The sequence below is a fragment of the Thunnus maccoyii genome, chromosome 8 (genome assembly GCF_910596095.1).
Source record: "Thunnus maccoyii chromosome 8, fThuMac1.1, whole genome shotgun sequence".
In the NCBI taxonomy this organism is placed as follows: domain Eukaryota; kingdom Metazoa; phylum Chordata; class Actinopteri; order Scombriformes; family Scombridae; genus Thunnus; species Thunnus maccoyii.
Window position 1 is genome coordinate 10,299,259 of NC_056540.1, and position 72,089 is coordinate 10,371,347.

General features: G+C 39.6%; 1 protein-coding gene and 2 long non-coding RNA genes across 7 annotated transcripts; 2 read left to right on the forward strand and 1 right to left on the reverse strand.

The window, feature by feature from the left end:
- Positions 1 to 30,635: 30,635 nt before the first annotated feature.
- LOC121901710 lies at positions 30,636 to 49,874 on the reverse strand. Of its 2 annotated transcripts, XR_006097382.1 has the most exons (4): positions 49,825 to 49,874; positions 38,545 to 39,938; positions 35,145 to 36,525; positions 30,636 to 33,792 (listed from the first exon to the last, which is right to left on the reverse strand). It is a non-coding gene; the product is annotated as an uncharacterized LOC121901710 (long non-coding RNA). The 2 variants fall into 2 exon arrangements; XR_006097381.1 differs by lacking the exon at positions 49,825 to 49,874 and having other exon boundaries at positions 38,545 to 41,292.
- Positions 49,875 to 49,880: 6 nt separating this feature from the next.
- Positions 49,881 to 53,936, forward strand: LOC121901709. 4 transcript variants are annotated; one of them, XR_006097379.1, is made up of 3 exons: positions 49,881 to 49,958; positions 53,344 to 53,511; positions 53,647 to 53,936. It is a non-coding gene; the product is annotated as an uncharacterized LOC121901709 (long non-coding RNA). The 4 variants fall into 4 exon arrangements; XR_006097377.1 differs by lacking the exon at positions 49,881 to 49,958 and adding an exon at positions 50,023 to 50,097; XR_006097378.1 differs by lacking the exon at positions 49,881 to 49,958 and adding an exon at positions 50,031 to 50,097 and having other exon boundaries at positions 53,330 to 53,511.
- LOC121901708 (piggyBac transposable element-derived protein 3) lies at positions 50,286 to 52,725 on the forward strand. Its single transcript, XM_042418616.1, has 3 exons — positions 50,286 to 50,362; positions 50,572 to 50,812; positions 50,911 to 52,725. Exons 1-3 carry the CDS (start codon positions 50,320 to 50,322, stop codon positions 52,553 to 52,555), a joined length of 1,929 nt encoding a protein of 642 aa, XP_042274550.1. The 5' UTR covers positions 50,286 to 50,319; the 3' UTR covers positions 52,556 to 52,725.
- Positions 53,937 to 72,089: the final 18,153 nt, after the last annotated feature.

Below are 72,089 nucleotides of genomic sequence, written 5' to 3' on the forward strand. Positions count from 1 at the left end.
AAAGTAGCGCTGAAGGGCTCCTCCCAGCAAATTCAGTACAGTGTTCCTGCTTGTCTGCAGCTCAGACACGCTATTTTAAGGATTATCAGAGGTAAAATACAGGTGAAGGTGGTATGGCACAACTTCAAGCTCCTGTTTAACAGCTGAAACAAAATGATTGATTGTGTTGATTTTAAAATCACTACTTTTTACTGGTTGACTGACAGAGGTTTGGGTTTCTGATTCACAGCAGGTGCATTTTTTATTGATATGTGGAAAAAATTCAAGGACAAAATGATTTGATAAAAAAGTGAATTTGCAACATTTGGATGTGTAGTTCAACCTGCAACAATTGATGATATTTCTTCTCTTGGGACCAGCAGAAACAAGTGGTGTACTCAACACTGACATATTAGCATTCCTTTGGAGTAGTGTTTCTTTCCACCCGGTAAATGTGCAACCAATATTCATTCTCCTTTTAGTGCTGTTCTGGTCTCCAGATGGAAATATTTGGCGTTTTAGCTGCTAAATGCTCCACTAGTTGTCTATCTTCTGGTGCTGGACAGGTGGCACACAGTGGGTTTATCAGAGATTTTTTTTTTTATTTACTGAAAACAGCTTGCTGCTGCTGTAAACAATGACGGTAATGAGAGGGGTTAGACTGACTCACTCACAGTAAGGTTGTGGGCTGAAAGATGCAACTACCCTGAAATGCTCTGTAGAGCTGAGGGGAACTCCTCTTTTTGTTTTATATTAATGACTTGAAAGCTACCTGCACAAGTCCTTTGTTTTTATGTGCAGACGACTCAGCTATCCTGGCGTGTCATGGAGATAAAGTAAAGATAAAGCAGGTATTAGTTGATGAGTTAAATAAAATAAGGGGCTGGTTGTCAGATAACAGGCTTCTTTTACACTTCTTTTGCACAGAATTGATCTTGTTTGGATCAAAGTATGGGCTAAGTAAGGATTCTGGGTTGGATATCAAGATCAGGGGAGAATCAGTAGTTTCAAAATACTCTGGCCTCATCCATGGTAACAACCTAGGGGGGTGCTACAATGGCTTTGAAATTGCCGGGCAAAGTAAATGCCAGCGCTATATCTTGCCAGGAAGGCAAACATACTGGACAGACACAGTCTAAAGGTATTAGCCTCCTGCCTGGCCCAGTGTTATTTTGACTATACTGCTAGTTCTTGGTATTGGGCCTTTACTACAAGACAGAAACTTCAAGTGGCACAAAACAAACTGGGGAGAATCATCCTCAGGCTTGTGTCAAGCAGTCATGTTGACAGGTGTCAGTTCTTCACTGGCTCCCAATTGAGGACAGAGCGCATCATATTCTATAAAATATTGTTTTTAAGGTTTATTTATGGTTAATTACACAGAAGTTTTTTTAAAATTATTTTAAAGAAGGTGGGTGAGGTTCAAAATCATAAGACCGGAGTCACTCATTAGTGTGTGCTTCTGAAGGAGTAATTCATTGATAAAATATGGACACAATTTAGTTCAGAAAATGCACAGTATAATGCAGCAAGTGGAAACAATTTGTTTTGTTTCCTATGACTGTTCTCTCCTCCCCGAATGCTACAGAAAATGTGGGTGTCTGCCCCTTGATATTTCACTGGTGTCTCCATCTAACTGTGTGACATCCTTTTTATTCAGATGACTGCTGCTGGCGCTGTTTTGAGAGCAAGATCGGCATGTCATACAGGGGGTTTCACAAACAAGTCATCTCTGAAATCCTGCAGACAAGCACTCATCAATTAGCCTGCTCTTAGATGATAACGTAGCTGTTTTCACTAGCTGTTACATAACACTCCATTTAATTTACAAGAGGCGGCACGCACTGTCTCCGCGAAAACAGCATTATGAAAGCAACAAGGATTCATCCTGTCAGTCTGTCACATTATTTTAGGAATTACCATAGTAGATCTTTAAATATTAAACGCAAGCCAGCTTTATATAAACATGTATGCAGCATCCATGAGAAATCATTTACAGCCATCAATCTGTATGCACTAAGTGAATTCCCTGCCCTGTAAAGAAACAGGCCGCTCTGAAGAGCTCTTAAACAGAATAAGGATATGAATTGCAACTCGCAGCCTTAGAGCAGGTTGTGCGTTTTAGCCCAGCGGGAAAAGGGTGGTTCTGAGATATTCTTATATGGCACTTGAAGGTTCTAAGATCAAATTCCTTTGAGCCATAGGCTTGTGAAGGGAATACTGAGATGGGCTCTGAGGCATCTCTTTCCCTTCCACAAGACAAGTGGAGTGTGGGATTCTCCAAACAGATCCATCTGACATGACAGACCTTAACCCCTGAGGGCCCACTTAATTCACAACCACATTAATTGAATCTGGCCCTTGTGAAAGCACTAGAGAAACCCTGCATCGTGCAATCCAGTATAGAAAACGGCACATTCGGAGCAAAAGCGAATGCATATCATGAATTGAGATTTTGATGTGTTTTGAAGGCGATGAAGCGGAGGACTGTGATGTGTGTTCCTCAGATCATTAGGTTGAATCAGCTGAGATTCATCTGAAAATGCAGCTTTATGGGGCCAATTCTCACAGCTAGCTGGTTACATCTCATTGTCTCTCTGTCTATCTCCTCTCTCCTCTATCGCAAGCTGTACTACAGGTATTAGAGAGGTATTCTGGGTGTATTTCTGGTATCCGTGTTCCTTCAGGGATCTCCATGGAGATAAAGTTGACCTCTTGATATGTAATCATCCTCCTCCACTTCGCAGGTGAGGAAGGTAAGGGCAAGGATCTCAGAGAACATGGCAAGAGCATGTTAGCGTGCCCGCACACACACACACACACATACACACACAGAAAGAGACACACACAAAGCAAACAGACAACCCTCTGCAAACACATTCCTGCCGTTCACCTCAATATAACCCCTGTGTTTACTCCCAAGAACAACATTTTCACTCTGTCTCACTCTTTCTGCGGATTAATTCACTGGATAGAGTCTGATAATACAGACCTACAGAAATCTGGGGCTCCTCCTTTTACAAATGTCAGATAAAGTCATCATCATCATTTTATTACACAAAGCCGATTACTCCTCCAGCCAGGCGGTTATAGGGATAAAAGTGGGGATCGGGTGGAGAGCCCTGACACAAATTGGATTTCCGCTCTCCTATATCCTTAAATATAGATTTATTATCCATTAACACACCAGTATCCCTTGCTAGTTGCAACATGGGGGATTTACTCTAATGAATAGAAATCATGCAGTTTAGAAAAATGTGTGATTCACTTCCTAGGGTTTTATTGAATTTGGAGCAGAAAAAATTTAAATGAGAGAAAAGGTGCTGAGAGAGTTCAGTTTAATTTACTCACAATCTACTTTAATGTATGGAATCGTGTGTGAGTTTGATTTTTTTTTTCCTTCTTCACAACAATGGTGGAATTATTACTAAGCTTGAAGAAAAATACCATGAAATTCATGCTCTTAAGTATATTTCTTGGCCAAGTCTGTTTTTTTTTTCTTTTCAACAGTTTTGATGCAGAAATCTGTAACGCTATAAATGAATCAGAGCTCCTTTGCAGTGTGTGTATGTTTCTGCTGTGTGCAACTAAACATGCTTATACTGTACATATATTTAAGTGTGTTTTGGGTGTTCTTATGCCACTGTATGTCACTGTGCTTGCATGTGCACCTATTCCCACATCTCCAAGAGAATGCGCATGTATTGAGGGTCAGAGTTTGTTTCTCTCCCTGGCTGGTTGCTGTTGGCAGGATTAGCGACAGTACAAGATGTTCAGTAAAAGCCCTCAGTTAGCTACGCCAAACATTGCATAATGCTCCATTTAGCACAGCACAAATTTGAGGATTTACTCTCAGACCTCTGACCTATCTGTAGGCCCTTTCTGGATGGATCAACCTACAATGCGTTTTAGCAGATGGATAATGTTTGTGGTGATTTTCCTTGGCTTAGTGGGTAAAATATGTTTTTGCTTCGCCTCTGAGCCGTTGTCTCTGTTTGTATCACAGATGACAGACAGCAGTATATATGCTTAACTCAGCACTACACAGACACACCAGAGCTGCCTGATAACAACATGGCGCATGTGTATGCATGGTTACAACCTTTGACTCTTACCTCTTAGAAAAATAAAACAAACTTCATTCATCATTAAACACCAAACACAGATGTGCGAGAACTGAGAGTAAGATGGAGACTCTTTACTCTCAATCGTCTGATAGTGGAAACAAACGTCTGACTCCTTCCTGTCTCTGTGGTGTTGTGAAAAGAAAAAGTCTAGTGGAGCAATAATTCAAAAGTGTAACCTTGGTTTATCTGAGGAGTGTGCAAACAGTAGGCCCTATCAGGCTCTGTCGAGTCAACACTGAAGCATGTTGGAGGAAAAAGGTGATTTTATGGTGTATGTCTACCCACTACCCCAGATTATTTCCTGGCTGTGGGTAGATATGTGCAGTAATTCTCACATAAAGAGGCTTTTTGAATGTGAAAATGTGTTAAGAGGCAGACTGAGGATACTTCTTGTACTGTAGAAACTGAGTGTGTTTGTGTGAGCTTAAAGTATACAGTTATGGCCAGGGGTGGCTCTCTGCCCCCCTACTGTAGCCTCCCCAACACACGCACACATACACATACACACACACACACACACACACGCACACACACACATTAGAATAAGGATATGAATAGCAACTCACAGCCTTAGAGCAGGTTGTGCGCACAGAGTTACTGTGAGCTGCTGCTACATCTGGAGGTGGAGTCGGAGCTTCTCTGAAGTTTTACTCATATCATGTCAGTAATGAATGTAACTGTATGTAATGTAATGTAAATGTTCAAAGTTATAACGTTACACAAAAATGAAGTTGCTTGCTACAGGGGAGCTAGTATGCTTATCCTTCAATTTTTTTCAGGTAACATCATTTCATCACTTGTTGTAAAATGAAACAGCCTGTCCAGTTTACTCCTGATTGTGCGTACGTTATGTTTGAATCAGTAATGTTTAGGGAATCTGGAGCTTGACTCATGGGGATTTACTGAAGGTCTGGTGAGGACTTCAGCCTTAAAACTGCATTGTCAGAGGATCAATAATTTAAATAAATATATTATCCCTCAACTAATGCCCATCTGTTAAGGTGAGCACAAGGTTCTGCAAACAAACAGGCTGTCAGACTGAAAATATATTTTAGCCATGATCCAAATATCACTTACTGGTTATTGATTATTTGTTTGATTGTAGCTTACTCTATTAATCACATCCTCCTACAATATAAAGCACAGAATTCAAACAAATGATCCTTTAACATTTAGAATACTGTAGGCCAGTGCAGCCGGATTGGGGTTCTGACAGAAAATGAGAGGGAAGGACAAAAGAGACTTTATCACCACTTTTAGCAAAAAATGAAAGAAAGACAAGGAAATGGAGAAGGAGAGCACAGTGAATGGCAGGAGACAACAAACCCACAGAGAGAAGAGATCAGGAAATGAGAGAAGGAGAAGAAGTGATAGGGAGAAAATCTGAATGTGAGGGATGAGGAATTGAGTGAGAAAGATGAGACAGAAGAATAATGAGTAGAGGGACAGACAGAAACTGATGGGAAGAGATAAAGACTGATAAACACCATTTCTGCTTTCAGCTGGACCTCATGGTATGTTTTCTCTGTGTTTATATAAATTCCAGTACAATAATACACTTATTAGTCAAATAGTTATTGGCTATTTTGTGTTACCATTTACCTGCAGAAGTAGTAAATATTATGTTGGGAACTCCACTCACTACCCTCCCATGCCACCCTGCCAAAAACTCTTGTAAAATATCAGTTGTGGTTATGGCTTTTCCATTTCCCATCATGATTTGCTTTTACTGTATATCTTTGCACTTCGTCCTCTCTTCACTTACTGTACGCTCATCTTTTTCCCAATCCTTGCCTTTCCCCCTCTCCGTCTTTCTGTGAATCACATTTCTGTTTATTACTTCTGTTCTACGCCTTGCCAAATTCTCCTCTCTATACTTTATTCCATCCCTGGGTACCTGGCTTTCTTTCCTCCACTGCTGTGCTCGTCTCTCTCTCCATTTCTCTCCCTCCCTCCCTCCACGAGATGACTCTAAGTCATCTTCACATAGAGCTACTCTCATCTCCTCTCTCTCTCTCCATTCCAACCATCTCTTTATTGACTTCTACAGTACTTGTCCTCCCATCCATCCTTTCCATCTCTCCAGGCTTTTAGAGTGAACGATACAGATAGATGCTCTCTGCACCCTTTCTCAAAGCTCTCACACACAATCAACAGCTTCTGCACTCAGCAGTCCACCTCTCATCTCCCTCTGTCTCTCTCTCTCTCTCTCACACACACACACACACACACACACTCAATCACTGCGCAGGTCTCTTTACACCCAGTCCACCTGAGATCAGAGAGGTGCAGATTGATACAATGGGGGCAGCAAAACACTTCACTTGTTTTCACTTGTTTGAGTATAAGGGCTTTACCTCCAAAGTACATATAAGGTCATACTCATGTATTAAGTATATAAGTTCTTACATTCAAAATGTTACTTCAATAAAAGAAGTATTTTCAGCAAAATGTAACTTAAGTATCAAAGTTTACTCATAATGTTGCAAAATAGAAATGGTCAGTCTTATAATTTAGTCTATTATATTATTGGATTGTCATTACTGATGCATTAACTTGTAAGCAGCATTCAATGTTGCAGCTTGGTCAAGGGTAGGCTGATTTTAATTACTTCATATTGTGTTGGCAAGCATTACCAGATGGCCAAAGTGGGCAACTGCCCTAAACCCTCAGGGGGCTCCAAAGGACCCCAGGTGAACTGTGTGGCAATTATGTTGTGGTATTTAAAGTTTAGTAATGTGAACCACTAACACACAATCTAAACTAAAATGTTACCATTTTAGGGCCTTATGTACTGTACTGTGCTTCCTGCATTATAACATAATCCTGAGGTCTCATCTTGAAGTGGGGTCCTGTGTCACAATCTAGTTCTAATATTTTTAATAATTCAGTTGATGTTATGCTTACATGAATATTCTTAAATGCATTTAGTTTCCATTTAATCAAATCAAACTAATGCAACCAATTTACTTTGGGGCAGCCAGAGGAGAAAGGCAATGATGGGGTTGGTTGGGTGGTGGTATAATTAAAGGCCTACAGTTCATTTTTGTCCCCTCTGGGTGAATTAATCCAGCTCTGATTGTTGTGTGGTTTGATCTATAGCAATGTATCATATTTTATAAGCTCAACACAGGTCTGTAAAATCTGAATCTGTAATGTAACTAGCTGTCAAACAAATGTAGCAGATAATATTTCTCTCTGAAAGGTACTGAAGGAGAAAAGGTAAGTACTCAACCAAAATTTACAGTATGTCAAATTTGTGCTTAAGTATAATACTTGTGTGAATAGGCTTGGTTACATTCCACCACTGACCTTACACAACACTGAATTTATCACAAGCATATCAGTGTTACTTTTAGCCTATATCATGAAAATAACAACATGAATACTTGTTTGCATTTCATTAAATCAGCCGTGCAGTAAATGCTGATCTGTGAAGCCAATGTTCAGTTTTTGCTGAGACTGCAACAGAGATCTAATGATTAAACTCTATGTTCAATTTTACAAAAATTGTAGTGTTGTGTTTGATTGCATACAGGTGTTTATTGTGCTTCTCTGCTGGCCTGAATCTTCATGATACGAGCACGATGTCTTAATTGCAAAACAAACAAACAAAAAATTCTGTTAGACTTTATTGTTAGCTGTGCTTTCAAGGTGAAGAGCAGCTGAAAATGTAACATCCAATCGTTGCATAATCTAATTCAGTGTATGTTACCTTTTGGCAGTCATTGTGTCATGATGTCATGTTTCTCCGCAGCAGTTTCACCTGAACACCTGTTTGTTAACTGCATTATACCAAATTATTACAGTGTGATTCTCTTTGTATTGATCGTCTTTGGGATTCTGAAGCAAGACACCAAATGACATTACCCTGATCAAGAAAGGTCTGCCTTGGATTCCTGCTTCCCAGACAGCTGTGCCTGCAGGAGGATGAATTAACATGTTACTCTAGCAAAACACCAGATTATAATGCATACTGTAAAAAAAGACATTCCCTCTCTCTCTCTTTGTCCCCTCACGCATACACACACACACACACACACTTTGTGCTTTACACAGTAAGCTTCTGTGGTACACATCAGGCTGTGATGATGAACGAGCCCTCTGTATTTTACAGTGTGATAAAGCCTCCTGTCTGGGCTTAGATAGGATGGTTATTGTTGGAACACCATAACCTTTTATTTCATGTGCTGTAAAAAGAAATCAATTAAGAGCTAGGTAGGATTCTGCCTTGCTTTGAGCGCAACTAATCACATTATGCTCACCTACACTCAAGTTTTTTTTCTCTCATATTTTTTTTTCTCCATGCATTTTCCCTCTAATACCATCTTTCCATGTCTTTTCAATTCTTTCCTGCTCTCTTTCTCTTTCTGTTTAATTTGTGACAGCAGGAGTAGTCAGGGTGCCCATTTAACCCTGCTCCTGCAGCTTTAATAGCTTTAATCAGCGCCTTCACCATGGCAACCTATCCAGACAACCAGTCATATCCCACCAATGGTATTTTCTGTATACTTAAGCCCACCCCCAAATGCTACCAGTTCCACTCAAAAACACACTTAAACCAGATTGTAAAGAAGGGACAGGTGCAAGGACTGATATAAACAGTGAATTAAAGAGTTGAGCATATTAAACCGAGTAAACATCTCCAAGGACATTAATCAGTTTCAAACAAATCCTCCACAATAAGGAAATTTCACACCACTTTACGTTTCACACCCACAAAGGATGATAATAATCCACAACCCATAGGAAGATAACTTCAATTAAAAGCTAGCATGCTACAGGAAATATATAGTAGTGGATGGATTCCTAATGTTGTACAGTATCTTAGAACACATACTGTAAGGTGTCTCAAGAGAGCGAATAACCTATTTCCAAAAATGTTAAACTATGTCTTTTAAATATTCTATGTAATGCAATATTATTTTCTCAGGCAACTGAACAACACACAATCTTTCATTTCCTCTGGCAGCCAAAAGCATAACATTTTATAATAACGTTCAGATCATGTTTTTTGTGTACTATGTCTAGTTAGAGCAGACTAGTTGAAGAGGTCACAAACAAGCAACTTGGGCAGAATTGCTCAGAAATACTGCAGAATTACAAGTATGACGTTGTTCAAATTAGCAAGTACCTGTAAGACTCTCTTTCTTCCCTGTACCTCTGCACCTCATGCCATCAGTGCACGCCGCACTCCATAACCTCTCTCGTTTCTCTTTCTCTTTTTCTTTCCTCTTCTCTGTTTGCACAGCCTTGAAGTCCATACTGCTTTGGGGTCTGATAAGAAAGAAAACAAGCGAGTTCAAACAAGTTCTCCCTGTTTTTCATTGAATAGGCAGCTGAAATCTGAAAAATCTCTCCTTCTCTATTTTCTCCTTTTTTTTTATTCTGCTTCTCTACCATAACAAATAAATTGAGAAAACTACTGAATGAGCTGAGCTGGAATGGTTCCTGACCCCTCCTCTGCAGAGCACTGCATTTCTGTTTATCATTCACTAATGCTTTGCCCCTGCAAAATTCTCTCTCCCCACCTTAATTCTCCATTCTTTCCCTGTGTGCCTGGCCTCTGTATCTGTCACTGGTGCGCTCGCCTATTTCCTACTTACTCTCCCTCCCTCACCATCTCTGTCACTACATTCCTACTGCCCATGTCTCCCGGAGGGTAGGAGGAAAGAGAGGTTTTAATTAGGTGAACACATCTTAGCTCCAGGGGAACCAGAGATGGCATGCTGACACACGGCCGCTGCTTAGGCACCCTGACCCAGCTGAAGAGTGTGGCGAGCAGGGCAGAGAGCCTCATCTTGCCCATTCCCTGGAGGCCCTGGCACTGCGGCCTCGGCATGGTTCCCAGATCTCTCCGTCTTGTTTGTGTCAGTGTTACAGTACAGATTCCCATCAGCAGCAGTAATGGTTGTCTAATAGGGCACTCCAGTCCTGCCTGTGGACGGTAATGAGGACTGCTGCCAGCGCGACACAATCGCCCTTGCTTTTCACTACATGCGTGTGTCTGCCTGTCTTTGGCACTTTCATCAGGGAGGGAGCGATCCCCCCTCCAAACCCCCCTTTTTTGCTCTCACTTCCTATCTTACACACAAACAGTCCCAGACTAATTCCATCAGTCACCCTGAGATTTTATTACATAAGCAGAGTCAAAGACTCAGTGGGAGTTTAGCCTAGGGGCAAGTCTGTTTGCTCTACCTTAGATACCCTATAGTGATAGTCAAGGGGGGAACAATTACATTCTAACCTGAAGCACTGTAGAAGAGTAGTTATATTTCCCCTTTCATCTCTTCTTTGCTGTCTTTTTCTTGCTTTCACTCTGTCTCTATCCATCTTCTTTAGCATCACAGTACGGCTGTATTTATCGTTCTTGGAGAGGATCAGTGGCCTGCCTAGGGGATGGTGTGATGCAGTTAAAAACTCACAAACACACACACACTCACACTCATGCACAGATCCTGTCAGGTCCTGTACGTGACACGACTCTATACATACACACAAAGACCCTAAGGGTATTGAATCTAATGAGGACACCGGTCTAGAGCAGGGTTACCGTAACAAGCTTAACTCAATGTGTGAGTTAGGCTACACACAGCCTCCACACTGTCCTTATCAACTGAGAAGGCCCTTTGAAGCAGTAAAGATACCATTAGCTGGCCTGCAATCTGCTGGTGAGGAAAAGATGGCAAAAGGCAAAAGAAGGATGAGATGAGCAAGATCAAGAGATGTATACGCAGCACTTTCATCTCAGGGTTTTGAGGTATCTTCTACATTCTGTTCACGTCAAAGGCTATTGGCAGAGGCCTTTATGCACACACCAACTTGCTGGCTCAATTATGAAACCCAAACATCAAAACTGTGGGCATTTCTTCCCTCGACAGCTGACTAAAATGATACAAAGCAATCTCCCGTTCCTGATTGGAATGGTTCTGGCTCCTCATTTGCATTGGAAAATATGTATAGCATTCTTTTCAGCCGGTGTCCATTTTTATGACTCCATTTGGAGGAACTTCGTTTTTCACGCAGGATCCCTCTAAACACTGGGAGACAAACTAACCAACAATGTGAATTTCTAGTGGGTGATTTACAATTCCACCACCTACAGTCACGGACATCTAAAGAGCTAAAGCTAAAGCCCTTAAGTCACTTTACACTATGTAAACTCTCCCCTCTGCTTCATCATTCTTTAATTGGGCCTGTTAATCGCTTTTTTAATGGCTTCTCTTGGACCTGGAACTGGCACTGTGGGAGACAGAGACCAAGGATGGCTTATGTCACCCCACTTGGAAGACACAGAACTGGACAGGGAAATGCAACCCCATTGACCTGGCAGCTGGAGGCTGAACAACATCATCAGCCCTATGGGTCAGCTAACTCTGGCAGCAACCAGAATGTATGCATTATGTAAAACAAATTATAATTTCCTCCATAGTCTGCTGAGTGCTTAACAGTCATTAGTCTGAAGATGAACTTAAACATCCCTCTGGAATGTGATCATTATTGCGGGTATTATGTGGTGAGGCAAAGTGAAATGTATGTGTATCGCACCTATACTGTCCATCCTGACCTTTAGGTGAATTGGAGATGGCCCTCAGCTGTAGGCAAAACACTGAAGCTTCTTTCTTTGCTCAGAGTTCTCAGTACTCCCAGAGCAGTAGACTTTCGGTGCACCCTCTATTAGCATTCTCAATTTTTCTCAACAGGTGATTTTCAGGGCATTTGCTCAAATTGTGATGATCCTTTAATTGAGAAATGTAGATATCCAATGTTAGCTCGTTAAATCTACCACCTGGAATGCTTCAGCACCATGATCGAGTCATTTCCTCACACCTAATGATTAAAATGCAGCACATGAATTTTGGCCAGAAATGTCAAAGTGCTTCTTGTGTTTCTACTCCATAACCACTGTGTCATATCTGACCTTTTCCCTCAATCACTGTCACCGCCACTCAAGCAGGCATTGTACACCTGGAGGACCAACTGACGGAACAGCAAGACAACATGTTGACAAACCGAGGGGAAACAACCTTTTGAATGAAGACCAAACTGCCATTTTCTGTTGTCTGTGCTGATTTATCAACGCCCTGTTACTGGAAACTGACAAGAACAAGATTGCCTTCAAATTGTTGATGCTGATTTGTGATACAAACAAAAGTGAGTTTCGAAAAACTACAGGAAAATGTATTTTTACGATGCTACACATTATGTACAGAGCATAATAGCAGTAGGAATTAAAGCTTTTAGAAGCATGTAAATGCAGCCTCCAAAACCAGAGTTTCTTCTAAGTAAATTTGAGTGTAAAACAAATTTTTCACATGTATAGCAACTCTTGCATCTGTTGTAGAATCTGCTACCAGGAAAAAGGTTGCACTTTCAACAAATCAGTGGTTTAAATTGTTCACAAAGTACAATACAATAGAAAATCACAAACTGTGTGTTGCATGCATCAGCTTTGATTTCATTTGATCGTAGAAAGCAATCAATAGTACATCACAATGTTCCCCTATTAATCTCAGATCTAAATCAATTCAGTTTGTATTCCCATACAAACTCAGGTAACAAGATTCTCCACACAATAGTAGGCACACACTAACTGCACAATTACCCATTCAGCACTGGGCACTCACTCACAGATATAAACGAGCTGTCAGAAAGCCACAAGAAAACTAATTGGATTGAGAAAAAAATGAACAAGCATTTTGTCATTTGGTCAATACTAACATCATGGATTGGGAGTTTTACATAAAATCTACTTAGACTTTGACAATAGCCAATTGATGGGGCCTTTGGAGGAGGGGGTAAATACAATCTCTGTTGTTTTGCTTTACCTCTTGGCTCACTTTTAGTAAACAAATTTTCAAGTGCAGGCCTGAAAAAAAAAAATTAAAAGGGGTAGAGGTCCCACAGGGCTGGTTGATTGAAATGGGCAGAAACACACGAATAAACACACACACAGTCAGGATTCTTAAGGACAGAAGTAGCTCTTGAAGCCAAAAACATGCAGTACTATAGAGGGATCAAAAAGATAGAAAGAATAACAGTCTGAAGGAGAAAGACGGGGACATTTACCTTTTACTATTTAGCATAAACATATATGAACATACCTGTCAACAGGCAACAAGCTCTACTTGCTGATTAAATCTGCATCAGCACTTATTTTTCAATGTCCAGTTTTTTCTTTTTTGGTTCAATTTCCTTATGGTAGTAATCCTACTCCTCCTGTTTCCATAGTCAAAAGATTGCTGAGGATAGGATCTCAAACTGCTGCAGTTTTTATTGCAGTCTCTATTATGTATGACACATCACAATGGATGCAGTCACTCTTCTTCTCTTGCCAGACATGCACAACATAATTAAGTTCTTCACTTACAAAATGTATCTTATGTCATAGTTTTAAATCTGAAGGATTAGTCCATGTCCTCATAGGGGTTCAGGTTTAATAAAAATGTGGCTATTTATTAATTATAAGACTTTAAACCTATATTAATTGATATTTTTTATCCCTTGGGGGCAGTACAACAAGCTGTAACAACAACACTGACAATCACTGTTGTGAAAATTGTCTGAAAACACTAAACACACGTATGAAATAATACACAAAACACTGCCGGGTTGAAGATTAAAATATTATTATTGTACAATAAGGAGATAGAACACACAAACATTTGCATCAGTTCGTCTCATCGAACAAAGAGTAACCCTATTCTATTATAATTGCAGAGGGAACAGAGAAATTACCTGTGATTGGTCGGTTTATCAGCTTATATGATTACAGCCAATGGCACATAGCCATGAGATATACATTTACATGCACAATGTATGTTATACAAGAGTCACATTTCCCCAAGACTCAAGAAACCAAGGGTCCCAAGCCAGATATGGCCGTTGTCCCCTAAAAATGTCTTACAAAGTTGTTATGGTTAACTTGTTAGCAAACAGCTCATGAATCCTGTCTGGAAACATGTTTGAATGTTTTCAGGTGCCATATAGAGCTAGATAAAGTTGAAACAGGTGTTTTTACATTCTGTAACTATTCTGGATCCTATGACTGATGCAGATTAGTTTGATTCATTTGATGTCAAACCCCTCTGGCTGACAGATGCAAACGATAGAGGGCTGTTGGAGGGTTAAATCAGAATAATTTTGCTCCTGTGGAGAAGTTCCCAGTGCCTTACCAATCTTTCAAAGACTCTCAAACAAAGACTTTTTGTTTTTTTTCATGTGTCATTATCACCAAGCCAGAGTTAAGTCTGAAGTTTGTAAAAGAGGTGTTGGAAGTATAAAGCATACTCACTGTATGTGTGAATCAAGTGCAACTTGTGTATTAGTCACCAAGATCCAAAATAACTACTAATATACATACTGTGTATATATGGTGAACATTATAGAGAAATAAACACAAACACTAATCTACACATGCGCACACACACACACACACACACACACACACACACACACACACACACACACACACACACACACACACACACACACACACACACACACTAACACAGATAGTAGCAGGTGCTCTCTGTTGGATGTGGATGAAGACAGATGAGCGGTGATCATTCTCATTAGAGCAGTGATGAGCTCCCGTGAAGGCATACACCTGGACCAGTGCACACCTGGGGAGACAAAAAGAAAGTGTATGTGTGTGTTTGTGTGCTAAATGAGAAAAGGAGGCAGAAAGAGAGGAAAATATTAGAGAGGCAAAGAGATAGAAATGAAAGACAGCGAGGGGGAGAAAGGATTACTGGGATCCACCCAGCACATAGACACATATACAGTATGAGATAAAAAGTCTCTATCACATGGCATTTATAGAGGAAACCGTTGCACTGATGGGCCCGTCAGTGCAATTCATTTTTCTTACTATTACAAGATATATTTCTTATCAGCAGCACTAGATACACCTTCATCTTACAACCCACAGACTGTCTCTCCGTGGGAATATAGACACACACATACACATACACACACTTGCTTTATCTCTGATGAACCTGTCTCTGAATGACTCTGGCACAAACGTATTGCGAACCCTATTTAATGTACTTCATTGAAGCCGGTGTCTGCAGTATAATGGTCACACTGTGCGTGGATGTTTGTTTTACAGAGATATGCCGTAGGAGGAAAATGTATTTACTGACACCATCTGAGGCAATCCTGAGGCTTACATTGAAACATAACTTCGCAGGTCAGCCATAGCATTAAATATATCATTTCCAATAACACCACAGAATCCAATCATACAGTGTACTGTTCAAATGCGTGTCTGGACTTGTAGACCCACATGCTTTAGAAGGAAAGACATGACTCTCTCTTTCTCACTGTTGGAGGTAACATCCAACGTGCACATTGTTATAGTATCTGTATCAGGAGGGGTAGCAAGCAGGATGCAGGTTTTACATCCTGATTCCCCTCACAGGCTACATCATATTTCCGTGTGTGCGAGATTGATAAGAGTGGGCGGGACAAGGTCGGATAGGGAATGACCTAAATCGTTTGTTGATTGACGGATGCTGTCATCCAATTCCATTAGCTTTGTTCCTACACACCTTGCCTGTTACTAATTTAATCTCAGCTCTGATAGAATGTAATTTTGTTAAAAAGGGGCCCTTATTAATATTTCCAGTATCATTTTCAGCCACTGATGGGCAGAGGAACTTTCATTACAGAGAGAAATTACAGAGGTAAGATAGCAAGTATAATGGGAAACAGTGGATAGGACTGGACAGAGATGTATGATAGAACGGATGCAATAGCTGACATTGTTAGCTTCAATCAGTGGCCTGAATACAGAGAATAAAACCAACAACAGCACACACACACATCACACAGAATGATATGACATACAGTGCATGGACACAGCAGCACACACTCACACACCCACACCAATCCCTTTATATTACTGTAAGACGCAATCTATAGACTGGAGGATTTCTGACAACCATTTAGCTGTCAACAAACATAATAAGCACCATAACAGCAGAACATAATCCAAAAGGCTAAGGGTTCCCAAGAGAGAAAAATATCACTCTCCTCGCTCTGAGAAGACTATATTCTCCTTCCCTCTTCCTATAGGCCCGAGTTTTTATACTGCCTCCATCTCTCAGCACTCTTCCCTTCTCCTCCTCCTCTCTTTGTCTCTCCGCCCGAGCCGCTTGGGGCAGGCAGAAAGGCGGAAACATGTCACACATCTACAGATTACATACATAACATAGCATACAACTAGTGTGTGTCATGTCACTGTATCCTTGCGAGATAGCAGAAAGTCTGCCGTTGCACTTTGTGTGTGTGTTTGTATTTGAATATAGCACAGGTTTCACAGGAACATGATAATAAGTCGAGTAATATTTGGCAAGCACAGCTGCACTTGTGGTGCATCTCTGCCCCTCACCAGTCTTTGTATTAATTCTTCAGCCCTCTTTTCTTCCGCTCCAATACTGACTTTGAGTTGCCCGCTGGAGAGCAGAATGAATTTTTAGCAGGTAATCACTAATTTCTGGCAGATTAATTTTAAAAAGTAGTCCTCCCAAGTCTGGTATATGGCTTTGGAATTGTTTTTGCTTTAATTTCCTGCTGTGGTATTCACTAATGCGCCCCAAATTTGTGTTTCAATTCTAACCTCAGGCTATATCCTGAACCCTCCTCTCTGCCCAGCTCCCTGTAGCACCATCTTCTCTGCTCTCTACCCTCACCTCCATGCCCCAACCACACCTCTGCTCACTACCCACCTCCCTCCTTCATCCCTCTCTCTGCTGCCTCTCTTCTTCCCTGCCCCAGGCCACCCTTCTTCTCCAGTCTCATCCAGCCTTTCGGAATAAAGAAAATACAGAGGATCAGTTCTGCTCAGTGACCTTTGGAGGTGGCCTTCAATCTAAAGGTATGGCAGGGGAGGCTGAGCTTAGAGAGATTTACTGGGGTTGCCTACGGGAGAGAGAAGAGATTTCTCCCCCCACCAATTCTCTGGGGGCGAAGAGAGGTGAGGCATAGAAGAGAAGAGGAAAGGAGAGGAGAGGAAAGGAGAGGAGAGGAGAGGAGAGAAGAGAGGAGAAAAGAAGAGAAGAGAAGAGAAGAGAAGAGAAGAGAAGAGAAGAGAAGAGAAGAGAAGAGAAGAGAAGAGAAGAGAAGAGAAGAGAAGAGAATGAATTGTCTTTTCTGAAATTGAGACGGACTGAACACTGGGGCGGATGAGAGTAGATAAGAGGAAGAGAATGGCATAGAGAGGGAGAGGAGGAGAAAAGAGGAGAAGTGCCTGCTGGTCACAGTGGGGCAGCGGTCATTTGTAGCACAACTGGAGGCTCTGACCACTGAGAGGAGAGGACAGATGCATAGATACAGTATAGGATTAGAGAGACACATGGGGAGAGGGAGTATATCATGAAAAGAATGGAAAACAGAAAAAGAGACACTGCAAAGGGCGCTGCAGAGAACTCAAACAAATAGGTTCTTCTTTGTTCACGTCTGTGAGATTGTAGCTATAGGAATGTTACACCTACATCCTGTCAACTGCAGTACATCTTTCTTCAATAGGAACGAGAACAGACATGCTTACCTTACCATTGGGATAGTTGAAGGTTAAAGCTGAAGAAATCATACTGTGTGATATATGTGTGTGTGTCTGTGTGTGTGTGGGTGTGTAAAACTGTCCCATGAGGGGTCCCCTTGCAGGTGGCTTTTAATTTTGGTCCAATTTGCATATATCCAATCAGGTAAAGTAATTGGGAGTGTGTGAAATAGCGTGGGGAGACTGTGCACACACTCACACACACAGAGGGCGTTGGTCTGTCCCGGGATGCAACAAAAATTTGTTGCAGACGAGCTGATGACACTGATAATTGTGACACTGAGTGATGGCTCTAATCAGCAAAAGTATCTTCCTAATCAATTGACCTTCCTCCCCCCTCTCCTGTCTCCATCTCCCAGGCTTCAAAACAGCTCCTTGTCCCCACATGAAAGGCGTCCACATTGGAGATGAGCATGAATAGCCTGAATTACAATTATTGACCTTGACAGGCAGTGGTAGACAAAGCACAGCGATAAGAACCACAGGGGGAGAAATGAATTCTCAATATGAAGCTAGATGAATAAGTGATGCCTGTCAGCTGATTTCAACTGGGCTTTGTCTAAAAGATGCAAAATTGCACTTTCAGGATGTTTATTTTACAGCAGTAATTTCATATTCATTCAGAATATTTTTTCATAAATCTACAGGCATTAATGCCATTAGCAATAATATTCTGTTAGTATTGGTGGAAAGTGTGGAAAAAGGCTGGATTTTTGCTTTAAATGTCTCTTAAATATCCAAAACTCACATAAAACAAATCTACAACTACCCTTGCAGTGCTAGGGTTACAGTTCTGTCCACTGCTGCACATCACACTCCCCGACACCTGCAACCATACTGCATAAAAAGCAAGTCAGTTGTATAATGTTAAAATTATTTTAATTAATTAATATAGGACATATGCAATGAAACTTTGATGATGCATTTACATAAATCAGGATATAAAGCATACCCTACCACAAAACAGCTAAAAATGACTTTACTGTGCTGAATACTGTATGTGACACAATATGAACTAACATAAATTTTCTGTGAAATAACTGATATTATCAATCATTCAGAAAAAGAAGTCAGTAGTTTTCAAAATAATAAACTTAAAAGAAGCAATGAGAAAAATTTAAATGTGCAAAATGGTTAAATGTATTTTCTACATTTTAGTTTTTATGGACAAAAAAACCAACAACACACATACACACATAATGCATTGATTCTTTGTTTGTTTGTTTGTTTATTTTCTTAGTTTCTTGGAGTATTCTGCATCTAATTGCTAATTAGCTATTGTGGCATATCTTGCAGCAGTTTTAATGTGGTGCTTTCATGTGGTTATAGCTTTTTACATTTTGATACATTATAATATTGCCTTACTTTTTATGTGGTGAAATGTTATTAAAAATATACAGTAAAAAAAAACAAGGAAATGAACAAATAACAGCATATTTTTTGCTCATCCTTAAGGCATCCCACTGTACCAAAGCACCCACTTTGGGAACTAATGATATAAACAAGTCATCCAACTTAAACAACAAAGTATGTCAGTGGTTCATGCACTCCAGAATGACACATACAGTATGTATGTATGTAAGCATTATGTTTGTTGAGGTTAGGGAAACATTGTGGTTTGGGTTAAAATTACTATTACCTCTGTCATCATGGTTACAATAATAGCCATGTGGTTAAGATTAGGGGACAATCATGGAAATGTTTTTTTAAAAACAATGTTGACTCACAGTTAGAAAGTGGAAACAAACAGCTCCCATATTAAAGTAATTTTGTTGATCCATCCATTCACCCACCCTGACCTCCTCCCTTTGTGGACTCACTCTATATAATAATATCATCTCATTTCCTTCCTCCTTTGCTCCCATTATAATCGCTATAGCAGCTACTTCAATGTGTGTCATTTTGGCTTAACTGAAAAAGCTGCTTCTTCGTACTGCTGATGCAGTAGGTTGTGGTATTACATATTGTTGCTTATCTGTGCCAGTATCACTAAGATACATTTCTGCAAATATTGTCAATTACTTGATGAACGATTTAATTATCTTTTATGTGGAATGCACTGAAGTAATACACTGACTGTTGTGCAAAGCCTGTGTAATGTGACATTCATGTCACATATTGACAAAAAACTTCTTCAGATGCTGCCACAGTAAAAGCTACATCATAATAGAATATGTTGCCAAAGGATTTTTTGCCAGGAAAACAAATTGACTGTTTATGTCTAATGCATAAACGTTCAATTAAAAATACATAACCAAATCTGCAAAAGCATGTAAAGTGAATGAGCCAAACTTTCAGGAATATCTACATGAACAGGGGTACTTATTCTATTTATTTTATTTCTGTGGTTCAACTGTGGTTTCTCTCTCTGGAGGCATGATGAAAAATGCATGTGGTTGGAATGACAGCTAATTTCGAAGAGAGTGACAGAGTTTGTGAATTGTAATACTCTAGAGAAGCCTAATCAAAAAGAGAAGGGCCGGCTTGAGAAGAGAGAAACACTGAGAAAACCCATAATTACCAACAGCCAAGCAAATGGGCCATCTAGGCACACAACCACTTAATTGGTAGTTAGGTTTTTCTGTGGAAAGGCACAAAAGTACCAGAGATAATTTCTTAATGGGGGCCTATTAAGCCTGAGGATCTGGCATTTAGGGCTCACATAGAGGCAAACACAAACATACACCACACACACACACACACACACACACAACAAAAGCCCACACAGACAGACACACATACACTTACACAAAGCACATCAAGATATACTGTGGCTGCCCACTGTCCACTCACACACACATTCACAGATCTCTCACCACGGAAAGCAAGATAGCTGACAGAAACAGCCTTCACTGACACTGTTTTTCAGTGTCAGTGAAGGCTCAACTGTATTCTTAGTCTGTATTCGGAAAAGCTCATGTTAGAGCACAAAAAGTAATTTCCTGCCTTCATGTAGCTTCAGGTGTTGACAGGTAAAGGAGCGGAGAATTGACAAAATGTACACTTACGTCACCCCCAACACCTTTTTCTCATGCTCACTTGTTAAAATTTTCTAGCATAAAGTTGAAGTCACGTTGCTTTTCCTATGACAACCTGAACAACGTATGACTTTGATAAATCCAGCATAATAATCAAGCTCTGTTGAAATTACATTTATGTACTAAAATTAGCTTTGCCAAATAAGAGAAACACGCTGTAATTCCTGCCCTGGCAATGTTTTTCCAAATAAAGGAGTGATACATTCTTGCACTGCTGTACTACTGATCATAGGGAGGAGACCTGGGTGGATGGTGGACTCTTTTAGCACTGGTTGGTTAAAGTTAAGGTAATATTGTGGTTTTGGTTAAATATTGATAAAGTAAACATTTGTTGAAACATGATTCAAGGAAGTATTGACTTTTTCAGTATTAAGCCAAGACAAGGATCTTTTCCTAACCTTGACCGAGTGCTTAAACATAACCATACAAACCATTCATCATGCATTAATTGGTATGAGAAGATAATATTGTAAGATCGAATATTGTAGGGAAAACAAATTAAATACATTGACAGTGAACATTTTGCAAACATGTTCAGTATCAACATTTTTGTCAGATACTGCCTCATTACATTCATTAAAAAAAACACAGCATTGCATTTCTCTTGTATTTGTTGTTGCAAATTAATATATTAATGTTATTTCTGGCAGACAGGGTTGAGACCCAGCAATTAATTCTGTGATCCTCCCTTAAGTGAGTATGTGTTTACATGTACTTCAGTAACAGGATTGCTGTGGGGCCCCTGAAGTAAAATGATTTCTTAAATGTCATGCAAACAAGATATTGTACACATTTCTCTTTTCTTCAAATGGGATAATGGATTATGGACCATGTATAGGCATAACCAGGTTTCTAACGGGGTTTTTACAAGAGCAAATATGCATGACAAAACCAGCATAGGGAAGAACAGCTGAGGCAATAGTGTGGCATGGTGAAAGAAAATGTATGTTGAAATATCCATAATTATGAATCAAAAGCCAAGCTTACATTGCAGCTGATTTCTACAATTATTGGTATAAAGAAGTGTAGCTTCCAGAAGTCTAAATAAATGTTTTTCCCACAAATGATCAGATGAATATATATTTTTAAAATGTGTGACATATTCCCATAAAGAACACACTGGATCAACTTTTAAAAAAATGAAGGTAACAATTGCATGCATCTTTTTAAATAATTCCAATTCAGCCATTTTTAAGTTAATCCTAAGAGTCTTTTATAGTCAGACTAACTCAATTAGTTTAGTACAACCAACATGATTTGTTTTGACCTCTGAGCTCAGTTAAATTGAACTTAATTGATTGATTCAAAAGTTGTGGTGCTATTAAGTGGTCAAATTACTTTATTTTACTTCTACTCAGAAATGTGTATGCAAATTGTTACTTTAATTTTTTGTTAGCAATTTATTTCACTTTAGTCGGTATAAATAACACACACAGAGCAATTCCAGTTTTTATGATTTAACTTTTTGATATAAAATGTCCAAACAGTTGTTTGATGGACAGATTAAAAATACTGCAAATCATTTTCATTTCTGATTTCTTTTTTTTTTTTTTACTCATTACACAACTTTGTGGGTTACCCATCGGGTACCCGTGGGACTCACTGTGTAATGTGAAATTACAAAAAAACAACAACAACAACAACAAAAAACATTTGAAGCTGTTCTCCACCATTAACTTAACCATTGCCTCATAAATGGCTCAGTTGTGATATGAATTTACAAAGTTTTGTTTGTATACTTTTGATGGACCCAGTTGAAAGCAGACACTTGGTCTCGTCTTGACTCCATCCATGAGTGTCTTGAATATCCATAGCTTTCTTGCTGCTTTCTTACTAGTAGCTTAGCTTGCTAACTTGCTAGTGGCTGCTACCTTGCTGGTTTGGAACAGTTGCATGCGATTACGTATTTCCACCTCCATAGTTGTTGTATGTGGACTGACAACACAATTGCATTTACACTTGTGTTCAGTGTGGTCACAATGCGTCCCTGACCACCTGCAGAGATGGTTTGGCCAATCGGATCACAATCCATCCTCGATGCGTCTTGGGTGTATTTACACCTGTACTTTCATGTGGTCAAGCTCTATCCAATCCCAATCCAATCACCCAAAATGCGTTTTAATGCAAGGTGTAAAGGAGGCCTTAAAGTGGCATTGTTGAAATACAATGAGATGATAATACATAATAAAAAACAACAACAACAAAGAAATAACAACAGTGGCTGCTGGTCTATATGAGCATGCCCCCCTGATCAGACATTACTGCATGTGATTTGATTGTTTTCTGGCAATAGTCCATCTATTGCCAGAAAACAATCAAGTCACATGAAGTAATGTTCCTACTGAAAGGTTTCTACTGGAAGGTAATAAAAAGTACAGCTTGCTATGATTCAATGTGCTTCAGTTCCAACACAGTTAAAGATAAAGACACACACACATACACACACACACACACACACACACACACACACACAGACACATGCCATGGTCCAGCTTAGCAGCTGCGCTTGGTCAGTGCAGCGGGCAGGCTCTGTAAAATTACACTTGAGGACATAATCTTGACACTGCACTGTGTTATCTCAGGCCGCTGTGATGTTGATTCAGCAACCGCAACAGCAGTACACAAGACAGAATCTGGGAGGAAGTGTGATGGGCCTCAGCTATACTCCTCCTGTGTGTGTGGAGAAGTCTCACAGTACATGGACAGAGAGAGAGAGAGACAAAAAAACATTCCTTCCAGGCACATTATTTGTTTCTGCCCTTAAATTAGTTTGGCACGAAAACACAGATTCTAAACTGAAAGACAACAAAGGATATTTTTTACATTAGCACAGAAAAACAATAGATTTGAGTGCAGGATAAAAAAGATCAAATTTGTTGTTGAATGTTGAAAGATCTAAATTTTATTTTAGTTCACTTCTCCTTATCTCTTACTGTACATAGACTCCATCAGCAATCATTTTGATTATGACAAATTCCTGCAGATGAAGACGCCTGATCTCATGCACAGATGATATATTTTAGGAGCTCTCTAAGCCAGCTAGCTAACTTCTCTGCTATGCACCAGCAGGAAGTAATCCCTTGCGAAAACATTTATCTTTGAGGAATCTTGCTTAATCATCTCCATGGTGTTGTGCAGCTCAGCATCTGAGGAGTTAGGTGGTTTGGATTAGGCCCTCCTGCTGTGTTCAAGTCTTATCACAGCCTCCACACTTTATCCAGCGACAAGTCGATGGTTTTATAGCCTAAGAATCCTCTCTCAGAACGGGATCCGAGTTCAACCCATTGCTTTTTTGTCAAGTGACGATATCTTTCTGTGGCTTTGACCAGCACATCACTCGACACATCAGTTTCATGAGGTCCAAATCTCAATAGCCCTTTTTTCCTCTGTGAAGCTGTTTTTTTTTTCATTTTTTTTTTAAATTTACATACTTACATTTATACAAGAATACATCAACATACAAAAAAAGGAATCCATCCAACAAACAACAACCGCAACAGAAACAAAAAGTACAGAACGTTACATTGACACATTAGACAACAACACATAACATAGAAGGGGGGTATAAAGAACAGTGCCGCATAATAAATTATTCATTTCATTATCATAGGGTCTACTTGACCTGTATAGATAAATAATCTCACAGGGCTGCTCAGTACTAGTGTATTAATTGCAAATACGCATTGCTGAAATGCATTTCCAAATTTGATCCATTCCAGAATTGTATTTAGTACCGCTGATCATATCAGCTATTCGTTCCATACCACGAAGATTAAAAAATTCAATTAACCATGTTTCTATTCAGAGACATTTTGGCTTGTGAATCTTCCGATTAAACAAAATCATTCTTTTAAAAGCTGAAAAGGCTAGGCCGACTATTTTCCTGTCTTTTTTTGACCTAAGCTGTGCAGCCCTTTACCCTAGCGAGCAAACAACAGGACAAGGAGAGAGATTTATATTCATTATGACTGAAATCGAATAAAACACTTCTGTCCAAAAGAACTTGACCGCAGGCAGTGCCACAGCATATGAATCAAAGTTCCCACTTGTCCACAACCGTGCCAGCAGAGATCAGAGGAGCTTGGGTCTATTTTTTTAAGTCTGGAGGGAGTGATATATGCTCTGTGAAGGATTTCCAATTGTATAACTATGAATCTGACTGACTTGGAAATTACTGCAGGGTCCCTCCACAAACTTTCCCACTCTACAGAGGTGAGTGAAACCCCTAAATCTTGTTCCCATTGGGACTGAGTCTGAATGTTGAGATTTGAGGAGGAGTGAATCAACATCCTATACAGGCCTGAGACAGTACCTCTGTCTAATGTTAAAGACCTGAATAGTTTATCTGTCTCATAATTACAGTGAAAAGAGTCTCTGGGAAGTGTTGGGAAGTGAGAAAATTGATTTTAATTGGGCATACTGTAAGAAAGTGTTAGTGTTCAAGTTATATCTCCTTCTAAGCTCCTTAAAGGATAAAATCTCCCCATTTTCTACAATTTGTGAAATTTCTCTAGTATTTTGTTGCTGCCCTACATACTGTAGTTTGACAGCAGATTCCCTGTAGATTTAAAGGCTGTATTGTACCATACTGGACAGGATACTAAAGCAGTTCTTGTGATTCTAGTGAACTTTTTTAATAATATCAGACGAGAATTTAATAATACCATTATCTAGCTATGTAGGTGGAACAGGATGATACCACAGTGATGATAATGAGATCGATTTGTTCTTGTCCTTTACAAGATACTCCTCCAGCCAATCCATACTACCTTTGTTTCTATCCTTTTTATAGCGCCAAATTAGAGGATGTCTGGCATTAAATGCAAGATAATACAGATACAGATCTGGGATTCCAAGACCCTCTCTATCTTTCGGCTGTGATAGTTTTTTTCTGAATAATTCTAGGCTTCTTATCCTTCTACAGAAAAAGAGAAGAACATTCTGTTTGTATTATCAAACTCAAGGTTTTAGAACATACAAAGGAACAGAAGAAAATAAAAAAGATCTTGGGATAATGTTCAGCACTTCAGCTTTTCCCCATGAGGACAAAGGTAGAGTAGACATCCCTCTAAGGTCCTCCTTTATAAAATATAACAAAGATTGTTCATACAAATCAAATATTTTATTAAAAGGTGTTCCAATCATTATACCCAAATATTTTATCCCATCTGCTTTCCAGATAAAAGGAGCTGCTCTAAGATCAGTAATGTATGTACAGTGATTTAAAAATATGGCTTCACTTTTGGTCCAATTTATTTTAGCATGAAAACTGCCAAATGGTTTAATAATTTCTAAGACTTTTGGTATCAAGTATGATGGATTGGACAAGGTCAACAAAATATTATCTGCAAGCATATTTAGTTTGAAGTCATGATCAGCAATTAAAACAGCTGTAATATCCCTGTCCCTTCGGATTGTGCATGGTAATGGTTCTAAAGCTAAGATAAACAGTAATGGAGACAAGGGACAGCCTTGTCTGGTGGAGCGGCAAAGCTGAAAAGGAGCTGAGATTAGGCCATAGCTCTTAACTGATGAAACAGGTTCATGATACAGTGCTCTAATCCACTGTAAGCACCTTGGACCAAAACCATATCTGGAAAGAGTATAAAACAGGTATGGCGACTATATTCGGTCAAATGCTTTCTCCGCATCAAGTGATACTGCTACCACTGGATGCTGGAGAGAGCTGGCTATATGCATGATTTGCAGAAGCCTCCTCATATTATTGGATAAGAGCTGCCCTGGGATAAAGCCTACTTGATCCAGGTGAATTAGAGTGGACACAATTTTTTCTAAATGTTTTGCTAATATTTTTGCAAAAACTTTGTAATCATTATTAAGCAAACTTAAAGGCCTGTAGTTGTTTACATCCAAATGGTCTTTCCCAGGTTTGCGCAACAATGATATGATGGCTGTCCGCACAGATTGCTTCTGTATAACATCATTGTATAGTAACAGTGGGGTGACTTTTTTTGAAAAACACATAAAATTCTGTAGTGTAACCGTCTCCTCCTGGTGACTTATCATTTGATAAGCATTTAATAGTATTGTGAATCTCTACTTCTGAGGTGGGGGTCTCAAGTGTTTCTTTTTCTTGTTCATTAAACTTTGACAAGGGTAATTCATAAAGACATGATCTAACTTTTGCTGTTCTATTTTGGATTTGGATTTGAACAGCCATGAGAAAAAACTTAAAATGGTATCATTGATAACACCATGATCCCTTTTTATGGTACCACTGTTATTCCTTAAAGTAGTGATCGAGTGCTTCTGTTGGAGCTTTTTCAGTTGGTATGAAAGCTTTTTACCAGCCTTTTCCTCATTTTCAAGATGTTTTCTTTTCAGTTTCTATAGTGCAAAAGTAGACTCTTCACGCATCATTGCTTGTGCCTCTGCCCTTGCCAAAAGTAGTTCCTGTTCCAGAAAAACTTTTATTTGGATCCCCCATATGTTTCATCTCTTAAGACAAGTTTGAATAACAATACATCTTTCCTCCGTAGACTATCTTTGTTCTTATATGATGAACTAATGATTCAACCACTAAAGGTTGCCTTGAAGTCCTCCCAGACTGTCTGTCTGGGGATTACAGGAGTCATATTTAATTCAACAAATTCTATAATATTTTTGTTGTATCAAAGTAACAAATTTGTTGTCCTTTAACAGAGAATTATTAAAGCTCCATCATTTAGATTTCGAGAGTTTGACAGGAGAAGGTAGCCAATTCTGGAGTAGGAATCATGTGCCTTCGAATAGAACGTATACTCTCTTGAGTGTGTGTTAATTAGACATCACGCATCAGTTAATGACTGTATCTCTAGTAATTCTTTGAAGGCTTGGGAGAGAGATTAATCAGATGTTAAAGGGTGACCAGAGCGATCAGAAGCATTGCCTACTAAATTAAAATCGCAACCAACAAGTATTGGTGTGTTTTTGGACTGTGCTAGCAGAATATTTAATGAGGACAAAAAGCTTGCTTGTGCCCTCTTTGAAGCTGTTTTATTCATTGACACGGCTGTTGATACACATTTGAGGAGTAATTTGCACCGCCACGGTGAAGTTAGCGACCTGTCCTCTATCTCTGGCACCTTATCGCTTGTCCTTATCGTGGTTTATTTAAAGGCTGTGGAGAGAAAATGGCTGCCGCAGGAAGCAGACATGTCATGGAGTCTTGCAGAGAGGTTAATGATGGGCTGGCTGTCATTCCCGAGGCGGAGATGGAGATAGGTCATACACACATATACTCGTTGACCACACACGTACTGGTGCGCACACACGCGCAAAAGACGGTTGTCAGGGAAGTGAGTGATGCATGTTATCCTGAGTGTTTCTGACAAGCTTGAGCAGTCAGGGAAAACAAGGCCATGCTGCGTGATTACTAACTGACACATGAATATGTGCAGACGGGCCAGCTATCTGCCTCTACTATAGGCCGCTGATGAGTATTCGGTGAGTCTGTTAGTGTGTGACAAAATACTACCACCTGGCTCAGTATACCTCCAGCATTCCTAAAGGCACTCAACCCTGAGCTTCAGGCCTCTACAGCGCACGTCCCAATAATTGCCCTTTCATCGCTCTTAAAAGTGTATATCAGACAGAATGTGTTTTTAAATATGCATGTGTATAGCTGTGGGCCTGCTGCTGCACATGTGTCGAGGGGATAATTATCCTTTCATATGTCCGCAGTACTGCCCTCTCAGGCTTGCCTCTCTCCTGACTCCTGCCATTTCCCTTCAAGTTTATTTTTCTTACGTTTACATGCCAACTTTTATGTTTGTGTCTACATTTATCAATCAATCTCTCTCCCAACAGTATCTCCTCATCAATCTATGAAATACCTTCTTCTCTTCCTCTCTCCCCCACCCTCCCGTGTCTCATCCCCTTACTCCCACTCCTTCATCTCTCTGCTGTTAGGCTGCTGTGTGTGTGTGTGTGTGTGTGTGTGGTTGTCCGGATGTCTGCAGAGTGGATGGGACCCAGCTGTCAGAGCTGTCAATCACTTTGCCAGGAGATGAAATCAGGATGTTCAGAGGACACACAGCACCTATCTGGCACTCTGCAGATAAGAGCGCTGCAAGCTGGGGTGTGTGTGTGGGCGTGTATTTGTCTGTCTGTGTATGTGTGTGCACGGGGAGGCTATAAGGCTGAAGGTGTGTGTGGTCGATGAGGGGTATTGGTGAGTATATACATGTGTGTTTGTCTATACCCGGAGCTATAATACCATAAATAAATCAAGTCTGGTATGTATAAGTTAAATTTACCTAAACTCAAAATGCCAGTTTTTGTAAAATTGGAGTATCTAATCATTTGCATTTTCTTGTGTTTTAGCTCACTTAAGATTGTTTTCCAATGGTTTTGTCAGATTATGCTGTATTCCCTTTATATTATGATGTAACTATTATCAGTAAATAAGATGGCGATAATTCTTTACATGCCTTAAAATAACCTTAGTTTATGTATGTGATAGATGATGGGCCGTAATCATAGAGAGGCTGAGCTGTGGGTTGAAACTTTGAATAGAAAAGATAAAAACACAAATACCTGAGAAGAGTAAGCAGCATGCACCCTCCTCTCCAGCCTGTTCAGATAAACGACAGTACAGGTCTAAAATTCAGGCTGGCAAAAATATAGCTATGTTTACGCCATCTAGCAGCAGTAGCAGTATTAGTTATTAGTAACCCGGGAAAGTGACGCAGTTCAGATGACGTCAATATAAGGTGACTTGATAAGATGATTTTACCTATTAGGAGGAGGTGGGGTGGATTGATGGCTAGATAGTCAAAACGGCAAAATGTGGAAAGGTGGGTTGGGAGGATGCTGCAGTAGACAGGTGTTCGCTACCTGTTTCCAACAAAGCAAGTCGGGACGTTTTTAAAAAAAAATATAACATTTCAGTGTTTACTGTTGCCATGTGGATGAAGGTTGCGTAACTTTAAGGAAGTGTAAAGCACGCTTCAAATGTTCATTTTAACTGAAAGCATGATCTATCTAAGTATAGGTTGTTTTTTGACGGCTCTTACTGTCGTTTAATTATGAGAATGTGTTGTCCTCTCTCATCTCAGCTTCTCTGACCTATCCAGCTATGGTCATTGAAAGGTTAGTTCACCAAAATTAGCACAAAAAAAAGAAAAAAAAAAAGAAAACATATTTTCACACGTACCTCTAGTATATAACACATGCATAGTTTAATTAATTTCTCTAGTTTTTCACATATGGAGGTCAGTCAGTCAGTTTGCGGTGCTCACAGCATTTAGAACATCAAACAGCAATGTCTTTTGTCTTTCAAATTGTAAAATAACCAATGGAAGTTTCATGGTTGTAAGCTTTATATTTAGAGCAACACTGCCTCACTGAGTCCTGCTGCAGCGTTAGGGAACTGTAGCTGTGAGGGGTTTCAGGGGTTCACAGACATCTCTAATGTCAGATAATCACATTGCCACGTCAGTGCCAAACATGTCAGCAATCACAATATAAACTCTTGAAATATAATGTATATTGGTATTGCTTCTGAGAGAGATTAACTTAAAACCAGATCTGACCCAGTGTGTGTGTGCATGCGCTTGCATTCATACAATATACGTGTGTAATGTCAATCCGCTCTAGTCATCCTACACTTATCCTTCATCCTCTCTGCACCGAGATTTAACTGTCGAAACCCGCCCCCCCCCCAAACACACACACACACTTTCTAAACCCCGGCACTTAGCCAACTCCCTGGATCACAGACACAATATTTTATCTTCCCAAAATGCCTGCGACTTTTTTCTCCTCACTGTCAACATTGCCAAAAGAGCTAAATTGAACCAACTTAAAAGAATGAGTGAGATCTTTTGAAGAGAAGCATGACATAAACATAGCTGGGGATGAGAGAGAAGTGGAGGGGTGTATACCCCCACCCCGCCCCAACCCCCTCCTTTACTTGTCCAATCCCCACATGTGCATAATTCTGTCTCAGAGGAAGCTCTGCTGCTCTTAGATGTTGTGATTTGCATGAATTTGAAGAGGAGATGGTGGATTTCCAGGACACTCATGAGTGAATGTGACCATAGAGCCATGCTGGATTAAAAGGCTGGGTCTTTGATAAGGAGATGAAGGAGAGCAAGGAAAAAGGAGAAGAAAGGTGATTAGAGGCCAAGGTCTGTCCCTGGCTGTAAAGATGGCACATTTCTTAAGGTGATTTACAGCTCAGGCATCTCAAGAAGAGTAGATGCTAGAAATGCTATCATTCAGATAGAGCGATATGTGGAGGTACAAATCAAAATTATGTATATGGTTAAATAAAGACCAGATGCAAAGGTTTGGTGAATGTTGATGTACAGGAATACAGGGGAAACATAACATGTCAGGATTATCTTTCAGCAGAGATTCAACGTTCAACAGGTGCTGTAAATGTCCTCAGTTCAGATACACAACCACATCCCAAACACAGTACACATAATGGTGGGTATCAACATCAGTGCCAATGCAATACTTAAGTTTCAGTACCAATAACAAAAAAAAAAGTTCAGTCAATAATCAACCTTTTTCCATCATGCCATGAGTAACTGCAATCTGATTTCCTGCTGTGCATGCTCTCCACCCAGCGGCCGGACAGAGGTGGTTATTTCACTGAGGAGATGGAGGTGTGCAGCCTGTCACCTGCAGCTTTTTATCAGTGTATTAATACACAAAATTTAACACATCTATTTATGTTAGCTTCAGACCGAGCCATGCTAGCTGTAGCCTCCCGTTGTAAGCAAAGCTGAGCAGCTGCTGGCTGGGCTTCATATTTACCAGACAAAAATGAGAGCAGTATCGAGCTTCTCATACAACTCTGGGTAAGAAAGAGAAACACAACAATCCCAAAATGTGGAGCTATAGAGCTGGGAATCAGTTACTTCACCTTAGCGTAAAGACTGGAAGCAAGGGGGAAACACTAGCCTGGCTAACACCTCCAAAGCTCTCTAATGTTTGACATTTGTTTAATCCGTACAAATACTGAGATGTAAAAACAACAAGTTACAGTTTTACGGGGAGTTACATGCTCTATTTCTTGGACAGAGCAAGGCTAGGTTTTTTCCCCTTTTGTTCCAGTTCATGTGCTAAGTTCAACTCTAGCTCTGTACTAAATGTCCCGACACAAGTGTGGTATCAATATTCATCTAACTCTTGGGAAGAAAGTAAGTAAACATACTTCCCAAGATGTCCAAAAACTATTCTTTTAATGTTGTCTTAACACAAGCGGCGATGATATTCAGTCTAAAAGTTTCCTGATTCAAGTAAACCTGCACATTTCTGATTATATTCACATGGTTAAGAATTTGGTTCAGCATTCAATACCAACTTTTAATGCTTGCATGTTTTTGTTTCAACGGACACAAAAGTTCAATACTCAGCCCTGAACACAAAAAAATCCTCCTACACACCTGTACAAAAACACGTCTAAGAATCAAATAGCAGCCTTTTCATACCTGCATGTTGGTTGTTTTGAATTATTGATTATTTCTAAAGGAAGGCATTCTTACTGTTAAGAGTGTTGAATAGTCTCCTGACCGATGTTGAACTGAGTCTTAATTACTTAGATAGGACACATAGTGTATCAAGGCTACGTCCTCCGGTAAATTCATTTCTGCACCGTTGTATCCCTGCCTGACTTTTGAATCAATGTTTATCCCAGAGAAGAGATCAGAATATAACCTTGATGGAATATGAGTGTGGTGTGTTTAAACCTAGTTAGCAGGGAATAAAAGAGAAATGACAAATTTGTGTGGAATTTGTCATTTTGTGTGTGTGTGTGTGTGTTTGCTTCATTGTGTCTCTCTTTCACACATAGCCTAGTATTTAGCACTCTAGAATTCATTTTTCATTTTGTTTTTTTCTGATCTGCATATACAAATTCATTTTTTAATTTTTTGTTTTTTTCTGGTCTGCATATACAAATTCATTTTTTATACACACATAAACACACAAAAAGAGACATAGTTAAATAGAGTAACTCAAAACAGCACAATAACCCAACTTAAGGTTTTGTTTTTTTCCTGCAGTCTGAAAAAAGGTGTAGGCTGAAGCTGCAGCTTGTAATGCCTACCCTTTTAACACACGTTGTGTTTAATCTCAAAAGGTATTTAGCTTTCCCTGACTCAATCCCCTCAGATTTTTTTTGTTCTCTCTCCTTCCACTACCAAAAAATCCTTTCATCAGATCTCCTCTCCCTCATCCTACTCCTCCACCCCCCTCTACTCGGTTCAGTCCTGGTGGCCTCCCCTGAGTGTGGTGTGTCTAACCAAGCTGTCCGTGGCTGTCTGTCAGTCACACATCAACTCTCAGCCTTGGGAGTGAAACAGAGCAGGGTGGAGGAAAGAAAGCCACGGTTTCTGTGGGATGGACTTCTGACTGGTTTGCACACAGTTTTGCACACATAATATGCATGTATATAAGTAAGTAACTGTCTAGTCTATGTGCAAACGCTGCCTCTCATGCCCCTATTTCATTTTATCCTTCCTGTCGGCTCCCTTTTATAATTTCTTGAGTCCCTGCTCCCTGTGTCGTCTCCCTCCTGCCTCTCTGTTCAAATGACAGGCTCCCCTCTTAGCCCGTCACCATAGCTGCCACCTTGGCGGCAAGTGATAGTGTGAAGCTGTGTGGGAGTTCTCTGTAGTCTCAAAGATGTCTTGAAGGCTATTTTCTTCTCCACGATGAGGTTTATAGATCTGGATTATGAATTTAAATATCAAATTAAGTGTCTCACAAACACCTGAGTGCTCCTAGCTTGACCCCAAGTACCACCATCTGCCTACTAAATGAACAAATATTAAGGATAGGACAATAACAATTACCTGTTCAACCTGGAAATGTACTATGTTACCCTTAAAACTTAAAGAGTCCTTTCTGTGTCCATGGACTAGTAGAACCAAAACTGTCTTCAATTTAAAAAAAAAAAAAAAAAGTCTCTTTTAGTTGGAATCCAAAGGGGTCCTTTTATGTCTTTAATTGGGAAATTAAATACTGAAAGTTGTCCAGGAAGTTGTGTAGCAGCAGCCATCAGTTCCTCTCCAACAGCCACAGGGAACAAGCAGTCCCTCTTCATCCGAAGTCCACCTCAAAGCTAACAGGAGAATATCACATAAGCAGGTGATTTGATGTTAGTAAGTGCAGAGAGTGAGCAACCAGCTCTCACAGGCTAACTGCCACAGCTACAACCATCTGAGCCCTTTTTAAACTCAATAATAAACAGTAATGTTACTGTGCTGTAGCTTTAATACACAATACAAACTATAGCTCACTGTATCTTATATTAAATGCAAAACACACATTATTTCCTAACATAAGGAGTAGAACTATGACGTCTAAAGCAACATATTCGTTTGACATTTAGCTTAAAACAGCATGAACTATGTCAGTTTACATTCTGGACACAGAAGTAACGTATAAACTTCTTGCCAAAGTCCGCCCAGCATGGTGGCTAATTAGCAATTAGCTTAACTCTCAATTAGCAATTAGCATGCTAATAAACATTAATTTGGTTGTTAAAACTTTACCATAAGGCAGGAAACACATTAATGTAAGACAGACAGATGTTACACATTTTAAATATGAATGCTAACCTTTGTCTATGACTATTTAAAAAGCACAATAGAAGTGACTTTACAAACAAAATCTGCCACCTGGCTTGCATTCAGGATAGTCTGTTTCATTAATGTTCAATGACTAATGTTAGCTGAGCTGACACGTAACATAACAAGACAAAGTTACAAAAGAAAATTCTACATTACTAACCAGTTAAATAGCCGTGTCATACTTCTGATCTGTTATTCTCTAATCTGTTATCACAGCCAGCGGCGAGTGACAGAAGCACCGTTGCTGAATGCACAAACATAACTGTGCCTCAATTGTTTACTTTTCCTTGGGCTGGTGGGTCAGTCAAATGGCTGTGATTGGCTGGATGGCCGTTCCATCAATCTAACATGACACACCAATAGGTTTTCATGTAAGGTAAACTCAGTTTCGTTTCATCAATTATTTCCTCAGGAAAAAGTGTGTGTGTGATCATGTTTCTGTGAAAGCGCTGATGTCGCAATACCCTTAACATCCGTGGCTGCAACACGTGAAGCACGAAAATACTTTTTAGGCCGCAGGGGTATTTTTCACTGCAATACTGTGAGTGGCCACTGGGAAAAATTGGCTGCAAGGCTAATCGGCAGAGCCCTATCCAGCTCTTTAATACATCCATGCCCTTGAACAGAGTGGGCTCATCAGGAGGGAAGCCTTAAAGAGACAGGAGCTAAAACTGCCTGTTGGAGACAGAGGCTGAACTGAGGGTCTGCATAAAGGGTCAGTATAAGATAAATAAGGAGTTTTTTTGAATTGTGAATAAAAATATAGAGCTGGAAATGAGCATAATAGGTCCCTTTAAGATTTAATTGAAAAAAAAAAATGCTGGCTTTCTCCTCAACCTACCTTTAAGATCCACATTATCTTTTAACCCATGGTAAGGTGAAGAGGGGGATGAAAGGGAAACCAGGTAAATCCATCATTACCCGGCCCCCTGCCTGCACAATCTCCTTTAGAAAGACCACCCACAGTGACACACTCAAATTATTCATGGGAATTGCAGACCACCTAGCACCTAGCAGGAATATCACTCATCCATCCTCAGATACATGGACACTTTAATTTGATAGTGTGAAATTGGAGAGCCTCTGAAGAACCTCCCCAAAATCCTATTTCCTCTTTCTTCCCTGTCACTGGTATGTCTGCAAAATTCAAGAAAAACTTTTAATTTGCTTTTTTAAGGAGATTCACAGGACTATGATCTCTTTCTTACTCTTCACTCTATATTTTTCTACAAAAACTTTTATTACAATCTTACCGCGGCTAAGTCTTTGGATAATATGACTTTTGTGCATTTACATTGTCTCTCAAAAATATTCACAGGACTTTTTTTTTCTATTTTTTTCCTCTTTTCTATCCTCCTTGCTAAACTGCAACAATGCAAGCAGAGAGCTGATGATAGTGGGGTCTAATATGAGTAGTGAGATACTGTAATTATAAGAATAGCAATAATAATAGTAATGTAACAATAAGAACAGCTTAATTAGCCTACACTTTTTTCTTTAAATAAAACACAATCAGCCTCCTTTTTCTCTAGATTTGATGCAGTGAATTTGCAGCAATGTGTTTATTCTTAGAATCTGGAGTCATACTTATTCAACAGAATAAGGAAACAATAGTTGCAAACCAATATCAACCTGAATGGAGTGAACTCTTACAATAATAAGCTGAATCTCATAATCTGAGGATTCAAAGACAGAGAATAAATATATTTTATGTATCTGTACTTACCGTACATGCCATCGAAGAAATGACCATATGGCCAGCAGGAATATGCCTGTGTTTTGTGGTTTTGTGGTCTTGGAAATTTCAAACTGAGCTGCCTTGGGCTATGAATCTGGCTGAGTGTTTTCTGATAGATATGCCTGTCTATTCCACTTCACCTTCAGTGCAAATACTTCAGAGTGGTTTAGGCTAAAAACACATTTACTCCCAGTTGCACATACTGCCCTACTTTAGTCCAACACTACTGCAGCTCCCAGTCTTTCCTTGAAATGGACTACAAAATTTCTGACAATTTTCTGAGCTTTCATGGCTTCTCACATCTGGTGCAAAAGCAATGAATCCTCTCGATTTAGAGTGGTTCAAAATCTTCATAAAAAAAGAGTTCACTGTGATAATTGCAAGCCTCCCTGACACCTTCTCCCAAGTTGTTTTCTCTCTCTCCTTTATTATATCTTCCCTTCTTTGTGGGCTCTGCTACCTTGAAGGAAACAGTTACATGCAGCTGAAGGTGAAAGAGAGAGAAAAAAAGAAATGAATGAATGATTTTTCCTTCTTAGGAGATCAGTAAAAGATAAGAAACCAGTAGATATAATAACTACAGATTAGTCAGCCACAGTACCAGATGAATGTTCTCTTCTTGTCACAAAGTATCTGTGATCCCAGGAAAATGCTTCACTGGTGGCAACAGTGTCTCCCTATGGACTGTAATTCTAGTCAGATTTTGTCTACTTGTGTTGACCATATGTATACAAAAAACAAACACAATAACATAGAAATCTTTACATTCTAAAGGCTACTTGCTGCATTCGAGCAATGCTGGCGGCACTGGATGATCAGAAAAAAGTTCTTGAGTCTTGGTTCTTCCGTCTTGGGAGTGTTCATGCATGGTTAACCCCACTGCTAGCCTTGTAGTCACATTGCTGAAATAGAGTCGACAGTGGGAGGGGCTGCTGGTTCTCGGAACTGTTTTTCTGCATTCTGTATTACTATTTTTATACTGATATGATATTGGATATCTATGTTTAACATGGTCAAAGGTATGTTTAACATGGTTAAACCACACACCCGCTGTTATTGGCACCTGTAACATAATTTTAAGCTATGTGATTGGATGCTTCTTGCCCAAATGCACCTTGGGAGTGGTAGTTAACTTCTACCCTGAAGGTTTTATTTTTAAAAACCTGATGTATCAACTGTGCAGATGTTAGCTGTCAGCTAGCTATCAGCCTACACGTTGTATGCACAAATAAAAGTCAAGTTCTCCTCAACATATTGGAAAAATGTGTTTGATACTCCTGTTCCTTGGTTAAACACTTTTAGATGTATTTACTCGTCATCTTGCTCTACTTATTTAAAAAAAAAAAGAGAAGCTATTACCAACAAGAAAAATACTTAAGATATGGAGAATGACTGAGGATAATATCTGTAGATTTTGTGGTGATGAGGAGGAGGATATAATGCATTTATTTTGGTATTGTCCAGTGGTTGCATCCTTTTGGCAGCAGGTGGCAAATCGGTTATCTGAACAAGCAATCCTTTTACCTTTATCCTCTCTCAATATTATTTGGGGTTATCAAGATTAAAAAAATATGTTATTGAATATTGTTGTATTGCTTGGCAAGCTTTACATATTTGACTCTCCAAAAAAGCTGGTTTTGAGTTCTTTCATATTATTTTTTAAAACATTACTATTTGCAGGAAAAGATAATTATTAAAGACAGAGCAAACAGCTCAGACATAAATAAATGGGAAATCTTGACAATATCAAAAATTTGGGATGCAGAGCTATGATTATTCTATGTGAATTTAGTTCCTTCTATAGAATTATGTATTTAATTTAAATTGCTGTAAAAGTGATTGTTTTTGTACCACAATTACATATAGTTCTTGACATGTATGTACATATACGTATGTTTGTATATGTGTATATATATGTATATATGCGGTATGTGTGTTGCTTGTTTGTATATGTGATGTAAGTTATGTTTATGTGTGTGTGAGAGTATTGTACATGTGTTTGTGTAAAATAAAACAAGAAAAAAAACAGAAAAGTTCTCTTTGTTTCCTTCACAACCCTCTCTTTTATTTGTCTCATATGTTCATTAGGTGTTCACTAAGCTTCAGGATAAATGCACATTTTTTACTTATAAACTCACTCACTCAATTTTCAACTCTCACAGACGTGTTTTCAATCCTGTATACATACAAGGGAGAAATGGTGACATAATGCCAAGAAATTGTGATTGTTTTTTGATTGACTGGTCATATTATATTGCGTTATATTAATTTTAATTTGACTCACTGTACGTCAGTGACAGTGGGCTGCATTTCTTGAATTTTACTGATTCTTCAGTTGCCAGTGTGAAGCCAAAACCTCAGGGGAGTAACTTCTATGTGTGCGTAGTGTTTGCATGTGTTTTTTTTGAATCATCAGAGAGGGAACAAAAGGCTAAAGAAAATGGAGGACCTGATAAGACAGCACCAGTAAGAAATCCAACAGAAACTTCTGCCCACAACTTACCAGTCTCTATAGCAACAGCTGCTGAGGCTCCGTGCAGGAATAAGCACTCCTCTGATTTTCCAGCAGCTCTGTTGAATACTCGATTCAGATTGGTTGGACATCAGTAATGAACTGTGTATGTTATCAGTTATTTAAAAGAAGTGGTGCTAAGAAAGTAAACAGTTTCACTTTTACATCATGATGACCTAGAACAGAAATTAAATAACTTCAGTGACTTCAAAAGACATAATAAATTTGATATTTCTGGTGTAACAGTACCAGGATTGAATGCTATTAATAATTAAATATAATGATAAAGTAGTTATCCTTTTGATAAAAAATAATTTGTGTACATCATATCTAATTTATGTCTCTGACTCCCTCACTAACCCCCCACACAACACAACCACAATGACGCACAACAGCATAAAGGCAACTTCTGACTATTGTTGCAGACTGAATTGCCAAAAGCTTAGCTGTCCTTTCTCACTGCCATAAGATTGGATAGGATGACTAAAATAAGTGACACTAATAAGCATTTTAGTTCAGAACTCTATTATTAAGATTCCAAAATTAACACTGTTTCAGCATACCTTATCCTCAAGTTTTAGCTCCTTTGTACCTTTATCATCTCTTCTAAGAACGCTTTTGACTTTGTATTCAACAAGAGGAAAAAACAGACAGTGAAACGGAATAGGACAAAAAAGAAAAGGAAGAAGAAAGAGAAAAGAAAAAAGCTCAAGTCTGTAGATAGCCTTTCCATTTTGAACATTCATTTCTCTCACAATGTGCATACATTGAGGAAATTGCTTACTAAGGCTTGATTATAGGCTTTGGCTGGTGCACTGAGCATTATGTGGGAGAGAAACCCAAGAGTGAGGCAAACTGTTGAGCCGAGAACAGACCGCTATTCAGACGAGCCTGTGAAAAAGAGTGGAGGTACAAAATACATGCAGCAATTTACAGAATACACATTATTTCAAACAACAATCCTTAGACTATGGAAGATGTTCTCTTTCTTGACTATTCTGTAAATGTTAGCAATTTTTTCATATGCTTTTACAAATATTACAACGAGACATGACTGCAAAGTACATTTTGTATTTTTGTTGACTGCCTTGCCTTCATTGTGACAGAGAGCAGAAGTGAAGTGAAGCATGGACAGATGGTATCTGGAAGGCCCTGTTAGCTTGTATCTGTTTGTCAGCAAGAGGTTATCAAGAAAACTTTTGCTGGCTAGTGCCCCGAGTGTGTGAAAATGAATCAAAGGAAGTCGACACACTTTCTCCGTACCCGGGGGCAGGGACCATCCATGGCGCAGCTGGGATTGCTGAGAGCCTGGAGGCGAGAGGGCACCCCTCTGGTGCCTTGGGGGCAGACCACACCCTGCTGCTGCCCTACAGGCCACAAGATGTCTGGCAAAGGCAGGGCACAGATGGAGGACTGTGTGTGTGTCAATGCTTTCACAGACGATTGTTGGATATGTCAGAGTGATTGTTGGATATGTCAATTGCAAGTGTAAGGTACATAAATGTTTCCGTAAGTAAGAGGAAGTTAGAGTGACATGACTGTTGCTGTCTCTCAAAATGCTACTTACTTTGCAGGCAGAGTACCCTCTAGAATTAAAACCAAGTAAAATTACAATTAACCAAATTAACAATGTACTTGCTTAATTATAATTACTGTGCATGTGTCTGTAGTTAACTAATAGTGCGTTAACAGTGCAAATTGCTGCTATCCAGTGGTGAAAACCATGCATCTCCATATTTGGTGATTTTAAGATAATTTTCCAGATTAGGTGAATGCTTAAACTCGTCTTTATCGGTATAGAAAATGTTCCTATATTCCTTAGGCCAGTGATGCCCAATCAGGCAAGTCCTAGCACTGCCTTTCCCTGCTCTACCCACACCTGATCAGTTGGATCAGGTGTGTTCAGTTAAAATCTAAGGGGATGTAGGGATGGTAGGTCATACACTGTATATATAGATGGAAATAGCAAGGTGTGATGTCACCCATTGGTTTGCATTGATTCGGGAGTCATTTGGAGCCAGGGATGTTTTAGAGCCAGCATCTAGTGGTTGTCGGTGGCATTGCATTTTAAGGTATATTCATGCTGGCTTCAGCTTCAACACGTGGTAGTTGGCGCTTGGTAGGGATAGAAATATGCAGTACTGGGGCTCTCCAGGGCCAGGAGTGTGAAGCACACTGTGAAGTTAAGTTAAACAAGATAAACTCTAAAAACCCAATAAAATATCTAATATTGGCTCTGTCACTTAAAACTTGAAACAAACCTGTTTTTTCTTAATGTATGAAAAGTTGACATTTTTAGATAAATAGTTTTCATTGGACTGTGCTGCAGGTAGATAATGTGATCAGATGTTAACAGACATGGTTCAAGTTATATTCAAATTGAAAGTTTGACATAGGGCTGCTAATCTATTACCAGTTTACAGCTAATTGACAGAAAACAGGCATTTACATTGCTCAAGTTTATGTCATCAAATTACTTGTTTTGCAAACTCCGAAAAAATTCAATTTGCTTCAGTTTGCTTAATAAACAAACAATTAATTAATTATTGAAATTGTTGTTGGTTCATTTTCTGTATATTGACAAAATAATTGACTATAATCATTTGAGCACTACTCTCACATAGTGTTATCCATAAATATGGTTATTTTCCCAGCATGCAGTGGTGTTATCTGTAGGAAGAACATCAAACATTTAAACAACACATCATCTCTAGAAATTAAAAAAAAAAAATCAGATCCAAATGTAAAAGTAAATATAGGCACTGACAAAATGATAATGATAATAATAATAATAATTATTATTATTATAGTGCTTATAATCTGTTTCAACTCCATATGACTTCTTTTTGGTAAACACATGCAGAAAAAGCAATTTACTGTTTTATGTCGTCTACAAGAAACCTGCCTCCGGGAGTAGTCTAATTGGTGGCATGCAGCCATATTTAATGGTCTGAATGAGAATGAAAGAAGTTTAAATGAGTTTTAAAGAACAATAATGGCAATCCTCTACCTTTCCCTCCTCTACCTTTCTTTCATAAAAGAAAAGCTCTCTGAGCATGCAGTTCGGACTGTAAAAAGGAGGAAAGGGAGATGAAAAGACTAAAGAATGAGAGAGGGAGAGAGAGAAAAGGAGACAGAGAAAGAGAGAGAGAGAGCGATCCCTTTGATGTTCTCTACAACACATCACAAAGTCAACTCAAAGGGTTTGTTAAAAATGCATGACATGCACACAACTAGAAAATAAGTAATGAACTTAAAGAAATAAAGATCAAGTGATTTCATACACGCCCCAACTTCAAAGAATCAACTTGACTCGAGGGGAAGAAAATAGAGGGAGAAAAATACATATCAATGATTTCTTCTCTCTGAGATTGCAGACTAATTATCATTCTGTACCACAGAGTGGGACGGACAGGGCTGGAACTGAACCAATGAACGGATTGAAAGGAAAGCTAGAGGTTATTTGTACTTTTTAAGAGAAGTTTAGGCAAACATTCAATATGTCCTCAGTCAAGTACCCTGACAGCATTCTATGTGAACCTTCCATGCCAACGGGAGTGTAATAGACACAATCTGACTTTGCATTACAGCGATGGAACACCAGTTCGAGGCAAGGAAGCAGATAATTGCTACATAATTACATGCAACAGCAGCCGTTAGAATATCCGATAAAAAAAGGAAAAACGCAATTATGAGAGGACGGTAATGAGGATTCAATCGTCGGGGACAACGTTGCCAACACCAGAGAGACCTCTGTTCTCTCCCAGTTTGACTCACATATGCTGGCCCACATTCCACCATCTGGCAGTGGACACAAGCATGAAATGACCAGACACTATGCAACATAATGACTTTTGGCTGTATTTGGTTTTTTATCTTAATGGTGCACCTTTTATCCATTCATTCTTTTACACCAAAGCATGCTTTAGGGAAAATGTGATGCTGTACTTTCATTCAGCCCAACGCTGTGGGAAATCTGATACCCCAAGCATTTCTGTCAAACTATACCTGATGCTGGATCAAAGCTTGGGGATAAAGGGCAGGGAAATGGCAGATATGGGTAGCTTCTAATCAAATTTATTCTGGCTTGCCAACCATTCTCATGTTTAAATATAGCCAAGAGTGAGGTAATATTCACTCATCAAGCCTGGCTATTGCTATCAGTTCAGTTTTGCTGTAAAGTCTATTTTCACAAGGCCGTATTAGTGAGCCATTGTGCCATTTTTCCCCTGCAATCCGCCTCCCCTTTCCCCATTTGTCTCTTTATTCAATATTCACAAATGTAATCCACTGAATTTGAAATCATTTTCAGCTCAAGTCAATGAATGCAACCATAAGCCCATGGTGGCTAAACCTCAGGAGCATATGAATAAATCAGTAGAGAGAAAAAAGGGTAGAAAACGGAGAAGGGGGGGAGGGGGGTACAGCGGGAGGAGTGGAACAAAACCGGATCCTTTTACCCCTCAGGTCTCCCTGCTCCCCAAAAATGTAATCGGCTTAACCCGTGGTGTTGCTGTGGGTTCTCTCGCATGAGCCAGACTGTGCCAAACCAGATCCTACCAAGACCATGCCATACACCCTCTGACTAATGAGATTTCCTCTGTTGCGTTGTGTGTCAAGAGGCATGTGGGCATGTGTGTTTGTGTCCTCGTGCGTGGGCGTGTCAGAGTGTATCTGTACTGTATATTCTTGTGCTGTGTGTGTGTGTTTGTGTGAGCATGCATATTTGGTAAGGAGAGTGGTGGGTGGTAAATGTCTGACATTTCCTCACAGCTGGGGGCATCTTGGGCATGCTCGGGGGTAGAAAATAATGTGTACGTGCTGAGGAGAGGGGATGGAAGGGAGGGAGCTGTGAAAGGGTGTATGAGTGGGAGCGGGGAGAGAAAAACAGAGAGAGAGAAAAGCCTTGGGCTCCCAACTGTGGTGGCATTGCAGAAAGGTGTTATTGGCGGGGTAGTCCTTTCTCTTCTCTCTCTTTGCAGGATATGTGTTCTCTTTAGCAAGAGTGAAGATGAATTATTAAGTTGAATCCAGGGAGAGCATAGAGGAAGAAGATGGGAGGTGCTAAACGGGAGTGGTGAGAATGGGCTGTGTGGGAATAAGCAATGTTGAGAGTGAACGGAGGAAGTACAAAGGATCAAGACATGCAGACAGAGCACGAGAGGTGCAAAGTCTCTATGGTCATGTTGTAAAATATACTGCAGCCCAGATATGCCTCTCCTCCACTTGGCCCTTTTAACTTCACTTTTGGAAGCAGTAGCAGAGCTACACCTGCAGGAGTTGGAATTACCTTTCAATTACTGCTGATAAATCTACGTAAGGCTTTGGGGAGATTCCACTCTTAAGCCGGCTAACGAGACTAATTAACTAACGAGACCTGGGGGGTTGTGAGGATGGGTTTACACTTTTTTTTTTTTGCACAATTACAGATTCTCTCTATTCTCATTTTGTATCTCTTCATCTGGAGTCTATCTCTGAATTCATAATCTTTTTGTCTCCTCTGTACAGTGAAGGTAACACACATTCGGTTGTTTGTTGAGGTCCACATTCATAAGACTTAAGATCATGAATATTGATAATCTCACACATTGTTTCTCAGTGAATGTCCAACTTTGTACATGTGGCACTTCTAGTGCCATGCGACGGGGGATATATAAAGAAAGCCTCAGCAGCACAGTCTAATGCAACATATCATGAATAACTAAAGACAGTTTTACCTTATTCAACATGGAGGCTCCAGAGGAGGCCTTGTAATGGTTTAGCTGTTCTAGACAGTAAGGTCTGACCCCTGGAGAACTGACAAGCACTATGCTGCCTAAGAAAGCCTGCAGCTGGGTAATAGCACACATACACACAACTCCAGGAGCCACTCAAATATTTACAACCTTAAATGTACAGAGAATTCATTGAGCATCATGCGCTATCACACTCTTCCTCTCTCTGTGTTAAAATAATATGCTGTACTTTGCCTCCCTCGTGTCCCAGTAGTAGCAGGAGTTTGTGTGCATGTGCTGTGTCTCCATGTGTATGTGTGCACACAGCATGTGAAATTTATGCATGTTTAAGTACATGCATCTCTGCGTTTACCCCCCCTGTATGAATGAGTATCTTTAGGGATGACTGAGGGAGCATGTAGTGTAAATAAAGACTAGAATAATGATGATTCTAAAACAGTGGTTTGGACTTTGTCAAAGCAGGCGGGCCTTGCACATTGTCCTGTCTCCTGCTGGGCTGACTGCAGCTTTCAAAGCAACACTGGAGATGACAGGGGAAAAAGTGCCATGCCAATTAGGGTGCTGAGAGAGAAAGAGAAAAGGAGGTGGGTGTGGTGCAGAGAGAAAAAGAGAGGGAAGGGGGTAGAAAAGGGAGTACAAGTAAGTGTAGGGGAAAGTCCCCTCATGGTTTGAATGTAGATGGACCCTCAGGCAACAGGACCAGCTCTTTCTTCAACCCCCCAGGAGTGCTGGCCAACAACACATCAGTGATATTTCCTAACTTCTCACTGACCAGACCATCTAAACAACATCCTGCAAACAGAAAGGATCAGATAAGGAACCCTTCATCTGCTGCATGGCCACTAAACCAGACGATTGACCCTGCCACCTTTGACCCTTCAAGATCTCCAAGAGACAGCAACATGAGAGTCATTCACACCCCAGTAGGAGCTGATATCACAACTTGGACAAACATTCCTCACCATTGGCTATCATAACTCACCTCTGAGAACCAGTCACCCACAGAGACTAGCTATCACCAACCTTCATCTTACTGTGAACTCTGATTTTTAAGACTCAAATAACTAACCAAAGAACTGATCATCTTTGATAACATCAACATAATGCTTACCATTCTGCTTGTTTCACTCTAAAAAATGCTAAAGCTACAATCCAAAAGGGAAATATAGAAACTGTGCATCTGTTATAAGACTACCAATTTTGATATAAAAGTAACAGCATTCAGGAGTCAAACCTGCCTGTCCATGCACATCAAGGAACTGATTCTAACCCCACAGAACTCAGCAATCCCTGTGTTTGGTCAGAACGCATCTTTGGGCCGGGCAGTCCAAAACTTTATAATAGTCTCTTATCTGAGAAACCAGGCTTCTAGGATGTTTTTTCTTGCCCAAGCGATGGCTTTTAGCTTTTACTTTATGCCATGCTGGTTGAATGCTTGCTTTTTGCTAGTTTGAAGATGTGATTCTGAACAATAGGAGGTGAAACCTCAAAATCTAGAGTCATGAGTTAACAATCAAAACTGGGAGAGCTAAACCAGGAGCACTCCTCCATTGAGAAATGTCCAGACCTGGTCCGGCAACTTATTCATCATTTCAAGATCCAGACTCCAGCTTCTCAGCAAGAAGCCAACCCAGGGAACAAGCAAGTATTTCTACAAAACCTCCATTGACTTTTGATTTCATAATTGGTCATTTCAACTGAAAATTCAGAACTAAGCTGTTGTACCATCGATTTGACTTACTGCCTCCAAGTTAACAGTCATTTCATCTTTTTATCGGATTCTCATACCAACTACACAATAGATAACTTTGCATCATTCATTTGAATCATTCACAAGCCATAGCTTTGTGCAACAGTTTCCCTTTTCCCTCATGTGTCTTGTTTGTAATATGATGTAGTTGTGGTGTTCAGTAATTATAGTTGTTGTATTAGTAAGGAATGAGTATGTGACTAAAAGTGAACTTGCTGGCATTTTCTTGTGCTTGCATCTCAGTCACTTAACCTTAAAAGACATATATCCTCGCAAAATCATAATTAATATTGATACAATCATAATTCTAATTGACCTCTCTTGTGTGGCCAACAAGGAGGACTATTTCCCTATTATTATACATACTCTAGTATGAGTTGTGTCGCTGGATGAATTATTTGATATTTGAGTTGTGCACAATAATGAGTCATAATCCTCCCTTAAAATCATAATACTATTTGAGTGCACAAATTCCTACATGTTAAAGGAAAAAAATGGCCTCAGGATGGACACTGAGACAAACACAGGGAGAGGAGGAGGTAAACACCACTGGGACAAACAAGTCACCAGGGACAAGAGAGAGGGAGAAAGAGAGAAGAAGGGAGAAAGGAGGAGGAAAGAAGGAGTGATAGAGGGATGGTTAAATTGGCCTCTCTCCCCTAAGGCTCGGCGGCTTCACAATGGTGCCTCACTGGGAAAGAAAGTAACGCTCCAAACAGGACCCACAGGGGACACAGGTGTGTGTATATATATGTGTGTCAGTATGTGTGTGCATGTCAGAAAGAGAAAAGAAAATAACAAACATAATGACAGTGAGGCAGGCAGAAAGAAAGTGAAAGAGATGGAGAGAGGGAGCAATCCTCTGCGGTATCTGTGGAGAAGCTTGTCATCACTGGTCCGACAGACTTGATTGGATTTTGGACTGAAATTACAAGAGAGCTCCGTGTCACAAATTGAAAGCGGACCAACAGCGACAATTAAAGCAAGTAATTCCCCCTTTTTTGCCTGATTTCCTACAGAATAACTTCAAATGTATGTGGGATCTTTAATTAGTATTCTGCAAAAAGCATTCTTTTCCAGCAGACGAACAGAAATCAAACTATTTTGTCAAGCATAAAATTCCAATAGCACTGAAGCTTTTGTTGTGAAAGTATTCATGTCATTAACTGGGATTTTTTTTCACCATAGTTGACCTTCAGGTAAAACTATAAATTAGATACATATTTAGAGTTTACAACATACATAGACAGAAAATAAAGGAAAATAAAACACCCATTTTCACACAATTGTTTCATAGAATTTCAATCTTAAGATTGTTTAATTTTTAAAATGGTATTCTAGCAATTTAACATTGTAAAGTTGGGTGTCTACAAAAATAGATTAAAAAAAAGAATGGTCAAAATGAATTAAGATTCTGGTCCCGTAGACACTGGATCCAACATTTCCCATAATGCAACTTAATAATATATTTTTGTTATACCTTTCCTTCCTGGTAAATGACGAGGGCTTTAAACTTCATGCCTTGAATTAATATCTGGTATACATCAAGCAAGCTGAGACAACCCTGATGATGTCATCAGCGGTTAATTTCATAGACCTGGCAAATCTCCTCGAGAGCCACATAAGACATTTAACAACTGTTTTCACGGGATGAACAGCACTTTTCATGATGAGTAAACTGAACTTTATGTTTCACAGCTGGTGGACCTTCCCTTTAATCTCTTGCCTGGATCTGTATTTAAGACTTACAATATAACATAGTCAGTTATTTTTAAATCCAGAATGAAAAAGAGCAGTGAAAATATCCATCTTTTCTTTGTCACTGGGTTTAAAGTGGCCACAGCAGTTTTACAGCTACAGAGATTTGGAACAGATAACACCCTGCTGACTTTTCCTCGGCTGGTCGGTTCCTTGCATCTCCCCTCAGTAGCAGCTGGTCAACCCCCCAAAACAGTCCACTACAGTGTCATGTCACACAGAGTTGTCAAACTTCAGTGCCCAAGTCTGATTTTCATAATGGGTAACAGAGCTGAGTGAATGATAGCATTCTGCTTTTTTTCCGCCCCTGTTACTTTGTCTTCTGTAATTAAGAGTAGTTTTGGAGCCCCCTGCTGCTCTTGTTTTTCGTGCTGTCTGTTTGTCTTTTTAGTCATTTTTTTAGACAGTGGCAACTGGTCATTAGGAGCAGCCACCTGTTGTCACCAGAAAGAACTGTGCAAACAAACGATGTTATTAATTCTCAAAGATAATTATCAGCTATAATATATCTATGAATATAGCATCTTCCTAAATTGCATATCATTTGTGTTAGGATTTTAATTCATGTTTATTGGTCCCTGCTTTGCTGCTTCAGATTGCATTCTCCAATTCGTGTCTGCAGGAGACCTACGGGGGAATGAATGCGGGGCTAGCCCGCCTCTCAAAATGCTTCCACAAATACAAAAAAAGATTTTGCAAATATAAAACGGATCTGCAAATACACAAATTCCACAAATAAAAAAACATCTGTGAATACATTGAATTAATTTACAAATAAATGAAAAGCATTTGTGAATATCTTTCAACATTTACAACTTTCAAACAGGCATTTGTGAACTTGAAAAAACATTTGTGGATCTCAGTTCTACGCTTGTGGATTTGCTTTTTACACACACAGGCCCTCATTTATCAAACGAACGTAAAAGCCAGTGCAGATCCGAGCGCTGAAATCATCTTACGACAGAGTGCACGTGTGATTCATGAAACGTTTGTATCTCGCCAATCACAGCGTAAGAATGATCGGGCGTTGATAAATGTGGCAGCTGAAAACAATTGTTATTTAAATATCACGCCCCTATATATTCTCGGTTTAGAGGCCTCACCCCTAGAGTTTACGAAATGGAGATGCGGAATACAGCCAAGAAGAGAAACTTCTCAAAGGTTGAAATAGAAAGCATAATGTTGCAAGTCCAACTAAACAAGTTAGTTTTGGCAGCCTGTAAAGTGGCATCAAAGGAAGTCAGAAAAATGCAGTGTGGAAAGAAATCACTGCTGCGGTCCATAGTGTTGGCATTGAGAATTGAACTCCTGAGGTTTGAAAATTTGATTTATACATCCATAATATCTATGTAGCCCACCTGTCCTTAGTCTAGTCAGGGAAGGGCCCTGAGTTCTTTAAATCAACTAACTTAATGTACAATAAATAATACTTAGATGTTATTCTGTTTCTCTTTAGTTTAAATATACTTTTGTATTTGTCTTGGGTTCCTTTATTCACTGCTAATGAACTGTATCACACTTATTAGGCTCATTTTTATTTAACCCTTGTATTTAATCTATGCACTATAATCTACCTAATGAATTAAACTACTGCAATGAAATAGGTGCATCACTCCTTTAAACAAAACTATCACTGATATCCACTGTTCAATACCTCTAGTGAAATAAATAACCAAAGATCACACTGGAAGTTGTTTAAGAAATAATGAACTTCTGTTATTTACTTTTACAAATTTCCCAGATAAACAATGAAATAATATTTAGTCTCTTTCAATAACTGAATTATGGCAATAACTCTCTTCAGATGTAAACAATACACTCCAAGTGAAATTTAGATTTCCCCTGATTTAAATTTATATCAAAATTTGTGGGCCCACATTCACCAAGCACGCACACACCAAGCCGGCAGGTATTTAAATAAAATAAAATAAAACCCCCGTTGCAGGTCTGATTCGACGCTTGTCAAAGGAGAGGCCCAAAACTATTTGACCGCTTCACTCAAAAGAGCAACAAAATAAAATGTGGTACCTTGGTCATGAAGCTTGACTCCAATAAGCAGTTTCAACCAGCCTCACAGTCTCCGGTAAGGAACAGGATGCAGTTTATACCAGCCTCGGTCTCTGGGAAGGAACAGGATACACGCTGAAGTCCAAAGATGGCGGGTGCGGCTCACGTAGTGAAAAGTCTCTCTGAGCAATGACTCAGTAGCTCATAGCACTGTCCGATAAATCCTCAGGGTTTCCACATCGAAAACAATTAACTAAAGCCTTTAGCATACGCTGGGTTAGCTACACAGTGGCTGTAAGTCCATTCACTTTGCTAATGAATGCTAATAACCTCCTGACTACCAGTAGTTCAATTTTGTCCTCTGTGGAGGACATTCGCAAACCTGAATATCTCCCATCCACAACATACTACTGCTTTAACTCCTTTTGCTGTCTATAGAGGACAGATAGGGCTTTTCAATGATACCAAATGTGAAGGGGTGGGGCTTTGGGACCTTTCACTTCCACATCCAGGAAAATGGCGTCCGTCAGTGCAAGCACATTTTATGGGAAGAGGAAAGGTAAGTGAATAAAGCTTTTTATTGAGCAAATTTTGGCTTGAAATGTTGATGGCATTTTTTATATAAGTCTCTTAAGAACAGATTAAAACAGTTTCTGAATTAATTTAGTTGTATTTTAGCATATTATTGAAGAGTTTAAAAAATGTCCTCCGTAGTGGACGTTTATAGTTAATTACTTAATTTTGTCCTATTTTTTTTCAAATGAAAAGAAAGGGAGTCATTCTCAGAGGCAGAGAGAATTTTACTGCGAATCGTTGAGGGAAACTCAGATATTGAGTTGTCTGATGAAGAAATGCAAGATGCAGTGTTTGAGCCAGACGCAGGGGAAGATGATTCAGAGAGCTCTGAGGATGAAACTCAGGCAGGGCAAGCAGATGCAGAAGAGTCAGATCAAGCAGAACAGTCCACATCTATGTCCAGTCGGAGTCCACTGTGGAGCAAGACTTCAAAGTACATATCGAGTTTGTATTCAAAAAAGAATAACTTTTTTCTCTAACAATTGAGACTTATATTAATTTTGTTTTTCTCCCTTTATTGGTTTTCTTTAGATTCAAATTCCAACTTGATGATCCTCCCATTATCCAGAGCAATGATTCCATGACACGCCAAAACTGGACCCCAATGGATTATTTTAAGCAGTACATTGATGACTCCGTGTTTGAAGAAATGGCCCTGTGCACAAATCAGCGTGAAGTACTTTCGTCTGGAGCAACACTAAATACCACTCCTGAAGAACTGAAGACATTTTTTGGGAATTCTATTTACATGAGCTGTCTAGGATATCCAAACATTCAAATGTATTGGGCCTCAAATACCAGAGTTCAAATTGTGGCAGAATCCATGACCAGAAATCAGTTTTACAAGCTTAGAAATTCCATTAAGATTGTCAATGACCTGGATGTGCCAGATGATGAAAAAACAGGAGATCTCTTGTGGAAAATCAGGCCCCTCTTGACCAAAGTGAGGCAAGGATGTCTGAGTCTGCCTAGAACAGGAAAATTGTGCATTGATGAGCAAATGGTTCCATTTACTGGTCGATGCCCAGTGCGCCAGTATGTACCAGGTAAACCACACCCAACTGGGCTGAAGGTGTTTGTCTTGGCCGCACCAACCGGTCTGGTCTTAGACTTTGTGATCTACCAAGGCAAGACTACCTTCAAAGTTACAGAAGGAAAGGGCATCGGAGAGCAAGCCGTTCTTCATTTGGCAGAGTCTGTTCCCAGAGGAACCCACCTGTTCTTTGACAGGTTCTTCACAACGATCAACCTCCTCGACACCCTGATGGCAAAAGGGATGACAGGGACTGGAACCCTCATGACAAACAGGGTGCCAAAGGAGTGCAAGATCATAGGGGATAAACCCTTCAAAAAGAAAGGAAGAGGGGCATCAGAGATGGTAGTCAGAAGAAGCACTCCTGAACTTGCTGTCATAAAGTGGTTGGACAACAAGCCAGTTGCCATGGCATCCTCCGCCTATGGTATTGAACCTCAGGACACACGCAGAAGATGGTCCAAGAAGGACAAAAGGTTTGTCCAGGTGTCAAGGCCACTGGCAATTGCTGAGTACAACACCAACATGGGTGGTGTGGACTTGGTTGACCGAATGTTGAGTTTCTACAGGATGGCCTCTCGCACTCGGAAATGGACAGTGCGTGCAGTTTTTCACTTTTTTGACCTGGCAATCACCAACTCCTGGCTTCAGTATAAGAGTGACAGCCAGTTTCTGGGGAAGAAACCACTGAAGTTCCTTGACTTCAAACTGCTCCTTGGTGAAGACTTGATTACTCGGGCCCAAGCAGGCATCGCAAGTGATAGCGAAGATGACTACACTCCACCACGTCAAAAGTGGAAACCGCAGCCAAATGCAGCTTTCAGACACTATGGCGCCATCCATCTTCCAGAGATGGTGGACGAAACGCATGCATCGCAGATCCAGCTGCAAGAGCAAAACATACGTGATGTGCACAAAGTGCAAGGTATTCCTTTGTGTTTCCAAGAAGGGGAATTGCTTTTTGAAGTATCATACCAAATAAGGACTAACTGGTTGCCATCAAGGTTCAGTTTCACATACGGCGTTCCGATGTTCACTGTGGAAACATTATATCTTAAAAGCATAACAAAGCAAAACAAAAAAACAAAAGTGATGATGGACAGTTATGTGGATGTCAAACTCGTTCTTATGATGACTTTTTGAAATTTTCATTGGGACTAACTAGTTGCCATCAAGGTTCCGTTTCACATGTATGGCGTTCTGATGTCCACTGTAGTGGACACATGATATCTTAAAAATAAAAACTTTTTTTTCAAAAAAAATGTTTTCAGCATTCTAATTACTTAACAAGGATTGGGGAATTTAAAAAAAAATGTAATCGGACAATATTTTTTTTCCTGGTAGTCAGGAGGCTATCACACGTTCGGCTAATGAGCTAATAAACAAACAAACGTGAACAACTTTACAACAAACTTCGAGTAGATGTGTCTTCAGCTGCTCGCAGAGGATATGTAGCATGAGTATCCAGGCCTAGACTGTCAGGTAGATAATCCCAGACACCAGCTACACATTTGTTTGTAAACACTGCGCATACATCGCTACTCAGCCCGTCAAGTTACACACTTTCACTCACACTCTACTTCCTCTCTCTCTCCGTCTCTTTACATACACCTGTGTGATCCCTTCAACCAATGAATGACGAGTATTAACTTACTCTGGAATACTACTTCCTTTTACTATCATGAAGTCTTCAAAATAAAACAAATATTTATAAATATACGTCTGCGTATTTTTAAACATTATTACACTGAACCTTTTAATATTTTAGAAAATAGCTTTTTTAACCATATTTATGATGTGTCTTTTAACCATAATTAACTTTCTCTTAACATAAACTTCATTATAATGTATGGTATTTTTTACCTGGCTACATCTATCTATCTATCTATCTATCTATCTATTTCACTTATATTGCAGTTCTTTACATTTAGGTGAAGAAAAAATGGTCGGACCTCAAAATCGCCGGCGTGTTGCTGCCCTTAGGCACAACACCATGCAGACTGGAGGGGGCTAGCCGGCCGCGCTCATCAGATCTGCTTCAATTTCGGGCATAAGTGGCGGAGACACAGATGCACCACCTGTGTCTAAGCCAGATAATGGTAAATATTTAATAGCCTAGACTACTAGTATTATTTGTGGCGTGACCTATATTTAAAATGTGCTCTGTCCATATAAAAAAGAAGAAAGAATTGCACGGTTGGGGTGTTAATTTCCTCATTTTAATGATGTTTCAGATCAGTCAGAGCCAGGCACCAGTGGAGTTCAGCCCTCAGCTACACAAACCGGCCCTGGACCAGCCCCACCGAGCCAGGCAACCACTAGCTGTGAGGGCGCGTCCTCCACCCCCCGTGCTGGCCCACTGCCACGACCCTGGAATTCTGACAGCAGAGGTCCTAGAGAAACAAACCGAAATTTGTAGGTCAGTGGCGGAGATAAATTGTTCACTTCTAGCCATCAATGACACTTTAAAAGAGATAAACAAAAACCTGAAACGTGCATCACATAAATAAAATGTTTGATTGAATGTTGTGCAGTGTCTGTTTCTCGTATAATAATAATAATAATAATAGCATATGTATAATTCAACATTTTAGATGGCATATTTAATCTAACTATAACTCTGAGAACCTCTGTCTGTCTCTGTCTGAACGAACACTCCACTAGTATGGTCTCATAACAATTTTCCGACACAGCCAGATTTACTACTTTGCACCGCAAGTCCGCGCTGACTTAAAAACTTGCGTGAACAAGTTGATACTTGATGTGACATTTGATTGTAGCCTCCGCTCACGTCCAAATTGATAAATGCCAAGCTTTGCGTGGAAATGACCGTACTCCCACTATTCTGTCGTAGGTTTGTTTGATAAATGAGGAGTTTTGAGACAAACTTTCCGCCAGTCCAAGTGAAAATCCACTCCTATCACTCGGTCATTTTCGGATTGCACGTGATCGCCTGCTGATGATGTCATTCTCGAATTTCACAGTAAGAGCATACAGTCTTTCCATGAGCTGTTTTATTATTGTTGTTGTTGTTGTTTTTTTTTAAATAATCAATGATAAGTAACGTGCATTCATTGTATTATGTTAATACCATACAGTAAGTATTATTGTGCTTTGCTGCTTTCATTCCCCCAGCCTGCAGCATGAATGTTTACTGTTGCAATGGCAACAGATGCCGGTTCAGTAGCTAACGTTAGCTTAGCGTAATCTACATATTAACAATGAACAATAAAACTACAATACGACATTTCTAAACCAAAACAACTATCAACACCAACAGCCATTCTATCAAAGACCTTAACCAGGGTGCTGTCACTTGTCATATCTTAACGTAGCCTCACTGAAACAATGTAACCTAACTAAACACTGTGAAATTCTACACAGACATTACAACTACATTAGTATGAGTACACTACTAATAAGATGTGAAGTGCTTTGTGACTTTTACCCACCCGAAATAATAAATGAAAAACATAAAGGATGAGGTGGCTGATAACTGCCAACTGAAGAAGCAGCCGAGCCACAGCTTTAGAGAGCTGAACGTTGCCCACAAACATCCTGGTGCCTTTCATACTCAGACAGAAATGTATACGAAAGTGTGTGCTAGATAATATACATGTACAAATAAACACACAGTAATACTTACTGTATGGTATTAACATAAAACAATGAATGCACGTTACTTATCGCTGATTATTTAAAAAAAAAAACAACAACTAAACAGCTCATAGAAAGACTGCATGCTCTTACTTTGAAATGTGGAAATGACATCGTCAGCAGGCGATCATGTGCTAACCGAAAATGAGATGAAATGACAATGAAAGATTGTCTCAAAACTCCGTGTGTGAAATAAAAACTGAGTTCACAAATGTCTGTTGGAAAGCTGTAAATGTTAGGAAGATGGAAAAAGATGAAAATGCTTTTCACTTATTTGTAAATTAATTTAACGTATTCAGATATTTTTTTTATTTGTGGAATTTGTGTATTTACAGATCCGTTTTATATTTGCAAAATATTTTTGTGAGTTTACAAATCTTTTTTTGTATTTGTGGAAGGTGTTTTATATTTACAGGTTACACATTTACACAGATTGTCGATCTGTTCACACAAATCATTATGAAACAAATCTCACTCCATAGTATTGTATGTGACAAAATATAAATACGCATGCTCAGAGTGTTAATGTATTCAATGTAGATCACATGAATTTGATGACAAGTGGGGCTGACAGCCAGTAACCCCACTACAGTGTCATTTCGTATTTCACAGTTGATGATTAGCCATCTGTTTTTGACATGGCACCAACACTAGCTTGGAATTTACAATCGACAAGAAGAGGGGAGACTTTCCTAGCTAACTCCAGTTAACTTGACATAATGAACGAAGTGGATTTCATACTCGAGCACAGCTTTGAAACCGTTAATTTGGAGGGGAAATGGAATTGCCTTGGAGCCCACCAGCCACGGGATATTGTCATTACTCAAACTGCTGGAAAATTAATCACGAGTTTAACATACTTTAATGGTACTTGGTCAAGGACGGGTTACAAAGATTTGAAACATCTTTCTGAGAGGATTGCAAAACATAAGAGCAGCAGGAGTCATCTGAACAATGCTGTAAAATTTGGCTTACTTGGAAAGGTAAACGTCGCTGCCCAGATTGACAGTGCATACAGGCGCTCCATTGAGCAGCATAACAAACAGGTGGAGAAAAAAAGGTACGTGCTCAGTCGAATCATAATATCTATTAAACTGTGTGGAAAATGTGAAACAGCACGCAGGGCCACAACGAGTCGGTGGACTCTCTGAATCCAGGAATATTTAGATGCATTTTCGAGACTATGTGTGAGGGCAAGGCTTCAGAGGCCAAGGCTTCAGAGGCACTATGATACTCATCCCATCATCAAAGGGACATCCAGCACTTTATAAAACAATCTGTCAGACAGTATGTATTAAGTGTACAAAGAGGAGATAGCCAAGCAAGTGGATGAGACATCATTTGTCGCCATTTGGGCAGACGAGACAACCGATGTCTCTTGTGAATCACAAATGATGGTTGCAATGCATGTTGCCTGACAATAGAGTGACAGAGAGGTTTTTGGAGTTTGCTGAAGTCAAAGATAAAACAGGACTTCTCTAATAGCTTCAAGGGTGTGCTGGAACCACTGTAGCTGGAAGACAAGCTGATCGCTCAGACTTATGATGGTGCAGCTGTAATGAGCAGTCTGTTCACTGCTACGTCCACCAGCTGAACCTGACCTTGCAGCAGCTTTGTTTAGCAAGGATGAGTGTCCTGAAGGTGTGTTTTGCAGATTTAACTGCTTTTGCCACCTTTTTCTCTGGCACTCCAAACATGTCGCGGCTCTTGCAGAGGCAAAACAGAGACGCATTCCAAGGCTGCAGAATTATGAGCATGGCTGCTAAAATTTCACATACTAGATATCAATTGATATGTGATATCAATATCAATGGGCTACTAATGATATTCACTCACAAACTGTGTGAGCACAATAACACCCTATGTTATCGTGGAATTGTTCTGAGTCACTTACTAGTGCATTAAATTCCATAATCCTCCCTCATCTACGTGAAAGATACTGATATAAGAGTATCTCCTTTAAACACACAATCTATAATTTCTGCCACTAGGGGTCTCTCAGTCAAAACAATAACAAAAGATGGAGTTTGATGACATCATGAAATAGTGTGGGATAATTGGAGTTTTTGTCTTCATCCGATCTAAAAAGCGTATCGTAAAAATGGGACCATTTCCTTGATTAAAAGTATGGATTTCTCTGGGTTTGAAAACCCCAACCCCACCACGTGCACCGCTGCCCCAAGGCAGTCAACATGGGGAAACACTGTTCACACACAACCAGGATGGGATGAGACCACCATAAGTGAGGCATACGGCCTGTCAAAGAAACTCCGGGACAAAGCCTTTCTGCAGCTGCTGGAATGCTTTTCCTTGCTTATGCCAGAAGTGGATGTTTTATACAGCACGCTGCAAAAATGGAGCATCAATGCACCCGGGATTAGCAGCGCGCTCAACCATTTCAAGGAGAATGTCCAGAATATGCAGCTGCAAACCAATGAATCGGTCACCACCCCTCATGATGAATCAGACGAGCCAGGCCGACGAGTAACCAACGCAGGTGATGAAGGAAGCATGTGACACAGTCATCTCTCAGGTGGAACAGAGATTTTCACAGAGGGACCATCTGATAGCTGCAAAGCTGGTTGACAGCTCAGTCTTCCCACAATTTGTCCTGTCATTCCCTACATCTGAGCCATAGACTGTAAAAAATAATGGACATAGCCACTGTAAAGTCACCCGTTGGTTTGTAGACTCCCATTTTGAAGCCTCAAGTTTGTATTTTGACCGTCGCCATCTTGGATTTTGGAGCCAGAAGTGACCATATTTGGACGAGAGGATGGAGCTGACCCTAACAGTAGCTGCTAGCTTTATTGGTATGTTGCATTTACAGTTTATTGTTAACTGTGATAATGCTAATGCTAATGCTAATTTTCACCAGTGAAAAACAAGCTCAGAACCATTAAAACAAAATGTACTAACTGGAAAAAAATGAACATCCCACTCCTCAGAGGGTTTTTTAGTGCAGCCAAACGCTGAACAAGACTTTTTTTAGGCAACCGAATATGACAATTAACTTTCATGAACTGAAAACACACTGAAATAGTGACAGTCACGCCTATACTCTGAATCTGGGGTTAGGTCATGGTTACGTTACCTAACCAACGTTGTTGCCGTGGTAGCGAGTTTTTTATGCAGCATTTCCCATACATAGGCTCTAACTTGGGCGGCCCACCCAAGTAGATTAAGACTCGCCCAAGTAAATAAAATCCGAATTGCATTTTTTTTTAAATCAAGATGCGTAATTGTCATTTCATAATGCACACAGACCAGTGGACCTTTCAGCCCCAGAAATGCCACCAGATATAAATATCTGGTGTCAAAATATGTCCGTGCATCGGCCATATTGTTGTGCTGGATGGATCGATATAGATGGTGACAAGTGTCAGTATGTCCATGCTTATCTATTAAGATTGTTATCATAGAATAGATCTGTATCCCTAAAAAGTTGTCTGTGCGCTTTGTTGTGGCCTTGAGCTCTTTGCTGTTCGTTTATGGCCCTTCAGGCTCATTTGTTCTCAGTTTGGTTGTGTTGGCTTATGACAATAGAATATTGCATTCTTAATTTAGGCTTGTGACAGTGGTAATGTAAGTTGTGTAATTGCTCTCCTTCTCTCTCTGTCTCTCTCTCTCTACCTCTGTGTATGTGTACAAGACCTGCTTGAAGCAAGCCACTCTGTCGTTAAAAGTGTTTTGTGGAGCCACGCATGGACCCATGACGTGTTAAATAAACACATCAGTAGCAAGAGAGAGTACTGCAGTTTTACTGGTATGTAGCCTATCTATTGAAATGGTTGGTGACACACCATTTTTTTACATACAAAAATGCCACTCTTTATAGAGTCAAGCACAGTGTGAATACCATCCGCAGCCATGTCCATCTGCATTTGTAAACTGTTATTTTTGTTGTAAAGACAGTGGCCACTGACAATACATGTGTTTAAACTGTATATCTGAGAAGATTTACTGATGGTTATTGTACTTTTGTTCATTTGCCCACTATGTGTGATAGTTTAACCATCATTGTCCTACTTTCACCCCACAGTATCTTAACTTAGCTTTTAATTAGTGTTTTAAGTGTAGGTTTTATTATTTATTTGCTTGTGTTTAATTATGTTTAATTGCATTTTAAAGTTATTTTTAAACCTAGATTGTATGTAATGCACTGTATTTCATTTTTATTTGTAATGCATGTCACTTGGGCTGTCTAGAGTGTCTTTGAACATGATAAACTGTGAATTATGTTGTATGTATGTTGTATATTTGCATTTTTAACTTGCCTCTATTTCTGTTTGCTGTTGTTTTAAATGTAAAAGCACTTTGAGCTGCATTTCTGTATGAAAGGTGCTTTACAAATAAAGATGACGACGACGATGATGATGATGATGATGATGACGATGATGATGATGATGATGATGGTGATTATTACCCATATGCAAATTTGCAAATTTCCTACTTGCAGATGGTGTATAGTACATGAACATACCTGATAACTAATACGAAATATGCAGTGGATCTAGGATATATAATTAAATGCAACTTGTTAAAATTACTTTACTATAAATATCAGCAAATAAAATGTACAATGTCAATAAAGTCAAACTGTTATTTGACATGTGTACCAGAATTAAACACCCACATAAGTATGTTTTACCATGTAGTTTTTATACAGTGTTTTTCTTTATTTTCCCTGTTTTCCTTCAAAATGGAATGGCCAATTCCCCTTCCACTTCTAACTCCCACTGTCTGCCTAGACAGTCATGTGTCTCCCCCATGGCATGACCTGTTTCTTTTCACCAGACAGTCAGGAGCTTCACAGGGAGGGTGTAATGTATCCGGATGTTCACGCTGGCAAACATTGTACAAGTGTATGAGTCAGATAACAGCATATTCAGACTCCTCTATTTGTAGGGCATCTGACAGGCCCTACACTCTGCATAGTCATTCACAATATGTCCAATTTCCTTTCTACAGTTTCCAAAGTCCAATTTCCTTCTCACTCACTCCTAGACGGAATAGCTGTTCCAGCCTTTCCTGACTCATAGTGGTCCTTTGATATTTTATCAGTTTCTGCTCAGAACATGAGCATTCAGCAGTAGCCACGGTAACAGGACATTAACATTTTAGCCAGCTCCATTACGGTCTTCTGCTTTGTCATTTGGTCTCTGAAAAGCTAAAGACACTGAGGATTGTTGGAGCTGAAATCACATGAGTAATACAATTGTGCAGTGATCTAACTTTAAATAAGATTCACAGCATCCAAAATGACCCAACTCATCCCCTGCACCTGAGACAGAGGAGCACAATACTGCAACGTTCAATCACAACAATAAGGTTTAAACAATCCTTTGTTCAGGCTGCTGTTAACGAGTTTAACAGCTGGCGCTAAATCTGTGCCATGTGTGATGGTATTACTTCTTACTATGTTTTACTGTCACATGTTTAATATATTCATATATTCCAGATTAAGTTTACACTGCTGCTTTTTTCCTTCTGAGTGTGCAAGTTTGTGTTTGAGTGGGATACACTTGTATAGCTTTTTTTGTTTCCTGTGTGTGTAATGTTTGTGTTGCTTAGTAGGGTAGAACCAGTAAATAGGCAGTGGTATGTTAGTATCATCCACAAAATAGTAGAAATGCATTGTGTGCATCATTGAGGCCTAACAAACAAATACATTTCCTTCCCAATAAATATTTGTTAGGCCATTTTTTTTTTTGCCTTTTGCCACCAATCAGTGGAATAGTGTAAATTCAGGGGTTGTAATATGGCTGTTATATGTTTGGATGAGGCACTGTACTATTTTGTGTTTTGCTTCTTTAGTTGTTTTGATTGACTACATAGCTGACCAAATGAATGTCCAACATGGATAATTAAGTCAAACTTTAAATTCAAACCACAACGAGAGCAAGAGAGGGAGCAATGTGAGGCAATATGTTTGAAAAAGATCAAAGGAAGAAAACTTTCTGATTGCCTTCATAAAGGCCTCTGCTTTGTCCCACTTGTGCTTTTTGCCACTTGAAATAACAGTGATGCTAGGCTGCCAGCATGTCCCCATTATGAGCGTCACAATGCAAGGACCAGAGTGCAGGACACAGGTCACATTTGTGCTCCAAGTGTGACCCAACTTGACCTTATTCAGTTGGTGCTTTGAAATATCCTGAGTGGTGTATATGGGAACTTTTTTTTTCCTAAATGACTGAAATGCAAAAATCTTGCATATAAATTAACAATGATCAACAATCAAAGGAAGATGCACAAAGTGACAATATGGATTATAACACTGGACCAGCTTGCATCTCTTCTTTATTTTTAATTTCGAGCGTCATATTATATTGGTTGTTGAGTGAATTTATAGTATCAGCGGAGACCTGGTGGCAGCCACCAGTTTCAAGTTTGACAGAATTGGTAAACATATGGTTCCGCTGCCGTATCTGTCCAAAAGACAATTATTTCATGGGTATTATTTTATAAGATATTTTTATCTTTTAATTGTTTTTACATCATAATCTGTCATAATATTTTTAAAAATCCAATACCCATAACTAGATAATATGACATCTTTGAAGAAAAAGCCCACTCTTTTAAAGTTCTTTGTCAGATACATAAAAAGTTCCTCTGCACTGCTCTATAAAACAGAATCAGCCAGTCTACAACAGCCCACAGTGAAATCACTGCAGTATAACGGTGTGTTCTGTTGGTTACAATAGTTGGCTCCCCTTGGCAAACTCTTTATCTTTCCCACTAGCTGTGTGGCAAAATGCTGGGTCCTTGTTTATTATTCAAGCTAGTGGGGCTAACTCAAACATTAATAGATAAACTGGTGATTTTCTGTACACCGGACCTACTGTGGCTAGACAACTGCTGACATGTGTTTCACTTGCTCCCTGCGCTTCTTTTCTCAAATTGTTGTCTATCTGCCCAATATGCTGCCTGTACTTCTTGTCCAGTCTACAGCTAATTGGCTGAAGCTCATTCTTTAACCTTCCATTCTTCTGGTTCCTCTTTTTTATAGTTTGGCTTGAACATGCAAGGATTGATTTTACAGCCTGCTGTGTAGTTTCTTCCCAGAAAGTGCTCCCGCCAATAGTTTGTTTTCCAACAGGGTCTTTTTACAGAGATGGCTGAGGAAGTGTTAGTTTAGCAGAGAGAGGCTAGAGTATTAGCGTTCTATTACTTTGACCAAGTGTTTGGAACAGCAAGCTCCAAATTGGGGAGAAAGGGGAAATGTCAAAACAAACCATGTCCACTCTACATCCCCAGAAGAAGTTTAGGGGGGACTCTCTTTTATGTGAATAATTTTAATTGGGGTGCTATAACCCTTTTAAAACATAAAGTGTCCCGTCAACTTCCCTATGCCCAAATGTACCCATAAAATCAAGGGCAGGATAAATGCTGTTAGTGGGCTTCTCATTTTAATATTTTATGAGCTGCATTGGAAGCTAGGTCAGTCTGCATGCTCTACCAAAGAAGTTTTTAGGGAGTCAAATGCCACTCTGTATCATATTGATATTTAAAAAGTTAGTGAGGATTGCATGTTTTTGTTGTTCACAAGAAAACAGGGTGATAAGTGTGTCAGGCAATAAACAATTTAACATCAGCTGCCTGAACATGTTATTTTCCTGTATGTTGTAGCTAGACAGCAGTTGAGCACTGACCAACAGCTAAAACTAGCAGATAGTAAACCCTCAGTTATACTTTCACATTGATATTTTAATCATTTTAAAGGATAGGTTCACAAATGTTCAAGTCGGTCTTAAAACAACAGTCAGGTGCCCATATGAACACTGAAAGAGGTTTTTCTTGCTGTAATCATTCCTCCTGTTCATACTAGCCATTAAAAGATCTCCTTTAAATGTACTTTCAATGTAAGTGATGGGAGCCAAAATACACAGTGTGTCTGTTTTGTGCAAAATTGCATTTAAAAGTTTACCTGAAGCTTATATGAGGCTTCAGCAGTCTGAGCCAGTCATATCAAGTGGATATCTGCTTCTCTGATATGTGTACTTTACTTGACTAATTTGGACAGCTGAAGCTGCATAAAGGGTCTGTATAAGTTAAATAAGGAGTTTTTTTAACTCTAAATAAGGCAAACATATTCCAGTAGAACACCAGAATAAAAATATGGACCTAGAAATGTGTGTAATATGTCCCCTTTAATCAGGATTTCCAGACAAACTGATCAGGAGCTTGTCAGTCTGTGAAACTATAAATTCATCTAAACTTAAAGGGAGAGTGTGAGCTGTCAACAGGATCAATTTAAAGGACATATGATAACTTCTAATTGTCAGATATGACTCATATGACTGATATGAGTATCAGCATTATGCCATTATTTAAAGCCACGTCAATTTAAAGCCACTTTTGAATGTAATAATTAGAGTAATGAAAAAGTAATCATATCCCAGTATCCCAGTAATATAGTTATTCTCATTAATGAGTTACAGTAAGTTCTGGTTTTCTACATACAGATGAACTTTGAAGTTGACTTTCATATCTTAATGAAATTTGTTATAATATGTCTAATATCAATTTCTGTATTATTTTAATACTATTTTGCAGCACTCACCAGATGCACAGCTTTCACATTATTTATTGCCCCCCTTGGATGGAGCATGGGCCCATTTGGCACCCACCCAGACAATCCTGACTCAAACACTGCAAATCAGATTACCTGAGGGACATCAATAAGGTAAGTTCTTCAGCTAGAACTATATTGAACTTCAGGAGTCTAAGTTAGCCAAATAAAGTTGTTATCTTTATCCTGGTCCAAGGAAACAGTGTCCAGGGAAATGAAAAGGGGGAATTTAATGCCAAAAATACAGAACACAGACTGTGAACTTTGCCCCCCATTTTTTTTTACAGTGTAGTAGGCACAGAAGAATCTCTGCATGGCCATATAGAGAAGAGGAAAGATTACAGCGAACAATAACTCTTTCAAACTACATATGGCATGTGAGTATTATATTTTTTTAAAAAAACCAACTTGTCTTGAAAAAACTGGACTTATCCTTTAAGGGTCCTCAGCCAAGTCGCAACATACCAACCAGTGCTCCTTCCACGTTTACTCCATTTTTGATTCTAGTGTGATTTTTTATATTTGATTATACAATCTCTTGAAAGACCTACCACCACTGGATGTTTTTTCTGGTTGTCTTTTTGTGTGTTTTTTGCCCTTTAAATTCCAAAGCCAAATCTTTCTCAAAAGCAAAGCAAGGATTCACTATTCAATACCCTGAACCTATTAGTCAGTACACACAGTACCACATCATCAGTAGAGCCTAACTATATTGAGAAATGACAGAAAAGCCTCTAGTATATTCATACAAGTCAATAGCTATTTCGTTAGTTACTCCCAACACACATTCCTAATAGAAAATCTTTCAAAACCCACAGCAGAGCATAACTAACAAAAGATGAATGCCTGTGAACAAAAAGAATTGATCGCAAAAGTCCTTCCATAACCATCTGTATACACATTACCTCTCACTCATTCACCTCCCCTCCCTCATTCTCACATACTCACACATACACACTGAAACACACTCACACACTTCCCATACCATCACAGTCGAGTGGTTTGGCAGAGCGACAGCAGCAGCAGTGGTGTGGAGCTGTGTGCTGTTCTCTGTGCGCTCACCTTTCACCTCCTGCCATTTTAGCCTCAGTGGTTCCATTAGTGCACCTGAATACAGATGCCGAGTTCAGTTCTCTGCTTTGTTCTCACCTGGCATATGAGGACACCAGTGCAACAAACGCAACGGACAAAGTATAACGGTTAGGAAAGGTGGTGGTGGTGGTGGGTTGGGGACACAAAAACAATAAAAAATCTGATACGAGGCCATATGACAGCCAGAGAGATGATGCGCTCATGTTGTTTGCTGCATCTTGACATCATTCGTTTTCCACCTGTTTCACCTCATGTCACTCTGCTTCTTCTCCCGTTCTTCCACGTCTCAGTCCTATTTCCTGCCCGTGTCCATTTTCATCCCCTTTTGTCTGTGTAGTTGCCCTTTTGCAGGCAGCTACTTCTCTCTCTGAAATGCCTGTCCCCTTTAGGATAATCATGGTACTACAAGGGAACTGTTTGGAGCTGTAACAACATGAGGGAATATAAGGGGAAATATGAATCACATACTATTTTAAGCTCATAATATCAATATTGAACTTAACATTTTGATACAAATGTGCAGAACATAAGAGTGACATATTCTGGTTTTAAATGTTGTGTGTGCTCTCACTCCCTCTTTCCCTCTCTTTCTCTCACTCTTATCCTTGAAAAATATGATTGGTATTCCTCCTTACCTCCTCACCAACAGCTAACATCACTCTCATCAAAGGCTCTCTTCTTTGATCAGGTCTTCAAAGAAGTGTGTCATCAAAGTCTATCAGGTTAGATATGAACTGGGAGAGGAGCGAGAGGGGGAGAGAGATTGCTGCTCACGCCTCTAGGGTACAGCACAAATGCATGCAGTAACGGGTCACTAATTACTAATTACGACTATGGCACACACCAACGCAGGAGCTGCTGTTAGACGCTGTGGTTTCGGGTTAAGATGCAAACGAAATAGGTATAACAGAGCCTTTAACTCCAGCGTTATTAGCATACAGCAGGAGAATGAGAGAGAAATGGAGATGAGATGAGCTGCAAAGGGCAGAGAGCTGTCCTCTCTGTTGGGGCCATGGGTACATTTACTCTTTAATTCAACATAAACGGGGTCTTCCCTGGTGGTATGACATCTGAAACATGCACCAACAGGCAATTACGTATCACAACACAGACGCCAGATATTGAACCGTGTGTCAAGTGTGAGGAAGAAAACCGGCAAATTTTGGCTTGAGAATAATAGAGGACAGAGAAGAGAAATGATCTCAATAGATAAATGCCTGTATCACTAAGTGACGCCCTCCCCGACTTTGCTCACTTTAAAAGAGACAAATTCTCATGTAATGTATCCATAGCAGCACATTGCATTACTCCTGTTTCCCAGTGCTGAAATATGAGTGCTATGTCACCTAAGGCTGCCAAGCTAACCGTTTGCTTAATATAGGAGGGAGCGGCGCAGCATAAGAGAGAGAAAGGGAGCACTAAATGGCCTGATGGAAAGAGAGAGAAAGAGCGATAGAGGCTCCCGAGGAATAGTGCCATCTGCATGTGAATGAGTCTCACCCGGGGAGATCTCTTTTGGAGAAATTAATGATCTCAGGAAAGCAGAACAGAGACTGCGTGCTCCATGGAAAAAGGAACGAGTCTCCCGTCAACCAGGTCTCTTTCTCCTTCGTTCTTTGTACCAGATATTAAACGTCCCTGGGCCTCCTCTGGCAATCCTGTGCATATCCGCTTGTTTAAATATCATTATTTCAGGGGGACCGCGAGGCATTTGGTGAAAGGGCCATAATCAGAGAACAAGAAAGAGGGATTATATTTAAAAAAAAAAGGGAGTGAGTCTGAGACAGGGAGCAAGTTAAAAATAAATAAATAAAAAGAGCGAACGAGGCTGGTCTTAATAGCATTGACATCCAGCTGAGGGCTCCGTACCTGGGTGGTGAGATGTGAGAGTAAAAGAGCAGGAACAGGCTAATAAAGGATAATCAGCCTTGCATTGTGGAGACCTCTATTTCTTTCTCCATCCCTCATTATTTCCTTTGTAGACATGTAAATGTACTGCATGGCAAAGCTATGTCAGAATACTGCCTCCCTGGTAAGTACCTTGCTCAAATTAAAGCCTTGCGCTTTTCTCAAGTTCTAGAAAGCTGTTTTGAAAATGTCATTTTTAATAAAGATGTTTTGTTAAAAGTTATAGAAGCAGCTTGACTTTTGGATGTTACACTTTGAAATTTAACTTGAAGAATAACAGATTTTGAACATGACTTTCTACATAAAGTGCTTCTTGAGAACATCCCCTGACCAGTTAGCCATACATGTTCTTTCTATAGCCCTACCATTCACTTTTGTCTTTGATTTCTTGTAAATCCCTTTATTACAACGGTAGTTTTGTATGGATTTGCTCCCAGTCTTGGCTAGCTGGCTGAGAGAGGCATCCTGTCTGACAGTAGCTCTTACAGTTTAGTGCTCACATTTGGCTGTTTACAAAGTCTAATAAGCGTCTCCCCGAGGCAGACCATGCAGCTGCAGAGGAGGAGATTGCATTTTAGCTCCATTGTGAGGCTTGTGGTCCCCTCATCAGATCTGACAGGCAGTATGACAAGTCCTATCTGCCTGCTAGCTGATAAGTGCAGCTCGAGCTGCGCTTAGGTCTGCCTCAATCCAATCATACGACAGTCCCAGTGAATGGCGTTCACTCGTTGCAGCCAGGCAGGACTATCCTGGCTCAGTCGCTAATACTGTAACACTCTAAGGTACGGGCGGAAAGCTAACCATGCAGAATTATAGTGTATCGCGTCAGATATGCTGCATCGGCTTGAGTTGTGCTGAAGTTCATTTGTGTTTGTATTAGGTTTATCTAATAGTGTCTGCAATCCAGGAATTGAAGCACTGAAGAAGGGCTTTATGTATTATTTGTATTATTTTTTCTATTTTTCTATACAGACGTATATTGTTTCAATAAGTAAACAGTTTATGTAAAAAACCTCACAAACTATCCAGCTGAAAACACACTGCTTTATGTTTTTTCCCCCATAAGATCAACAAATTTATCTCAATGTAATCAAGTTGAATCAATATCTATGAGAATCCTTAGATTATTTATTGGAGCGTTCATTAGTAATGTTTCTTAGTAAACACATACTACCAATTCCAGCCACCTTAACTGAACTGCAATATCAAACTGCCTCTTATCCGATACAAACTTCACAGTGACTGCAGTTTTCTTAAGCTTGTAGAGAGTTTATCCAAGCATCACTCTGACTCTTTCATGCTAGTTACACTAATCTAGTTGTCGCCTGCGTACAACCATTTTCACCTAAAGCACTGTGCATGTAGCTGAAGTACAGTTTTGAACTAAAGTAGTCAAGTTTCAAATTTAAGGCTACACATTTGTCACACACTCTGTGCTCAGTCAGTGGACGTGTCTGTATGTATGTGAGTACGGTGCAGTTCTGGCCCGATAATCCTCAGTCGGTCATGCTGACAATAAGGCTTCATGGAGAGTCAAGCCAAGTCCAATTAACAAGGACTGTTACCATCTTCTGTTGAAAGGCACCACATACTGGGCTTTCATTTGGGACTATAACAGCAGAGATGTAATGTGCACTGACAAATGGTGTTTTCTACTTCCCCTCTGTTTTGGATAGAAAGGGAGGTGACAGAAAAGAGAACTGGCAAATTCCACCGTTAGTGCTCACATTTCTCTCTTTCCCTCACAATCTACTCCCCACGCATTTAAGTTACATGCCTACTGAGGAGCTTTTTGTAAATGGACATTCGTTGATTTTATTTTTGTGCACCTTTCTTACCCAACACTTATTTTTCTTGCCCAGCAACAATTTTATGGGAATGCAACTGAAAAAAACTGATGAAACAAACAATGTGGAATAAATGACTGATGCAATTTAGGACTGTGGGAGATATAAAAAGGTGAGTTAGGTCATAAAGGTAAAAAAAAAAAGAAACAGACAAAAATCTGCAATTGAGAATTTATAACAATGACTTTATACAGTGCTATGCATATTCAGGATGAGGATATATTGTAATGGAGAGTTAATTCTAACAGCCAATACTTAGTTTAACAAAACAGTTCCAAATCAAGTTCTGCTTATTACCTTTTTATAGAACTTTAAACTGCATTGCGCAGTCTTCATCAGTGCTTTTGCTCATCTGTCATGGAGATGGATCTGCTGATTACAAGCAAACTCTGGTATGATTTCATTAATTGCATTTTTAGGAATTCTTGTCTGTGTTAGGCATGATTATTCATTGATCATCTGTTGATGAAGACAGTGGGGGGTGGTTGAAAGCCCTAATTGGATCTTGAGTTGGGTTGGTAACTATTTCCAAGATCAAGACTAAATGTTGTCTTTATAACAAAAATATAAAATGATGTGCATATGACATTCAAAAGATACACAAGTTATTAACAATTAATAACAAACCATGACATGCACATTTAAAAAGAGTAGGATAGATTATAACAAGCTTTAGTTTGAGTAAATAACCCAAAACAAAATATCTACTAATCTTCCTGTTTGAGAAAACTCTCTCAGCATATTACTCCATCAGACCAGTATTTTCTTTACAAAAAAATACAATAATGTGGCCATAAAATATGTATGTAGGCTATGTAAACAAACACAAATACAGCACATGTTTAATGAGACTAGAATAAAACAAAAGTAGTTTGTACTTAACAATGTCTGTAGAAATATGTTGTTTTTTTTTTCTTTTTGTGAAAGCTTATGGTTAGTTGGAAAATTGTAACAGTGAAGGCAGTACGGTTTGTGTCTGTGTGGTTTGGCAGCAAATCATCAATATGCCTCCTCAGAGTTTAGCAGTTTAACACCAAGCCTGTTAAAATGCCCCAGCAGCTGTCAGTCTGGCTGCTATCTGGCCTTGTTAGAACCCAGAGAGTGAGAGAGGAGGATTGTAGCATCTGATACATACGATACATAAGATACCCACTGTATACTGACAAGCAGACATTGTGCAGTGCATCGCAGTTATAGACAGAATAGAATAGCAGCACTCTAATGAGAAGCATGCTACGTAGCATGTGCATCAATGTGAAGGCAGATTGACAAACAAGCGAAGCAGTCAATTGGTCAAAGGGTTAAGCGTGGATAAATGAAGAAGGCCAAAGAGAGATTACTTAGCATTCATGTCAGGGAGACACAGGAGACTTGGAGGGAAATACTCTTGGCTTTCGGTGGGAGCTAGCTGCAGGCTCTCTAATAAAGAGTGGAGCCTATGGAGCCCTTCCAGGTCAAAATGCCGCTCAGATCAATCAAAGGCACACAGACCACATTCCCCCTGGCAAGCCACAGGTGGTACAAACTAGGAAACACAGTCTAGAAGTCAGAATTGCAGAGGCGAGGACTCCCTACAAATTCCCTTTAATCCTTGCCCTGGCCAGGCTAACAGCAGTGTCTGTACTTGAAGGGCAGGGTGAGCACTCTTCTCACAGATGTCAAGCTTCCCGCTAGGCCCAGTTCAAACGACGGTGCAAAAGCATGCATTGCACCCTCAGTTTAATATTTTGAACCCTCAGTTGAAATTTGACAATTCTGGGACAGTAGAGAAACTTATCATTACAAAAATTACAGACCAAATTTCCAAACAGGCGTTATTTGGATAAAGTGACCACATATTGGGAATCTGAATGGTTACTTTCTCGCCTGAAAAAAATATTTAAACTTAATAAAGGGACATAATTACAGTCCTATAGCGAATGTAAATGGTCGCTAGCTCATTCAATCATTCATGGTCAGTCACTCATGTAGGTGTATTGTTTTGACATGTACCCGAGAACCTGTATAGTTAAACTCAACTCTGAATTGTCACTCACCTCACAAAACGTTTGTGTAACATGTAAGTTAACATCATACGATGTAGAAATGTAATGTTACTCATTAGCTCTGCATGTGTATATGTTTACATTCGTAGTAACTTTTTGAAACTTGTTTCGTTGCATCTTTGTGCTATTTTTAGCTCAGAGAAGGTGTAACATATCCATCAAACTAGCAGCACTAGACCTGAGGGCAGCCGAGTCTGTATTTTCCCCACGTTGCACCCTTGGTAAGTGGAGCGAGGTATGTGACATTTGGCTCTGTGTGTAGATTGTCACGAAAATTCAAGACTGTAAAAATGTTAATATGCAGTGTTATTCAACGTTGCTTTGTCATAATATCTGTGCCAGAAAAGTTGGATGTGCTAATTGAGCTGCATCATATTGGTCATTGTCAATACATGTGTTCTCTTACATGTCATCTAATGTGCGGGTGTATGAAAGTGTCTAAATAATAATTGCACTGTTAAAATTCATGTAATTGTGTACAACCTATTTTACTTGTTTTACGAAAAGGTTTAATGCGCAGCAATTTCAGAATGAAAAAAAGAAAAGTAGAATTCGGGACAGTTGTGGGACACTAAGGAAAAAAAAACAAAAATGTTAATTTTGAGCCCTGGTAACATCTACACTATCTTTCAATGCTGTTGCCAGCCTGCACTGTAGCTGCTAGTGCACCCCCACTAATTTCAGATGCACCCTGAGTCATTTTGTTCTACAACCGGACCTGCTTCCCACTGCTTGCCCTCAGAGCGTGCATATGAAAAAGGCCTTTGCTGAGGCAGGAGGGGTTACCCACCTCATCGGCCTTCATATCCTCCTCACAGCAGGGCAGCAGAAACCTTGCTACTGTTGTCTCCATGAAACTCAACTTTAAGTGGAGTTAAAATATCATAGTGTGTTTAAAAGTTTTAACTTCTTCAAAACATACGAATATAACCCTAACCCTATGTATAATTACTGCATATGTCAAAACAATATACTGTATGTGTAACAGTATAATTACTTAGAACACACTTATCTGGTGGGGGTTTGTTACTATAGTGACCTCATCATATTTCATATTCTTTCTAACAACATTATATTTTAAAATGTTCCTATTGTACCTCATTATATTTATGGATATACAGTATATTCTGCTGTAGCTACTCAACAGTGAGTTTATGGTGCTTTTTCATATAGTATCAGTTTAATATTATATGGACTGTTTGAACTGTAAATCAGAATTTCCTCTTGGCTCTTTGTTTGCCAACTCAATTTCCTTGTCCGTCCGGAGGTTGTCTAAATGAAAGGGAAGAGATTTATTTACCGGTTGGCTGTTACAGGTGGTATTGCACTAATCAAAGCTGAACACTGTCAGAGGAATATTAATTACACACTCACATTAGGACCAATGCAGCAGCATCATTGGTTGCAAACATAAACATAACTTTTGGCATAGTCAGCCGATTGTGTTTAATCTTTATGCCACTTTGTTTTATCAGTGATTAATCAACTATATGGTTTGCATCCTCAGTGGTAATTTTGGTTGCTCTAGAAAATATTTTTTATAGCATCCTAAGGTT

Excerpts from the sequence above, each read along its gene's own strand:
- LOC121901708 (XM_042418616.1), top strand. The coding sequence starts at position 50,320 with ATGGCGTCCGTCAGTGCAAGCACATTTTATGGGAAGAGGAAAG. Across the intron at positions 50,363-50,571 it reads ATTTTATGGGAAGAGGAAAG|AAAGGGAGTCATTCTCAGAG; the intron begins GTAAGTGAATAA and ends TCAAATGAAAAG. Across the intron at positions 50,813-50,910 it reads CTGTGGAGCAAGACTTCAAA|ATTCAAATTCCAACTTGATG; the intron begins GTACATATCGAG and ends GGTTTTCTTTAG.